Raw genomic sequence first — 71,678 nt, 5'->3', positions numbered from 1 at the left:
TGTTTTAGTCTCCAGGCCTTGGAAGAGAAGAGGCCAATATGCAAATCGGACCCAGCCGAAATTATGTTCAGTCAAATGAGAATTTCAGCAACAGTGACCACTTTGTGGGCTGCTTAATAATTTGCCATTTCTTGCCTGCTGAACCTCTCTGGAGAAGAACATTTCAAGCTCTCTGCAATCCATTTGCCTCTTCACTACCATGGATAATTCGATGTCGTTTACACTCTTTGATTTCCTCACCTTTCAGCCTTAATTCCAGAATTGAATCGTCTGGTTCTGGCCCAGATCATTCCTGAGGATCCCATTGCTCCATCCCTGAGTGGTTTTGACCGTTTCCTTTGACTCTTTTTTTGTGGAGTTTAACCAGGTAATGATCTGTAGTAAAACCCATCTTACTTGCTAAGTTTAACCTTTGATGAGTGACTTTTTTTTCCTCAAAAGTTTTGGGGAGAACACCTTGAGTATTAAATCTACCCTGACCGATGGTGGCTACGCCTGTTGAAACATTTCTGAAGGCTTCATGAAATACTTCCGGTCATACAAAATTAGTCCTAGACTTACACTCATTCCTTTAGTGACCATTCAAAATTACGACAGCACTTATGATCGTTTTTCACACTCACGACCGTTGTAGCATCCCTGTTAAGGAATTTGCAGACTAGCAAGGGTGTGCACATGAAAGCGATTGAGAGTAGTTATGAATAAACCCAGTCAACACACAGATACACTGAGTTGTGTTTACTTTCAGGAAATAGTAAGACACAATCCAATAAACAGTCCAGGTCATACACATATAAAGCAGGAGATAGCCAAAACAACAGTCCAGGGATAATCCAATAACAAAGTCTTCTTACCAGTCGTCATAGTCATTCACAATAAACAGTTCTTCTGGATTTGCAAACAGTAGCATACAGAGTTATCAGAGAGCAAAAACAGCAAAGAGAAACAAACCATGTTTCTAGCAATGTCTTAAGGACATTGGCTACAGAGCTAACCAATCAGGACACAGTATGATGCAATACAGCAGTCTTAAAGCTACATTGATGGTTTACATATTGCCAAACAACAAGTTAGGTAATAGTCATTTCCTAACAATCCCCACGGTCATGTGGTCAAAATTCAGATCCTTGGCCACTGGCATGTACCTACGACGGTTACAATGTCCTGGCATCACCTGATCCCCTTTTGCGACTTTCAAAGTCAATGAGGAACTTAACAACCAGTGTCACTAATTTAACAACTGCGGTGATTGACTTAACAACTGTGGCAAGAAAGGTCGTGAAGCTGACCAATTGGCTGAATGAGTGGATGGATCTTTATATAGTTTCTGAGATGCTGGTGGGGCTCGTACAATGTCTGAAATGCCCCTAAGACAGTGTTTCTCAACCTTGGTAGCTTGAAGATGGGTGGACTTCAACTCCCAGAATCCCCCAGCCAGCGCTGCAGACACTAAGCTAGGTGTCTATTGCTAGTCTAATGGTGGTGGGTTAATCCTATTATGTCCTAAAGGCAGGGGTGAAATCCAGCAGGTTCTGACAGGTTCTGGAGAACCGGTAGCTGAAATTTTGAGCAGTTCGGAGAACCGGCAAATACCACCTCTGGCTTGTCCCAGAGTGGGGAGGGAATGGGGATTTTGCAGTATCCTTCTCCCAGGAGTGGGGAGGGAATGGAAATTTTGCAGTATCCTTCCCCTGCCATGCCCACCAAGCCACGCCCACAGAACTGGTAGTAAAAATAAGAAAATGTGGAATAGAGGATTAAGCACAAAAGATTCGTAACCGATCAATACACTTTCTGTAATTGTAATGGATGACAATTGTTTTATGTTTTAAGTTTTGTTTAAAAATAAAAAAAAATTCAAAAAAAAAAAGAACTGGTAGTAAAAAAATTTGGATTTCACCACTGCCTAAAGGTCATGTCCTGTTCTTAGAATTTGGATGAAGAAGGACGTAAATTTTAATCCCCATCTCTGGAGGTGAAGGTGTTTTGTTTGTGACTAGGCTGGATTTCTTAACGGGCACAAAATAGCCATCTCTAAAGACTTCAGGCATCTGAGAAGAAGAAGAAGAAGAAGAAGAAGAAGAAGAAGAAGAAGAAGAAGAAGAAGAAGAAGAAGAAGAAGAAGAAGAAGAAGAAGAGGAGGAGGAGGAGGAGGAGGAGGAGGAGGAGGAGGAGGAGGAGGAGGAGGAGGAGGAGGAGGAGGAGGAGGAGGAGGAGGAAGTGTTGTTGACTAGGGAATTCTGGGAGTTGAAGTCCACAAGTCTTAAAGTGGCCACCTTTGGAGACCCCTGTTTCTTGAGCATGGATTCCTGCACTAGAGAAATCCTATGACATTATGAGCTTTATGTCATATACACATAGATTTGAATACATTGTTGGGGGTTTTTTTGACCAGGATCAGCCTCTGGCATGCTGCTGCTTAAAAACCAAATTTCAGCTCTTGAGATGCATGCTCCCACATCTTATGTTCCTCCAGCTTCTTCTTGCAAACACTGAAGGGCAACTCTTGAATCGCTAAGGTCCCAGGCCTGTAGTTTCCCTCAGCTATTAGTTTGTGGTCAACTCTGATGCTATTATACCCACCAAGCAGTCAAGCTTGATCTTCCATTAGCCTGCAAGGGAAATCAGCGCTGCCCAGCCACAAAACCACAGTCAACCCAAGCCTGGCATTCAGATGATGTTGCCATGGGGAAGAAGCCATGATTTCCTGACCACATTGTTGAGCAAATCCTTCCACGAAGAGCTGAGGGCATTCCACTTGTGGTCGTGTTTGTTTCTTCCTTGGGAGACATTCTCACTTCAACACAGATCTGGAGACTGCTGGTCTTTCCTTCTCAATCTTTCAGCCTCTGGCATCTCCACGAAAGATATAAAAACACAGAAGGATTCTCCACGGACAGATTCCCATAAACCTGAGACTTTAAAGACTTGCTGGGTAAAGGAGGGGTCCCAAGCTATTTTCCAAGGCACCTGAAAGCCAGACAAGGAACAATGGATGGAAACTGAACAAGGAGAGATTCAACCTGGAAATAAGGAGGAATTTTCTGACCGTGAGAACAATCAACCCATGGAACAGAAGTTGCCTTCGGAAGTTTTGGGAGCTTCATCCCTGGAGGCTTTCAAGAAGAGACTGGATGGCCATGTGTCAGAAATGGTGTAGGGTCTCCTGCTTGGTTGGGAGGGTTGGATCAGATGACCTAAAAGGTCCTTTCCAACTCTGTTATTCTGTAATCTGAATGGTGAAGCTATGGGTGCTCCATCACTGGAGGCCTTCAAGAAAAGATTGGATCCTATTTCTCTGGGGTGTTTCTGGGTAGAGGTGTCCATTCTTGGGAACTTCAAGACTTGTGGGATTCAGCTCCCAGAATTCCCCAGCTGGTATGGTTTACAAGTCTTAAAATTCCCAAGGTTGGACATCCCTAGTATAGGGACTTCTATGCATGTGGTTGTGCGCATAATTTTGTATTATTTGTTTATTTTGTCATGTTTATGTAGTGTCTATTGGAGATGGTCGCCCTTTGAGAGCTGCATGCAACGTAATTTCATTTTAATGCATGCTGATTAGTGTACATTTAAAATGACAATAAAGTTATTCTAAGTCTTCTGTTTGAGCTAAGGGTGGACTAGAAGACCTCCAAGGTCCACCCTATTACTCTCTGTTCTCTATTCTCTGGATTCTTGCTGTGGACACACAATTTCTAAAAATTGGGCTGAGAACTGAGGAATTTTGCAGATGGATTCACCCCGTTCCCAACTCCAGATCTCACTGGGTGAGTTCACCTGAGGTCCCACAGTTCGCTGGCAATATTTTATACTCTCCATATTTTTTCAGATAAAACATCTTAGGTAAGGTCGAAAAATAAGAGCAGTCAAAGCTCACCCCGTCCCAGAAGAGAAAGTTAATATCCTTCGGGGGGGGGGAGGTTTCATGAAAGGTTCATGTGTGATGGGACTTAGAATAACTTTATTGTCACTTTGAATGTACATTAATTGGGATAAGTTAAAATGAAAGTTCTCTGCAGGCAGCTCTCAAAGGGTCATCACCTCCAATATACACTACATAAGCATGACAGAATAAATAAATATAAAATTATGTATATACCCACATATATTATATGACACAGAAAAATGCCATAGTATCTAATTCTATACATGCTTAAGGTGAGAAAAGCGAATCTTGCAAGTTTACCAGACGGATGGCATAGAGAACAAAGCTGTTCCAGAATCTAGTAATCCGGCTAGATGATAGATGATAGATGGAAGGATGGATAGATAGATAGATAGATAGATAGATAGATAGATAGATAGGTGGGTGGGTGGGTGGATGGATGGATGGATAGATGGATGGATAGACTGACAGACAGACAGACAGACAGATATGACAGTGATAGAATGATAGAGAGATTAGAGAGAGAGAAAGGGAAAGATGGATGGAGGATGGATAGAAGATAGACAGATAGATAGAATAACTTTATTGTCACTTTGAATGTACACTAATCGGCATGCATTAAAATGAAATTTTGTTGCATACAGCTCTCAAAGGGTCACCACCTCCAATATACACGATGTCAGCATTCTAGTGCTGCCATAAAGAGAAGAAGAAGAGGCTTGACTTTTCACCTACTTATTTTCTCTGTAGATAATATCCCCTAGGAGATGGGATGGGAGGGGGGACATTCCTGTGAGTTGAAGTCAGGAGATGGGGAGACTGACTTGGAAGATGGCCAATGAGACGCTGAGAATTGGGGAACGGAAAGGGAAGAGTTTGGGGTCAGAGGGTTAGTGTCGGCTACAACGGAGTCGGGACCAGATTGTCGTACTCAATAAATGGAAGATTTCAGCAAAGATTAATTGTTTGGGAATGCAATTTATTTGAGATGACATCGGAACCTGACACACTACATGAACATGACAAAATAAATAAAGAAATACATATACATACATACATACATACAAAATCATGCATGTAAACAAATATATTATGTGACACAGAGAAACAACCCAGTCTGGTTGAGATCTATACATGTACATGGCGAGAAAAACGAATCTTGCAAGTTCACCAGATGGCCGGCCTAAGGAACAAAGCAGTTACAGAATCTGGTAGTCCTGCTAGAAATACTTTGAAACTTCCTCCCGGAGGGGAGCAACAGAAACAGACTGTGAAGGGGCTGTGCTGTACATGGTCTCTGACAATGCTTCAAGCTCATCCTGAACAACGGGAAGGGAGCCTCCTCTATCCTAAAATATCAGCAAACCAGGAGAAGAAATTGAGAGCTGTGCTCTCAAAATGATCGTGTTTCTGTCCGCCCCTTGCCTGAGTCCTTGAAGGCAGGACAAGAAGCAATGGATGGAAACTAATCAAGGAAAGACCCAAGTGGAGCATCCATACAACACATTCCAACAAAATGGATCTCCACGCAACTTTATCAAAAAGCCTCTGACTACACAACCCAATACGGCACAACCAACACAAACTCTAAAAAGAATTACACTGCCATTCACTAAGAATATCTCACAAACCACAAACAGACTACATGGAATCCGCGTAGCACACAGGCCAACTGAAGGCCTTCAAAACATCTTAAGAAGACCAGAAGACCCCAACTACCCCCCAGAAGGAAAAAGAGGAGTCATCCATTCTACAACTCACAATGTAAAGACTGCAACAACCCCTAGAGAGGACAGACAGGCAGAAGACTGGAGAAGGCATCCAGGAACACCAACCGGCAGCCAGAAGACAGGAGGAAACCCTTTAATGACACAACAGGTAGACAGAGTCAACCCTACTTTCAATTGGGGAGATGTGACCATCCCAGGCCAGGCCGAGTCCAAAAACGCCAGGGAATGTCTAGCAGCCTGGCACTCTGGCAAATCAGCCATCAATACGCCCAGAGACATGAACAGCGTCTATAGGCGACGCAAAGGAGACCCTCAACCAGCCCCAGAGAGACCAAAAACGACTCCATCGCCTCCCCACCAGCCATCAGCACCCAGATCAGCATAGATCGACTCCAAGGTTCACGTCAAGTCAACCACACCCCAAGGAAGAAACTGCCAAAGGAGCCAACAGCAAACAGCCCAACCCAAGAATCTCCAAGGCCACCTCCACCAACACTGACATATAAACTGACATCCAACCGCACTCTTTACTAGCGCTGATGCTGTTACTTAGTTGGGTCATGAAATGTCTGCAAAAAACACAAGCAAGCTCAGAGAGAACCAAGGACCCCACAATCCTCCCCTTCCTCCTCCTCCTTATCTTCCTGCTCTTCTTTCTCCTCCTCCTTTTTCTCCTCTTCCCCCTCTCCACACACCCCACTCCTTCTAGCACTGATGCTGTTACCTAGTTGGGTAATGAAATGTCTGCAAGAAAATTACCAAGCTCAGAGTGCAGCAAGGATCCCTAATGGCAACTTCCGAGTTACAAACATCCTCCTATATTAGACAAGAATAACAGAGTTGGAAGGGACCTTGGAGGTCTTCTAGTCCAACCCCCTTCTCAGGCAAGAAAGTACCTTCCAAATGGTCCCTTCCAATTTTATTATTCTTCATTCCAAATTCAATTTCTACCTCAGCAAAGACAAAATGGCTTAACATGGCTACTCGGCCTGCAATGTCAGGTAAATCTAAGCATTGAGGAGGGCCCTCAGAACTGAGGTGACCCCTCAAATCTCTTTGGGTAGCTGATGTTTCGAGGTGGCCTCACTTCCTGCAAAGATGACCAGGAATCCATAAAACACAGTTGGCCCCCGGTCCCTCAGCGTGTCCAGGAATGGGGAAGGGAGACATACTTCATCTCAGCTTCGATGCCCTCGTATTGCCCTTCAGTCTCCTCCAGTCTCAATAAACCTGGCTAATTAGCGTCCTAACCACTCAATTAATTAGGCCCTACACTTAATTATGACAAACTACATTATCTGAATCGGCCCCGAGTCCAATGGACATTAGCGTTGGGTTATGTTCGGTAACAATTTGATTTGAGAGGGAGTTTATTGACCAGAAAAGACATATGATGAGATTAAAATAATCAGTAGAACCAGCTCTGAGCTATTGGCTTGTCGGAGCTGAGGGCTCGGGTTATAGAGGCAGGGAGTCTGATCAAATTAGCTGCTTCATTCTCATTATTAAGAGCACGGCGAAACCCCGAGCGAGATTGGCAGAGAAGGGAAGGCCGGGCAGCGGAGCTGGGCAGGGAGGCAGATCAGAAAGCAAGGAGGCAGGGGTGAAATCCAGCAGGTTCTGGAGAACTGGTAGCGGAAAATTTGAGTAGTTCGGAGAACCAGCAAATACCACCTCTGACTGGCCCCAAGAGTGGGGTGGGAATGGAGATTTTGCAATATCCTTCCCCCAGGAGTGGGGAGGGAATGGGGATTTTGCAGTATCCTTACCCCAGGAGTGGGAAGGGAATGGGGATTTTGCAGTATCCTTCCCCCAGTAGTGGGGAGGGAATGGGGATTTTGCAGTATCCTTCCCCCAGTAGTGGGGAGGGAATGGGGATTTTGCAATATCCTTCCCCCAGGAGTGGGAAGGGAATGGGGATTTTGCAATATCCTTCCCCCAGTAGTGGGGAGGGAATGAGGATTTTGCAGTATCCTTACCCCAGTAGTGGGGAGGGAATGGGGATTTTGCAGTATCCTTACCCCAGGAGTGGGAAGGGAATGGGGATTTTGCAATATCCTTCCCCCAGGAGTGGGGAGGGAATGGGGATTTTGCAATATCCTTCCCCCAGTAGTGGGGAGGGAATGAGGATTTTGCAGTATCCTTACCCCAGTAGTGGGAAGGGAATGGGGATTTTGCAGTATCCTTACCCCAGGAGTGGGAAGGGAATGGGGATTTTGCAATATCCTTCCCCCAGGAGTGGGGAGGGAATGGAGATTTTGCAATATCCTTCCCCCAGTAGTGGGGAGGGAATGAGGATTTTGCAGTATCCTTACCCCAGTAGTGGGGAGGGAATGGGGATTTTGCAGTATCCTTCCCCCAGTAGTGGGGAGGGAATGGGGATTTTGCAGTATCCTTACCCCAGGAGTGGGTTGGGAATGGAGATTTTGCAATATCCTTCCCCCAGGAGTGGGGAGGGAATGAGGATTTTGCAGTATCCTTCCCCCAGTAGTGGGGAGGGAATGGGGATTTTGCAGTATCCTTACCCCAGGAGTGGGAAGGGAATGGGGATTTTGCAATATCCTTCCCCCAGTAGTGGGGAGGGAATGAGGATTTTGCAGTATCCTTCTCCTGGAGTGGGGAGGGAATGGGGATTTTGTAGTATCCTTCCCCCAGGAGTGGGGAGGGAATGGGGATTTAGCAGTATCCTTCTCCTGGAGTGGGGAGGGAATGGGGATTTTGCAGTATCCTTCCCCTGCCACGCCCACCAAGCCACACCATGCCCACCAAGCCACGCCCACAGAACCGGTAGTAAAAAATCACTGCAAGGAGGTGGCCCTGGTTGGAGATGACAGTCGAGGAGGGTTAAAGGAAGGCAGAAGCTGCATGGTGGGGCCTGAAGTCCAAGCTCAGAGGGTTCTCTTGGACCACAATCTATTGATGTCTTGTCCCACCTTCCCAGGGACCAGAACAGCCAAAGAGTATACAAAGGATTAAAAGTCTGTAGAGATTCTCGGTCATCCAAGTCATGTTGTCCCAAAGATGCTTTTTCAGGAGGCAACCGGACTTTCTTGATTTTTCTCTTTTTTCTTTGAAGACATTTCGCTTCTCATCCATGAATGGTGAGGAAGTAGGAATAGATTTCCAGAGGAAAAAAATTGCAGACCACAGGACCTATTTGCACCACTCAGGTGACCCCGAGGACACAGATTAAACCTCCAAGTACTTCAAGGACCCTCTAAAAGGATGAAAATGACCAGCTGTCCACAAGGGATATAAATCCTTCCATTCCCCAACCTCCAGTCAGAGCTGAAGAAGCTTCTTGGAGGAGAAGTGAAACGTCTTCAAAGAAAAAACCAGAAAGTCCAGTTGCCTCTTGAAAAAAGCACCTTTGGGACAGTATACAAAGGGATTGAATTGAATTGAAGGCTTGATATTGAAAAATCCTTGAATTGGATAATCAAATAGGTGGGCACCTGCCCTGCTTTCACCCATGACCAGGGACATGGCAGGTGCAAATAATCAGGAAGACCCACTGAGTTCAAAGCTCTGAAAAGTTTTATTAATGCTACCTCTACAAAAGAATTGGATCAATTAACAATGATGACGTTATCCATTCAGTCGTGCCAAAGGTGTTTTTTTTTCAAAAGGCAACTGAACTTTCTTTGTTTTTCTTTGAAGCTTCTTCAGTTCTGACTGAATGGTGGAAAATGGAAAGATTTATATTCCTTGCAGGCATTTGGTCATTAGTACTCTTTCTGAGAGATTGTGCCTAATTCTTGGTGAGTCTCTAGACCAGGTCTCTACACATATATAGATTAACAGAGTTGGAAGGGACCTTGGAGGTCATCTAGTCCAACCCCCTGCCCAAGCAGGAGATCCTACACCATTTCTGACAGAGGGCAGTCCAGTTTCTTCTTGAAAGCCTCCAGGGATGAAGCTTCCCATAACTTTCAAAGGCAACTTCTGTTCCATTGGTTGACTGTTCTCAATGTCAAAAAATGTCTCATTTCCAGGTTGAATCTCTCCTTGGTCAGTTTCCATCCATTATTCCTTTTCTGCAGGGGTGAAATGTAAAATTTGTTACTACCGGTTCTGTGGGCATGGCTTGATGTGTGGGGGGTAATGTGACTGGGTGGGCGTGGCCAACTTTTTTTTTTTTTTTTTAACTTTTCAAAGCATTTTTTCTAATGCTTTGAAAAGCCTCTGCCAATCAGGCAACTCAGCTGGGATGGTCAGAGACTTTTCAAAGCATTTTTTTTTACCACCTCTTTGGCCGAAGATTGCTGCTTTGTCTTCTCTATGGGAGTTTGACCCCAGTGGGGCAGGGTGCTACCTGCTTCTTCCCCATTTGTAAGCCGCCTTGAGTCGCCATGGGTGAATAGGCGGTAATATAAAACTAATAAATAAAATAAATAAATAAATTTCTCTCTGACTTGGGGCCCTCCTTCGGCCGACCGTCCCACCCTATTATTCTGTGTTGTAGCCCTGTCGGACCTTAGTTGAGTGGCTTAAGCATCTTCCTTTCTGGGATCCCTACCAGACCCATCTTCCTTCCCTCCCCTCCCCTCCCCTCCCACCTCCCCCCCCCCCCCGTTCAGCAGAATCTGCAGACAAAGCTGCCTCTTTATACAGGGAGAAGTGCATATTCTTGCAAGTAGAAGTGGCTCCTGTTGAGAATATAATAACTTATATCACATACCTTTGCATCTCAGGGCTGCCCCAGGTGGTAAGTAATCCAAATGCATTAATCGTAGAGTGGAACAATTTTATTAATAGTTAATGCCGTTAAATGTTTTCAGGTATCGAGATGAACCGCATTAGGAGGTCGGCGTATCCCTCCCTACTGTGGGTTTTCGGGTTACGAGGCCCCCGAGGGCTCACCGTTTATCACCTGGTTGGGATTTTGGAGGATCATAAAGGAGTGAATAAGATTTAGTCAGACAGCAAATTCAAGAGAACGGTCTGATGCTTCCATTGTTCTTCCGTGGCACAATTCCTGGCCTCCGTTTGGCACTGATCTCAATCTCGGTCCATTCCCAAGCTGCCTGTTTCTCTTCCCTCTCCACTGTATCAAAATGGGATTTTAGTTGGCTGCTAGAGCTGTTAAGAGTTGACCTAATGGACATATAAGATGTTATAAGATGCTCCCGTCCAAACAAGCTCTCAGTGCTGGAAGGGAGGAGGAAGAGAACAATAGAATGACAGAGTTGGAAGGGACCTTGGAGGTCTTCTAGTCCAACCCCCTGCTTAGGCAGGATGCCCTACACCACTTCAGACAAATGGTTATCCAATCTCTTCTTTAAAACTTCCAGTGTTGGAGCATTCACAGCTTCTGGAGGAGGAAGAAGACTTGGGGTCCTTGCTGCTCTCTGAGCTTGGTAGTTTTCTTGCAGACATTTCATGACCCAACTAGGGAACATTATCAGTGCTAGAAGGGGATGGGGTTTGTGTGGAAGAGGAGGAGGAGGACTGTGGGGTCTTTGCTGCTCTCTCAGCTTGGTGTTTTTCTTGCAGACATTTCATGACCCAACTAGGGAACATCATCAGTACTAGAAGGGAGTGAGATTTGTGGAGAGGAGGAGGAGGAGGAGGAGGAGGAGGAGGAGGAGGAGGAAACTGTGGGGTCCTTGGTGCATGATTGTTGCGTGTTCTGTTTGTAAGTGAAGAATTTACCACAGAAAGTGAACAGTAACATTATAAAGCTGAACCGGAAGTGTCTAATTAATGAAAAGAACAACTAGGGGGGATCTTATAGCAGTCTTCCAATATCTCAGGGGCTGCCCCAAAGAAGAGCGGATCAAGCTATCCTCCAAAGCACCTGAGGGCAGGACAAGAAACTATGGATGGAAACTAATCAAGGAGAGAAGCAACCTGGAATTAAGGAGAAACTTCCTAACAGTGAGGACAATTAATCAGAGGAACAACTTGCCACTAGAAGTTGTAGGTGCTCCTTCACTGGAATTTTTTAAGAAGCGATTGGACAGCCATTTGTCTGAAATGGTAGAGTGTCTCCTGCTTGAGCAGGGGGTTGGACTAGAAGATCTCCAAGGTCCCTTCCAACTCTGTTATTCTGTATGCTCAATCTCTGGATGAATTCAGTAAAAGCAAACCCCTTGGCATCCGTTTGCTGTTGATGTCCATCTCTGCCCCTTCCCAAGGAGGTGTCATCTGGGTCTTTTTACTGTGTAACACGTGCAGAGAGTGCTCCATAAACAGGTAGACCCAACAGACAGGTAACACACTGTTAGAGCCTCAAAGGTTCAGAAACTGCTGCGCTGCTTCTAAAACATGAGCCAGCCGTGTGCAGCAGCAGCCAAAAAAGCTAACACAATCCTGGGGTGTATAAACAGAGGCATAGAATCAAAATCACATGAAATATTAGTACCACTTTGTAAAGCCTTTGTAAGGCCACATCTGGAATCCTGCATCCAGTTTTGGGCCCCACGTTACAAAAAAGATGTGGAGACTTTGGGAAAAAGTGCAGAGAAGAGCAACTAAGATGATTATTAAGGACCTGGAGACAAAAACAGATGAAGAACATTTGAAGGGTATATCTAGTCTAGAGAAAAGAAGGACTAGGGGGGACATGATAGCAGTCTTCCAGTATTTGAGGGGCTGCCCCAAAGAAGAGGGGGTCAACTTATTTTCCAAAGCACCAGAAGGCAAGAAAATAAACAATGGATGGAAACTAATCAAGGAGAGAAGCAACCTGGAATTAAGGAGAAATTTCCTGACAGTGAAGACAATTAACCAGTGGAACAGCTTGCCACCAGAAGTTGTGGGTGCTCCATCCCTGGAGGTTTTTAAGAATGGTATAGGGTCTCCTGCTTGAGCAGGGGGCTGGACTAGAAGACCTCCAAGGTCCCTTCCATCTCTATTCTGATTCTGATTCTAAACCAGGAAATGGCTTGGTAGGAAAAGCCTCCTGAACCCCCAAACAAAAGTCCTGCCATTGACTCTGAAAGAAAGAAGCACTTAGGAAAATGAAGTGATTCCAATGGGCTGAGAGTCCCCCCTTTGTGTTTGAAGGAGAGAAAAGATTTGCAATTAAAGCCCATGTAAGTGGTAATGAGAAACGGATCTGCATTGCAAAAAACTGTTGGTGCCAACAATTATCCCAAACACGCCGTACCAAGAAACGTGAGAATTCATTTATTCAGAGCAGGGCAGAAAAGGATTGTGACTTAGTGGGAGATGTATATGTCAGTTGAAAAGTGTGCTTGGCTGTGTGGAGTGGAAAGGAAGGCCTAGCACACGGACACTTCCAATACCATTGCACATTTATTTCGACCAATCGAAGATAATATTTCTATTTCAGCCCCAATGATGCTTTTTTCCCAAGTGGCAACTGGACTTTCTGGTTTTTCTTGGAAGACGTTTCACTTCTCATCCTAGAAGCTTCTTCGCTTCTTCAACGGAAGAAGCTTCTTGGATGGGAAGTGAAAGGTCTTCCAAGAAAAACCAGAAAGTCCAGTTGCCTCTTGAAAAAAAGCACCGTTGGGACAACCATATTTTTTATTTATTTTGATTTTGATTTTGATTTATATGCCGCCCTTCTCCGGAGACTCCGGGCGGCTTACAATGCGTTAAGCAATAGCCTTCATCCTTTTGTATATTTATACAAAGTCAGCTCATTGCCCCCACAAACCGGGTCCTCAATTTACCCACCTTAGAAAGGATGGAAGGCTGAGTCAACCTTGAGCCTGGGGAGATTCGAACTCGCAGTAATTGCAGGCAGCTGGCAGCTAAATACTACCTTTAACAGTAGCATTAGTCTGCTGTGCCACTCAGGCTCAACCATAACCTGGATGACGGAGAATCTCTGTAGACATTTCTATCTCAGGGTTGAATGATGGGGTCCTTGGTATTCTCTGAGCTCGGGATTTTTATTTATTTTATTTATTTAACAGAATAACAGAGTTGGAAGGGACCTTGGAGGTCTTCTAGTCCAACCCCCTGTTCAGGCAGGAGATCCTATACCATTTCAGACAAAGATTTAAGGAGCCTGAGTGGCGTAGGAGGCTAATGCCTCCTACTAAGGCAGCATTTAACATCCAGCTGCCTGCAATTACTGCGAGTTCAATTCTCACCAGGCTCAAGGTTGACTCAGCCTTCCATCCTTTCTAAGGTGGGTAAATTGAGGACCCAGTTTGTGGGGGCAATAAGCTGACTTTGTATAAATATACAAAAGGATGAAGGCTATTGCTTAACGCATTGTAAGCCGCCCTGAGTCTCCGGAGAAGGGCGGCATATAAATCAAATTAAAAAAAAAAATGGCTGTCCAGTCTCTTCTTGGAAACTATAGTGATGGAGCACCCCCAACTTCTGGTGGCAAGCTGTTCCACTGATTAACTGTTCTAATTGTCCAGAAATTTCCCCTTAGTTCTAGGTTGCTTCTCTCCTTGATTAGTTTCCTTCCATTGCTTCTTGTCCTGTCTTCAGGTGCTTTGGAGAATAGCTTGACTCCCTCTTCTTTGGGGCAGCCCCTCAAATATTGGAACACTGTTATCATGTCCCCCCAAGTCCTTCTCTTCATTACACCAAGCAGGCTTATCTAGTTAGTTCTGTTTTGGGCTGCAGTTTGAAAATCCCCAAGAAGTTGTTAAACGAACAAGAATTAAAATGAACGGAGTAAATTAGTGGCACGAATTTGGAGTTGTCTCAACAAACCAACATGGAGAACATGCAAAGGGCTGGCGTTAAAACCTTCGGAAGAACTGACACTGCACGAGGAGGAGGAGGAGGAAGGAAAGGAATGCAAAACCCTATTTAAAAAAAAAAAGCGAAGGAGGGGGAGAAGCCCGGGGTGCAAAATTTGGGGCTGGCCAAGCAGTCCATCTTTTCTGCACCCCCCCCTCCCCTCCCCTTTTCGGTCAGGGAAGCCAAGGGGGATTCCGTTTGCTTGCAGCTCAGCCTGAGCCGTCAGGTGACAAATGCAATTATTCACCCGCTGCATCATAATTACTGCAAATGGTCCATTAAAGGAAAATTATCATCAATGTGATATTATCAGGCGGTGGGTGAATGAATAAAGAAAAGTGCTTATTCCTCCATTGTTCGGTTAATACCTTAGAGGCTTTGTTTTGCCTTTGATAAGGGGTGGGTGGGATGCAGAGAGGTGACCCCCCCCACCCCAGGGCCGAAGGGGAGGAGGGGAGGCTCTGCTGATGTTGCATGGAGGAAGGGAGGAGAAATTTGACAATGTTTTAAAATTAAATTATCTTAAGACAAACCTAGACAGCATACTAAAAAGCAGAGACATCACCCTGCCAACAAAAGTGCGTATAGTCAAAGCTGTGGTTTTCCCAGTTGCAATGGATGGCTGTGAAAGTTGGACCATAATTTATTTATTTATTTATTTATTAGTCGCATTTTTATGCCGCCCAACTCCCGAGGGACTCTGGATAGCATAAGGAAGGCTGAGTGCCAAAGAATGGAGGCCTTTGAACTCTGGTGTTGGAGAAGACTTCCTGCGAGTCCCTTGGACTGCAAGGCCATCCAACCGGTCAATCCTAGAGGAGATCAACCCTGACTGCTCTCTAGAAGGCCAGATCCTGAAGAGGAGACTCAAATCCTTTGGCCACCTGATGAGGAGGAAGGACTCCCTGGAGAAGAGCCTAATGCTGGGAACAATGGAGGGCAAAAGAAGAAGGGGACGGCAGAGAAGGAGGTGGCTGGATGGAGTCACTGAAGCAGTCGGCGTGAGCTTCAATGGACTCCAGGGGATGGTAGAGGACAGGAAGGCCTGGAGGAACGTGGTCCATGGGGTCGCGATGGGTCGGACACGACTTCGTCTCTAACAACAACAACAAAAGACAAACCTGGGAAGATTTCACTTACTTTAAAAAGCGTTTCTCAACTTTTAAGAGAGGTGGACTTCAACTCCCAGAATTGAAGCTGTGCTGGGGAATTCTGGGAGTTGAAGTCCACCTCTCTTAAAAGTTGCCACGGTTGAGAAGCATTACTCCAGATGTTCCCCCTAGGAGAAAGTGGACTTCCTCCTAGGATTTCCCGGCTAACCTTGGCCACTTAAAGATGGGTGGACTTCAACTCCCAGAAATCCCCCAATACAGCACAGCACAAACCCCGAGGACTTTGTGAAAGCAGTTACACATGGATAGATATAGTTAGTCCATGACTTACGACCATTCATTTAGGGACCGTTCGAAGTTACTATGGCACTGAAAAAAGGGATTTAGAACCGTTTCTCACATTTACGACTGTTGCAACATCCTCGTGGTCACATGATCAAAATTCGGAAGCTTGGCAACTGACTCGTATTTATGACGGTCCCAGCATCCCAGGGACAGGTGATTGATATTCCTGGTGCGATTCCAACAAGCAAAGTCAATGGGGGAAGTTGGTTTCACTTAATGACGTGAATCTAGAGTCCCCCCCATAAAGCAAACCCCAAGATTTACAGCGAGGCTGGCAGGGGGAGGAGGAGGAGGAGCCACCACTGCTTCTGCAAAGACCATTCCTCTCTTTCTCCCCTCACCCCCCAAATAAGGCAAACCCCTAGCAGAGGCAGTGGCACAGGCAAAGAGGCGTGAATGGCGTCCAACGTGGATCCCGGGCAGCGGCTGTCGATGGCATGGCCAGTGCGCATATGCGCTAAGAGAAGCTGCCCAGTGGGCATGTGTGTGCCAGGAAATTGTTCTGTCCCCGTCCCACACGCACACACACCAACAGACATTCAAGACTTAAAGACCAAACCAGCCGGCAAAATCCTTTTCCTTATGATAACGGAACTTGGCAACAACCTAGTGGCTGCCTGCCAAGAGTTTATTATTTACGAAGAGGAGAGATAACTTCTCCCCGCTTCTGGTACATCAAAAGAAACAGCTCAATAATTACAATCAAGTCCAGAGATACTCCAGCAAAGTCTTAAAGCAAAAGTCCGGCAATGCAGAATGGCGTGGAAGCTTTCAGCTTTGTTCGTCACAAGGTTTGACTGGCCACCACGCTCCCTTTTATACCCTGTGGGGTATGGTCCAGTGACTCAGCCTAATCTCGGGCACGCCTTTTCTTCTGTTGCACGCGCTTATCTCTGCGACGCTGGCGTGGATCCAGCCAAGACTCATCTCCCTCATCACTGTCTATCTGTGGCTGCGTGGACGTGCTTGGCCCCGGCCCTATCTCTTGCCCTTTGGCGGACACCGAAGGCATTGCCAGAGAGGAGGGTCCTGGAGAGGGAGGCCTTGCCAGCTCCTCTCCTTCACTCGGAGTCCTCTCCTGCCGATGACACAGGTTCAGGTAACGGAGCCACAACAGAAATAAACTTCCAGTTTCTGGTGCATGCATGTGCATCGGCCACCTAATTTTCTGGTTTCTGGCACAACCACATACGTGAAGGCCTGCTGATCGTCACATGTGCATGCGCGCCAATAACCAGATGACTAGCTGGCCAGTGCGCATGCGTGCACCAGAATCCCGGAAGAGGAGTGGGCGCTGCCACGCGTTTCAGGCAATATGGCTCCGTGTGCCACCTGTGGCCCGCGTGCCATAGGTTCGCCATCACGGATCTATACGAACCCACTGCGCAAGGCAGGAGTCCTTATATCACCTCAGGCAAATGATTGTTCGTATTTTCTTAAATACTTAAATACTCTTGCGATAAATAATAATAAATAAATAAACCTCTTTAAAGGAGAGAGAACTCCAGTCCCTTCGAGCACTGACAATGTTACCTAGTTTGGTAATAAAACGTTACTGAATGAACATTAATGAAACATTTGCAAGAAAACAACCAGGCTCAAAGAGCACCAAGGATTCCCCCCCTCCACATCCTCCTCCCTTTTTTCTTTTCTTTTCTTTCCTCTTCTCTTCTCTTCTCTCATTTCATTTCATTTATTTTGTATTTTATTTTATTTTATATTATATTTCATTTCATTATTTTATTTTATGTATTATTTTATATTTTATTGTATTGTTTTACATTTTATGTATTATTTTATTTTAGATTTCATTTCATTTTATTATTTTATTATTATATTTTATTTTATTATTATTTTATTTTATTTATTATTTCCTTTCCTTTTATTGATTATTTTATTTATTGATTTTTTTATTGATTATTTTATTATTTAGTTGCCTTAAGGAAGGGCAGGCCGCTGGTGAGCGCGAGGCAGCCTGGCTGGGCTTCATTTCACACTTGTGGTGGGATTAGCTGAGCTGATGCGATGCGCTGAGCTTCCCCTCTTATCTCTTCCAAACACTCTGCTAATTCAGCAAAAGTTCTGCGCCCGCCTGCATGGCTGTGTGATTTGCACCCGGTGTCAAGAAACCAGAATTTCAACCTGCTCTTTGTTCTGCCCCTTCCTCTCGATGAGCTAGCAAGCCTGGCACCAGAGTTATAGGGGAAAAAGTGATGTTGAGCAGACTACTTTATCTGAAGTGATGTAGGGTCTCCTGTCTAAGCAGGGGGTTGGACTAGAAGACCTCCAAGGTCCCTTCCAACTCTGTTATTCTAAAATATTCCATACTTCTTGATGCGTAATCTCTTTTTAATCAGTATTTTTATTTCTACTTAATGGACTTGAATTTATTTATTTATTTATTTAATTTATTTATTTATTTTTGGATTTCTATACCGCCCTTCCCGCCCTTCCCGAATTTCCCGGAGTCTTGTAAGGATAGGTTAGGTAAGATATAAATCCGTCCCTCTTAATATGGGGAATGCCTGCATACAGCAGACCAGTGGTGGGTTCCTCCCGGTTGGGGCCGGTTCGGCCGAACCGGTAGCAGTGACAATATGACGTCACTGAACCGGTTCTCCCACCCACCCCGCCCTCCCACCCCCCCATGTTATTCTTACCTTTTATTTGGCCCCACCCCCAATCTATTGCTGCCTCCTGAGTCCCAGCTGATGGGCTATAAGGAAAAACTGTTTAAACTCTTGCTGCGGGGCTTCAAAGGGCCGCCCTACAGCTGATCAGTGGTAAAAGGCAGTTTGGTGGTAGACCGGTGCCTGCAAAAACAAATGAGTAGACCGGTGCCTGCAAAAATAAATGGGTAGACCGGTACAGCTCTGCAAGCTGTTAAAAGCTTGGTAGACCAGTACCGCTGCATATCCTAAAGAATTGTCACATGACCATCAAGCCATGCCCACAAAATAAGCCACGCCCACAGAACCGGTAGTAAAAAATTTTAGAATTCACCCCTGCAGCATGCCCATTGCTCTGTTCTCGTTCAGGTTGTGCAAAGCATGGAGAAAGGATAAGACATCATAAGACGAAGAAATGAAAGCAAAGGAAATAGTTTTAATCTCGTTTACATCGACTGCCACTCCCCTCTATCCATCTGTGCACATCCTCCTCGTTTCCATGCTCTCTGAGCTTGGCGGTTTTCCTGCAGATGTTTCATGACCCAACTACGGAACATCATCAGTGCTAGAAAGGAGTAAGGTTTGAGGAGGAGGAGGAGGACTATGGGATCCCTGGGTGCTCCCTGAGCTTGGTTTTCTTGCAGACGTTTCATGACCTAACTATGGAACATCATCAGTGCTGAAAGGGAGTGAGGTTTGTGGAGAGGAGGAGGAGGACTGCCGAATCCTTGGTATTCTCTGAGCTTGGTTGTTTTCTTGCAGATGTTTCATTACCCAACTAGGTAACACCATCAGTGCTAGAAGAGAGAAGTGACTGTTTAACACCAGACCAACAATCAAGCAGTCACCAATATTGCAATTCAGACAAACTATTAAAGAGCTTAACAGCCTAATCAAGGAATCATTAAGAATTTCCCCACCAACAATGACAGAACAACAAAAATCAATATAAACAGAGAGCAAAGACCCCTCCCTTCTAGCACTGATGATGTTCCCTAGTTGGGTCATGAAATGTCTGCAAGAAAACTACCAAGCTCAGAGAGCACCAAGGACCCCACAGTTCTCCTCCTCCTCCTTCCTCCCTCCCTTCTTCTTCTTCTTTTTTAAAATTTGATTTATATGCCGCCCTTCTCCGGAGACTCAGGGCGGCTTACAATGCGTTAAGCAATAGCCTTCATACTTTTGTATATTTATACAAAGTCAGCTTATTGCCCCCACAAACTGGGTCCTCAATTTACCTACCTTAGAAAGGATGGAAGGCTGAGTCAACCTTGAGCCTGGTGAGATTCGATCTTACTTTAATTGCAGACAGCTGGTGTTAAATTACAGTGCTTCTGTCTGTTGAGCTATCTACACTTCTAACACTGATGATGTTACCTATTTGGGTCATGAAATATCTGCAAGAAAACAACCAAGCTCAGAAGGCACCAAGGACCCCACAGTCCTCCTCCTCCTCTCTGCAAACCCCATTCCCTTCTAGCACTGATGATGTTCCCTAGTTGGGTCATGAAATGTCTACAAGAAAACAGCCAAGCTCAGAGAGCACCGAGGATCCCACGGTTCAACCCTGAGCTACGAATATTCTCCTTCATTGGCCGGTGTGATTCTCTCCAAGCAGACCAGCTGAGCTCACCCAAGATCAGAGGCGGAGGGGACGGGCGTGAGGCTTTGGGGGGCGCACAACCCCGCTTAGCATTGAGAGAGGAAAGCAAAGTCCCGGGCGCAAGACTCCGATTACAGCTTTCGAACAACTGGCACCTCTGGCTGGCAAACACCCAAGTTCTGTGATCACGGTGAAATTCACAAGCTGCCTCATTTGCAGGGCTGACAGTCTCGCGAGTGCAAAATTTGGGAGCTTAATTGGAAAGCTTTTAAAACTCCCAAGGCAGCCACGAGAAGGAAACTAAAAAAATAAAATAAAATGGGAGAGAAGTCAGCTTCCCCAACCCGGCGCCCTCGGGAAGCTTGGATCAGATACGGCTCCCAAAGCTGCAGCCGGCATCCCCCCCCCCACCTGCAGCGTGCTAGGCTGGGAACGATGGGATCTATAGTCCAAAGTTTTGAAAGGAACCGTTTCCAAAGTTTGCCTTGAGGAAGCGAGATCAGAGGCATAGTATCTAAATCAGGTGAAGGATTAGTAGCGCTTTGTAAAGCCTTAGTAAGGCCACATCTGGAATCCTGCCACCAGTTTTGATCATCACCACATTACAAAAAAGATGTTGAGACTTTGGAAAAAGTGCAGAGAAGAGCAACTAAGATGATTATTAAGGACCTGGAGACTAAAACATGAAGAATGGTTGCAAGATTTGGGTATGGCCAGTCTAGAGAAAAGGACGACTAGGGGGGAACATGATAGAAGTGTTCCAGTTTGAGGGGCTGCCACAAAGATGTGGTGGCTCAGTGGCTAAGACGCTGAGCTTGTCAATCAGAAAGGTCGGCAATTCAGCGGTTCGAATCCCTAGTGCCGCCTAACGGGGTGAGCTCCCGTGACTTGTCCCAGCTTCTGCCAACCTAGCAGTTCGAAAGGATGTAAAAAATGCCAGTAGAAAAATAGGGACCACCTTTGGTGGGAAGGGAACAGCGTTCTGTGTGCCTTTGGCATTGAGTCATGCCGGCCACATGACCACGGAGACGTCTTCAGACAGTGCTGGCTCTTCGGCTTTGAAACGGAGTTGAGCACCGGCCCCTAGAGTCGGGAACGACTAGCATGTATGTGCGAGGGGAACCTTTACGTTTACACAAAGGATGGGGGAGGGGGGGTTTCAACCTATTCTCCAAAGCACCTGAAGGCAGGACAAGAAGCAATGGGTGGAAACTCATCAAGGAGAGAAGCAACCTGGAATTGAGGAGAAACTTCCTAACAGTGAGGACAATTAACCAGTGGAACAGCTTCCCTCCAGAAGTTGTGTGCGCTTCATCACTGGATGTTTTTAAGAAGAGGCTGGACAGCCACTTGCCTGAGATAGGGTCTCCTGCTTGAGCAAGGGGGTGGACTAGAAGACCTCCAAGGTCCCTTCCAGCTCTATTCTGATTGAAATATAAAACTTGTTCATGTGCACTTTTGTTGTGAATTTGGCCTTCTTGCAATGTGACCACAAATTTCTATTCTGAGAAAAGCATGTAGACCTACATGCTTTACATGTAGACCATAGACTTACAACTGTTCATTTTGTGATGGTTTGAAGTTATACCAACACTGATAAAAGTGATTTAGGCTTGGTTTCACCCTTACAACCATTGCGGCATCCCCAAAGTCACATGATCAAAATTTGGGAGCTTGGCAACTGGCATGTACTTATGACAGTTGCAGTGTCCCGAGGTCATGTGATCGTCTTTTTTTTAATACATATTTTATTAATTTTTAGACAAACAAAAAACCATCAAAAATACAAAAATACAAAAAAGAAAAATTTTACACGACATATCATTACTGAATTCTTGTCCTCTATACATTTTATTTCATCAAATTCTATTATTGCTTTTAAATTGGTTTTATAATTGGGGTGTTTTAAATTTGGCCAAAGTATTTAATGTATTTTAAACTGTTTTTAACGTTTGTATTATGAATATTTTACTTTTTTGGCTGTTCACTGCCCTGAGTCCTTCGGGAGTAGGGCGGCATATAAATTTAATTATATATATATATAAAAAAAATCTGAATCTATTTTATTTTTCTATTTTCCATCCATTTGAACCATTTCTCCCACGATACATAATACTCCAAGTCTGTCATTCCTTTCAATTCCAATGTTAGTTTGTCCATTTCAGGGCAATCAAAGATTTTTTTGATGATTAAGTCATCGGAAGGTGTCCTTGCATTCTTCCAGCATTGCGCAAAGGCTAATCTTGCCACGATTGTTATATGTAGAATCACATGTCTTGTTTTCTTGTCATATGTTTTTTCATTATCCCCAGAAGGAACAGTTCTGATGCATATTCCAGTTGAGCTCCGGTTATTTCCTGCAACCAATTTTTTATTTTTTTCCCAATATTTTTTCGATTCTGAAAACACACGTGATCATCTTTTACAGCCTTCTGACAAGCAAAATCAACGGGGAAGCCAGATTCACTTAACGACCGGGCTACTAACTTCACAACTGCAGTGATTCATTTAACAACGGTGCCAAGAAAGGTCGTAAAAACGGGGCAAAAGGAACAAATCTCTCGCTCAGCCAAAGACAGACACGTTGGGCTCCGTTGTCGTCGTAGGTCGAGGACTACCTGTGATATGATCCGGCGTCTGCCGGGGAGCAGCATAATCACACCCAAGATTTTTTGGGTGTGGGCATCAGCTGAACAATAATCCATCAGCTGCTCAGTTTCAACCAGAGTTGACGGTTTGGTGTCCCAAAGAGATTTTTATTTCTGTCTGGAAAAATTCTCAGGGAAGCATTCCTATTCATTTGCCTTAAGACAGCCAGTTTCATTTTGCTGTCAATTGAATAACATTTTTATTACTTTTCCAGCCAATTCCTTCTTGTCTCTGAATGTCTCAGCAAATAGCGGCATTTTCTTGCCCGAAAAAGATCGTTTTCTGGGTGTATCTTAACTCCCTTCTCTTTCTACTGATGGACTGAGAAAGCCTCTCTCAAACACTTCCAGGATTTCTCCCACTGAACCATCTGAGGCATCGTACGATGCTTCTATTCAGACTTCAGTTTGCTTTTATACATGTACTTATTTATTTGTTAGATGTTTATCCCACCTGATGACTTTTGTAAGTAATTTGAGGCAGCAAACATACCTAATTCTCCTTCCTCCCCCCTATGGTCCCCATTGCAACAACCCTGTGAGGTAGGCTGGGCAGAGAAAGAGGAACGGGGCCAAAGTCACCCAGCTGGCTTTCATGCCTAAGGCAGGACTAGAACTCACCGCCTCTTGGTGATTGGCCCAAAGTCACTCAGATCAGATGGCCTTCAAGCCTAAGGCGGGACTAGAACTCCCAGTCTCCTGGTGATTGGCCCAAAGTCACTCAGATCAGATGGCCTTCATGCCTAAGGCAGGACTAGAAGTCACCATCTCCTGGTGATTGGCCCAAAGTCACCAGCTGGCTTTCATGCCTAAGGTGGGACTAGAACTCACTGCCTCCTGGTGATTGGCCCAAAGTCACCCAGCCAGTTTTCATACCTAAGGCGGGACTAGAACTCACCATCTCTTGGTGATTGGCCCAAAGTCACCCAGCTGGCTTTCATGCCTAAGGTGAGACTAGAACTCACAGTCTCCTGGTGGTTGGCCCAAAGTCAATCACCTGCTTTCATGCCTAAAGTGGGACTAGAACTCACCATATGTTGGTGATTGGCCCAAAGTCACCCAGCAGGTTTCCATGCCTAAGGTGGGACTAGAACTCCCAGTCGCCTGCTTTCTAGCCTGGTACCTAACAACTAAAACTAACAACTAAAACTAATAACGAAAACTAACAACTAAAGGCTAAAGCATATGAAGAACGGTTGCAGGAATTGGGGTATGTCTAGTTTGATGACGAGAAGGACTAGGGGAGACATGATTGTAACCTTCCAATATCTCAGGGGCTGCCCCAAAGAAGAAGCAGTCAAGCGATTCTCCAAAGCACCTGAGGGTAGGAAAAGAAGCAATGGGTGGAAATTAACCAAGGAGAGAAGCAACCTAGAACTAAGGAGAAATTTCCTGACAGTGAGAACAATTAATCAGTGGAACAGCTTGCCTCCAGAAGCTGTGAATGCTCCAACACTGGAAGTTTTTAAGAAGAGGTTGGATAACCATTTGTCTGAAGTGGTGTAGGGTTTCCTCCCTAAGCAGGGGGTTGGACTAGAAGACCTCCAAGGTCCCTTCCAACTCTGTTATTCTATTCTATTCTAACTGCACCCACACTGCCTCTCGCTTGCTTCCCCAAGCAGCACCAAGTTACCACTTCGGGATCGTTCCCCCACATGTGCAAAATTACAATGTGCTTGTCTGGCAAAGCGCATTGCTCCAGCGCATTGCTTAGATGGCTAGGCAGCTTCTTCACACGGAGATGCTTCATAGCCACTTGGGTGAAAGCGAACCTGCAGCAAACAGAGCCCAGCTCTTCCCAGCGTCTTCCGCTTCCTGCAGACATCCAGCGACTAGAGACGCTGCTTTCCAGAAAGGGGGGGGTATGTGTCTGTAGATCCTCCCCCCACCCCCCTTGACCCCTTCCACCTGCCCTTGGCTGTAATCCTGTAAGTGCAGTTTCATGTTGCATTTCCACAGTTTCTCCCCATCCGAGAGGGACGGGCGACAAACCGCATTTATCTCAAATAGCTATTGATCTTTTTGGCTCTGTAAAAAACGATGACGCTCTTCAGCCTCGGCTGGAGGTTCGGTTTGGGGCCACCGGCGCAGCTTCCCTGATGCAGCCCTTCCGCTTCCCACGGATTACAGATCCACTCATCCCCAGCCTGCACGCAAGATAATCTGGAGATGCCAGGAGCCCCGGTTGGGGATTCTAACCAATTCAATGGTTCTCCTTCGGCCCCACAAAAGAGACATCCCTGGAAGGGACCCTGGAGGTCTTCCAGTCCAACCCCCTGCTCAAGCAGGAGACCCTATACCACTGCAGACGAACGGCTGTCCAATCTCTTCTTTAAAAGCCCCAGTGTTGGAGCAACCACAACTTCTGGTGGCAAGCTGTTCCACTGGTTAATTGTCCTCACTGTCAGGAAGCTTCTCCTCAATTCCAGGTTTGTAGTGGCTCCGTTACCTGAGCCTGTGTCATCGGCAGGAGAGGACTCCGAGAGTGAAGGAGAGGAGTTGGCAAGGCCTCCCTCTCCAGGACCCTCCTCTCTGGCAATGCCTTCGGTGTCCGCCGAAGGGCAAGAGATAGGGTCGGGGTCAAGCACGTCCACGCAGCCACAGGTGGACAGTGATGAGGGAGATGAGTCTTGGCTGGATCCTCGGCAGCGTCGCAGAGATAAGCGCGTGCAACAGAAGAAAAGGCGTGCCCAAGATTAGGCTGAGTCACTGGACCACACCCCACAGGGTATAAAAGGGGGTGAGGTGGCCATTCAGACTCTGTGACGGACAAAACTAAGTACTATCGAGTCACATTGCATCTTTGGAAACAACATTATCAGCCTTGGATTTATTTTACGAACTGGACAATGCTTGAACTGTGTGTATTTTGTTTATGAGTAAAGTTCTTGGCAAGCAGCTACTGGGTTGCTGCCAAGCATCTTATCGGAAGAATTGGTTGTCTGCCAGTTTATTTAACCCCCGGCTGTCTGTTTGTGTGCGTGTGTGAGACGGGGACAGAACAAGGTTGCTCCTCTCCTTGAGTGATTTCCATCTGTTCTTTCTCGACTTGCCTTTTGGTTCTTTGGAGAATAGCTTCTCTCTTCTGCTTCTTCCTCATTCTTGAGGTCTGGGGGAGATTTCTAAATACCTTACTCAAAATTCCCAGATAGCGTAAACCAGAGCAACATACGTAGCTGCTTCTCTCCTTGATTAATTTCCATCCATTGCTTCCCGTTTTGTCTGCTAGTGCTTTGGAAAATACCCCTCTTCTGGAAGACTATCATGTCACCCCTAGTCCTTCTCTCCTGAACTTTTACAGAATGCAGAATGACAAGAGCTGGAAGGGACCTTAGAGGTCATCTAGTCCAACCCCCTGCCCAAGCAGTAGACCTTTTACCATTTCAGACAAATGGTTGTCCAGTCTCTTCTTAAAAACCTCCAGTGATGGAGCACCCACAACTTCTGGTGGCAAGCTGTTCCACTGGTTAATTGATTTCACTGTCAGGAAATTTCTCCTTAGTTCTAGGTTGCTTCTCTCCTTGATGAGTTTCCACCCGTTGCTTCTTGTCCTGCCTTCCGGTGCTTTGGTGAATAGTTTGACTGCTTCTTCTTTGTGGCAGCCCCTCAAATATTGGAAGACTGTCACCTGTAGAGTATGGGAACTCTGCCTCCATCCCACTCCATTCTCTCCTTTATCAGTGAACCTGGATGTACCATCTCAGCCATTTCTGGTCCCTCAAACAGGCCTGGTCCTTAGATCCCCACTGGGCCTGATCCCTGACTCCTGGCTGCTGTGGAAGAGAAGGGGGCATGCGGAAGGAACGCAGGGCTCCCATCTCAAGTCTTGCTCAGGGGCTCTAGGACCACTGAAGCATCTCAGTCAGCAAGTTTGCAAGCCCTCATCAATCAAGATCGCTTCCCTTCTGCTCCTGCCCCGGGCTGGACCAGGCCAGCAAAAGCCCACGGAGCAGCTGGTGTGACCGGCACGGCTGGGAGAGACTGAAGCCCACACGCTGCTCCAGGCCATGCTGACCGTGTGGAAGCAGAGTTGCCATCCCGAAAGGCTGCAGAATATTAACCCCTTTGCTGTTTCCACTGAGCTTGGGCAGCGATGAGCCCATTTCCAGTCAGGGAGGCAGAGGCAGAGGCAAGAAAGGGGCAGAGGAGGCTCCAGTCTTCATTCAGCCTCGTTTTACCCATGGTAGAGAATGTTTGTAGCTTGGGTTGAACTGTGAGTTCCTTGAGCTTGGGATTTTCTTGCAGACATTTCAAGACCCAACTAGGTTACATCATCAGTGTTAGAAGGGAGTGGGCTTTGTGGAGAGATGGTGGTAGTAGTAGAGGAGGAGGAGGAGGAGGAGGGAGGGGGAGGGGGAGGAGGAAGGAGGGGGAGAAGGAGGAGGAAGGAGAAGAAGAAGAAGAAGAGGAGGAGGAGAAGGAAGAGAAGAAGGGGAAGGAGAAGGAGGAGAGGAGGAGGAAGGAGAAGAAGAAGAGGAGGAGGAAGAGAAGAAGGAGAAGGAGAAGGAGAGGAGGAGGAGGAAGAGGAGAAGGAGGAGGAAGGAGAAGGAGGAGAAGGAGAAGGAGAAGGAGAAGGAGAGGAGGATGAAGGAGAAGAAGAAAAGGAGGAGGAGGAAGAAGAGGAAGGAGGAGGAGGAGGAAGAGAAGAAGGCGAAGGAGAGGAGGAAGAGGAAGAGGAGAAGGAGGAGGAAGGAGAAAGTGAAGGAGAGGAGGAGGAGGAAGAGAAGAAGGAGAGGAGGAGGAGGAGGAGAAAGAGGAAGAAGAGGAAGGAGGAGGAGGAGGGTTTCGCTCTCTGTTTATATACAAGAGTCATGTCTGGTCAAATGTGTATCAACAGAAAGCAAACCCCACTCCCTTCTAGCACTGATGGTGTTACCTAGGTTGGTAACGAAATGTCTGCAACAAAACCACCGAACTCAGTGAGCACCAAGGACCCCCGAGCCTCATTGTGCTGAGTCCCACCCATCATCCATTCCCAATCTTCCTCTCCTTCCTCGTGGAGCCCTGTGCATTTTGGGCTTTTCTTCAACTTCCTCTCTTGTTCTACGCCAGGCTGTTCACCGGCTCCCGGAACAAGCCAAACCCAGTTTAAAAGGCCGGTGCTTTTGATCTCTGTTCCACTTTCCCAGCCCTTCCCCCTTCTTCCGAGCCTTCCTTCCGGTTCCTTCCGGTTCCTTGCTCATTCCTTTCTCTCGCTAAAATTTTGATGGTTTTTAAAAAGGGGGGGGGGTTTAAAAACTTTTTTTTCTTTTTAATTTGATTAGTGTGCAGTGTTTTTCTCCTACTTGGCAACTTTGAAGATGCAGCGACTTCAATTCCCAGAATTCCCCAGGGAAGGCGCTCTCTTTTTTTAAAAGTCCACTTTTAAAAGTCCACTTTTTTAGAAGTGTCAGACTGGATAATCCACGCTGGCTCGGTTCAAGTCAAGTTATCCATTATTCAGGTTGCGTCTCTGTCCTTAACTCTCTTGATGCACTTAAACCAGACGCTTAAAAGGGCAAAAAAAAAAGCAAAATAAAACAGGTTCAGACCCTTCATTCCTCTCCAGTACAGGTAGTCCTCGACTTACAACACTTCGCTTAGTGACCGAGGTTACGACGGCACAAAAAAAGTGATTTATGACCATTTTTCACACTTACGACCGCTGCAGCATCCCCGTGGACACGTGATCAAAATTCCAGCTGACTCATATTTTTGACGGCTGCAGCGTCCCAGGGTTACGTGATCCATTTTTGCGATCTTCTGAGAAGTGAAGTCAATGGGGAAGCCAGGTTCACTTAACAACTGTGCTACTCACTTAACAACGGGAGTGATTCGCTTAACAACCGTGGCAAGGAAAGTTGTAAAACAGGGCAAAACTCACTTAACAAATGTGTTTTAGCAACATAAATGCTGGGCTCAGTTGTGGGCGTAAGTCGAGGACTACCTGGATAAGGAAAGTGGTAACACTGATTTATCCTACAATTTTGCGATCAAGTCTGTCTAAATGAAAGAAAGGCTTAGAATATGGTGTGTTTATTTCTTTGTTCTTAAAAAAAGAGAGTTTTGCACAGAGGATGGAGTACCGTTTAAATAGCTAATAGTTTTAAAGGCTGTTTCCATAGAGGTATAAGGTCCTGGATTAGTGACCGCAACTGAGCCGAACATTTCTGTTGCCAGGTGACACAATTGTTACGTGAGTTTTGCCCCATTTTATGACTTTTTTTTACCCCAGTTGTTAAGTGGATTTAATGTCTAAGGCAGAACTAGAACTCACCATCTCCTGGTGATTGGCCCGAATTCACCCATTTGCCTTTAATGCCTAGGGCGGGACTAGAACTCACCATCTCCTGGAGATTGGCCCAAATTCACCCAGCTGGCTTTCATGCCTAAGGCATGACTAGAACTCACCATCTCCTGGTGATACTCAGCTGGCTTTCGTACCTAAGACAGGACTAGAACTCCTAGTGACCTGGTGACTGGCCTAAAGTCGCCCAGCTGACTTTCAAGACTAAGGCAGAACTAGAACTTACAGTCTCCTGGTGATTGGCTCAAAGTCACCCAGCTGGCTTTCATGCCTAAGGCGGGACTAGAACTCACCATCTCCTGGTTTCCAACCTGCTGCCTTCACCACTAGACCTAACACCTTCCATTTTGACTTTTTTGACCTTGCTTTGCCCTGAATGTGCATTAAGCCCAGAGACCCCGAGCCTATCAAACCTAAGAGCAACTCAAAGGCGAGCCGCTTCCTCTTCGACCTTATTAATTCTGCAATTGCAATCCTTTTCCATTTACTGGGAAGTAACGTCTCGTTTAGTGGGAGTCTAGACTCGCAGCCAAAATCTTAATGCAACTTAGAGAAAACGGACTCAAAAGTGCTCCTTGGGAAATGACGCCCAGGCTGCCCTGCGCCTTCCCTGCCCGAGTGCTTCAAATGCGAGAATTGGCCACAGGGAGCTTCGCAGATTTGCACGAGTGAAATACAAGGCCCTGCCTTGATTGAGTCCTGCGGGTTAAAAAAAAAAAACAACAAACCTGAAATATTGAGCATGAAAAATTATTAATCGCAGAATATGAAAACATGCTTTCAGTGGCTTGTAACTTGAAACGGTCACTAAACTGTTGTAAGCCGAGGACTTCCTGCGATGCATTGCAAACTTTTTTTAAAAAAATAATGCATTGCAAGCCCCTGCCTCTCCTTCAGACGATGCCCAGCTTTGGCAAGATCTTGCAATCTGGAATTAAGAATTAGAATAGAATAGAGCTGGAAGGGACCTTGGAGGTCTTCTAGTCCAGCCCCCTGCTCAAACAGGAGAACCTAGGCCATTTCAGATAAGTGGATGTCCAGTCTCTTCTTAAAAACCTCCAGTGATGGAGCACCCACGATTTCTGGTGGCAAGCTGTTCCACTGGTTAATTGTTCTCACTGTTAGGAAGTTTCTCCTTAATTCCAGGTTGCTTCTCTCCTTGGTTAGTTTCCATCCATTGTTTCTTGTCCTGCCTTCAGGTGCTTTGGAGAATAATTTGACCCCCCTCTTCTTTTTGGCAGCCCCTCAAATACTGGAATACAGCTATCATGTCCTTTTCTCTAGAGTAGCCAAACCCAAATCCTGCAGCCGTCCTTCGTATGTTTCAGTCTCCAGGCCCTTTGATCATTTTAGTTGCTCTTCTCTGCACTTTTTCCAAAGTCTCAACATCTTTTTTGTAACGTGGGGCCCAAAACTGGATGCAGGATTCCAGGTGTGGCCTTACGAAGACTTTATAAAGCGGTACTAATACTCCAGGTGATTTTGATTCTATGACTCTGTTAATGCAGCCTAGGATTGAGTTGGCTTTTTTGGCTGCTGCCGTGCATGGCTGGCTCATATTTAAGGGATCGTCCACTGGGATTCCAAGGTCCTTCTCACAGTTACTGTTTTTGAGCCAGATCTCACCTAAACTTATACCTTTGATTTTTCCTAGAAGACCTGCTTCCAACTCTGTTATTCTGTATTCCTATCTGCTGCAAGAGAATTCACAAGTATTATCTTTTAGACACCAAGATAATCCAACAAATCAAATTGGATTCAGATTTTCCGTGCTGTAGAAATCTGAGGAAACCCATTGGATCCAGTGCCTCAATCAAGGAGAGATCCACCTTAGAACTAAGGAGAAATTTCCTGAGAACAATTAACCAGTGGAACTGCGTACCTCCAAAAGTTGTGGATGCTTCATCACTGGAGGTTTTCAAGAAGAGACTGGACAGCCATTTTCTGCAATGGTGTAGGATTTCCTGCTTGAGCAGGGGGTTGGACTAGAAGACCTCCGAGGTCCCTTCCAACTCTGTTATTCTGAACTTTAAGGCTTGCCCATCAGCACGCTGAATTCACCAAGAATCCCTGACTTTCCCAAGCTTCTTGGAAGGAAAGGAAAATTCACGGCGTCAATAACAGCTCAGCATTTAATTTTCCGCCTTCAAATTTTAATCAGAGACCGACTCCAGCTCTCATTAGCTTGATTTGAAACGGAGAAGTCAAATTAATTGAGCTAATTGGAATTGGCACTTGCATTCAACGAAAGTTACCATCGGTAGAAGGAATGAAGTGCTTTCTAGGAAATAATTGCATGGGCCACAGGGGAGAGAGGTCAAAAAAGGCAAGATGGCAGCTGCAACGCATTAAAAGGGGGCGGGGCTTTGTTGTGTGACTTTTTTTAAAAACAACAACAACACCATGGAGAACTTGGTCGACAAATCAAGAATCTGCAAAGCGGGGCTGATTTCTGCCCTCACCCAATGAAAGGGCGGGATCTGCTTCCAGGGTTAGGGTCTCAGAAGCAGCAACCAGGCCACACAGGAACGGTGGGACCGGAGCACCCAACAAAAGGGGAACCCCTCAATCTCCTGGTTATCCCCAGCTCTTTGATATGAAGATTTCAGGACACAACGGAAGTTCCCAAGACTTTGTGGATCACAGACTGTGTTGCTTTGGTTTAAGCTATCTGGGAATTTTGAGTAAGGTATTTAGAAATCTCCCCCAGACCCCAAGAATGAGGAAGAAGCAGAAGAGAGAAGTTATTCTCCAAAGAACCAAAAGGCAAGTCGAGAAAGAACGGATGGAAATCACTCAAGGAGAGGAGCAACCTGGAATTGAGGAGAAGCTTCCTGACAGTGAGGACCATTAGCCAGTGGAACAGCTTGCCACCAGAAGTTGTGGGTGCTTCCATCACTGGAGGTGAAGGAGACTGGACAGCCTTGCCTGTCTGAAATGTTATAGGGTCTCCTTCTTGAAAAGGGAATTGGACTAGAAGACTCCAAGATCCCTTCCAGCTCTAGTATTCTATGTTGCATGTTTTAGAAGAAAGAGGGAGGAGGGGGAGGAGGAAAGAGGAAGAGGGGGAGGAGGAGGAGGAGAAGAAGACGGAGAAGAAGGAGGAGGAGGAGGAGGAGACGGAGAAGATGGAGAAGAAGGAGGAGGAGGAGGAGGAAGAGAAGAAGGAGAAGGAGAAGGAGAAGGAGAAGGAGAAGGAGAAGGAGAAGGAGAAGGAGAAGGAGAAGGAGGAGGAGGAAAAGACGGAGAAGGAGGAGGAGGAGGAGGAGGAGGAGGAGGAGAAGGAGAAGGAGAAGGAGAAGGAGAAGGAGAAGAAGAAGAAGAAGAAGAAGAAGAAGAAGAAGAAGAGGAGGAGGAGGAGGAGGAGGAGGAGGAGGAGGAGGAGGAGGAAGAGGAAGAAGAAGAAGAAGAAGAAGAAGAAGAAGAAGAGGAGGAGGAGGAGGAGGAGGAGGAGGAGGAAGAGGAGGAAGAGGAAGAAGAAGAAGAAGAAGAAGAAGAAGAAGAAGAAGAAGAAGAAGAAGAAGAAGAAGAAGAAGAAGAAGAAGAAGAAGAAGAAGAAGAAGAAGAAAAGATAGTTACACCACCGGCTGCTTCAGCAAGAGTCCAGCAAACAGCCCAGCCCACATGGAGCCAAATTCCTCCTAATTAAATTTAACGAGATCTTTCATAAGCCATATGAAATTTCCCAGCCCAGCCAGAGCTGGGGACTCCTCCCCTCCTCCTCAGTCGTGCCTCCTGCTCCGGGTCACAAGGTAAGGAGATGCTCCAGCCGCCGAGGTGAGCCCCGGAGGGGACCCCGTGAGCAAAGCCCTCACCCAGCTGGTCTTCCCCAAGTGATGCCTGGCTGTTTCCCCCCCTCCCTCTCTCTCTCTCTCTCTCTCTCCTACTTTTCTGCATTCCTTTGCTCCCCCATCTGTGCTGTGGTTCCCCCCTCCCTCCCTCTCCCTCCCTTCCACTTCCTGCCAGATCGGCTGTCACTTTAATTATCTCTCGGCCTCCAGACGTTGGCAGGTAACCCAGCCAGATTCAAGCATCAAAGCATTACCCGGTCGGACTCCGTGTCTCTGCCTGGCTTTTCCTGCACAGCGTCGGTTGCTTTCAATTAAGGCGTGAAAGAGAAGGGGGGATGCTCCTAAAAGGGAGAGAATCAGGAGTTGGGGGTGAAAGGGCACGGGAGGGGCAATTCATTCCCCCCCACTCACCTTGGCCACGATGAGCCAACCCAGGTCAGGTGCAGAGGAGTCAAAGAGGAGGAGGTGGCGAATTTGTCTCCTGGAGCATTTCAGTCAATCCATCAGAATAGAGCCGGATGGGGCCTTGGAGGTCTTCTAGTCCAGCCCCCTGCTCAAGCGGGAAACCCTACTGCTGTCCAGTCTTAAAAACCTCCAGGGATGAAGCACCCACAACTTCTGAAGGCATCTTCTGTTCCACGGGTTAATTCCTATTCTCCAAAGCACCTGAAGGCAGGACAAGAAACAATGGACGGAGACCAATCAAGGAGAGAAGCAACCTGGAATTTCCTGACAAGGAGAACAATTAACCAGAGGAACAGCTTGCCACCAGAAGCTCTGGGTGTTTCATCACTGGAGGTTTCCCAGAAGAAAGTGGACAGCCACTTGTCTGAAATGGCATAAGGTCTCCTGTTTGAGCAGGGGGTTGGACTAGAAGACCTCCAAGGTCCCGTCCGACTCTATTCTGATGGATTGATTGAAATGCTCCAGGAGACAAATTCGCCATCTCCTCCTCTTTGGCCCCTCTGCACCTGACCTCCAAGGTCCTTTCCAAATATTATTCTGTCATGCTTTTAACTAACCAATCAAGGAGAGAAGCAACCTGGAATTAAGGAGAACCTTCCTGACAGGGAGAACAGTTAACCAGTGGAACAGCTTGCCACCAGAAGTTGTGGGTGATCCAACACTGGAGGTTTTCAGGAAAAGATTACTTGTCTGATAGGGTCTCCTGCTTGAGCAGGGGGTTGGACTAGAAGACCTCTAAGGCCCCTTTAACTCTGTGATGTCAAGGCTCAGAAGGTGATCCCTGGCCTGCTACACACACGTACGTACGCACACACACACACACACACAGAGTCCTTGACTTACATCCATTCGTTTAGTGACCATTCAAAGTCACAACAGCACTGAAAAAAGTGACTTATGGACCAGTCCTCACATTTACACACATTGCGGGATCCCAGAGTCACACAATCCAAATTTGGGCTCTTGGCTACCGGCATCTCTTTACGATGGTTGCAATGGTCCCTTGGGGGTGGGGGGGGGTCTTTGTCACATGATCACCGTTCTCCCCCCTTCCTAATCTGGCTTCCGGTAGGTGAGATCAATGGAGGAAGCCAGGTTGACTTAAGGACTGCAGGTGATTGGCTTAAGAACCATGGCAAGAAAAAAAATCCAGCATGTTAATGCTTCGGGCCCCCTCCAGCCCCTTCTCAAGCCAAGCATTTTCTAAAAGCCCCCCCCCCCACGCCTTATGAAATAATCAGAGCTGGTTAGCAGACAGGGGCACGGGGGGGGTGGGCATCCACGGAGGAGGCACTCGGGAGGAAACTGTCTAAAAGGGGCTTTCAAAGGAATGGCTCCATCAATTTGTTAGCAAATGGGTCGTTGTCCTTTATGCATGCAAACCCCCTCCCTCTCTCTCTCACACACACACAGGGAGACACACACAGACACACACTGGCGTGGGGTCTCGTCCGGTTCTTCCAAGATTTCAACTGACCGGGGAGAAATTTTGCCCCGTTCTACAGCCAGAGAAAATGGATTTCTAGCCAGGAGGGCTTGGGAAAAAAAAAAGGGGGGGGGAAGGAGCCTGATTAAAGCACCCATCGCTCTCCTGGGGGAAAGAGAGGAAGAGGAGGAGGAGGGTGCGGGCCTCTTTTGAATTTTGAATTTTTATGTGTTGCTTTTATATTTTAATATTTTATTGTACACCTCCAGGAGTGCCTCTGTGGAGAAGATGGGCAGTTTAGAAATGATGGCAAAATGCAGATAGACGATAAATGGATGGATAGATGGATGGACAGAGATGATGATAGATAGATAGATAGATAGATAGATAGATAGATAGATAGATAGATAGATAGATAGAATTAGATGATAGGAGAGAGAGAGAGAGAGGGAGGAGGAGGGGGAGGGGGAGGGAGAGGGAGAGAGAGAGAGAGAGACTGTGTTTTCTCCAAAATAAGACCGGGTCTTATATTAATTTTTGCTCCTAAAGATGCATTATGGCTTATTTTCTAGTTAGGTTTTATTTTGGGGCAAATGCAGTACTAAATGCCTCCATCTGCTGACAAACTTAACGGGGCTTATTTTTGGGGTAGGGCTTATATTACGAGCATCTTGAAAAATCATGCTAGGACTTATTTTCCAGTTGGATCTTATTTTCGGGGAAACAGGGTAGATGGATGGATGGATGGATGGATGGATGGATGGATGGATGGATGGATGGAAGGACAGACAGATGATAGTTACAGAGATGATATAGATATAGTAGATAGATAACATAGATCAGTGTTTCTCAACCTTGGTAGCTTGAAGATGGGTGGACTTCAACTCCCAGAATCCCCCAGCCAGCGCTGCTGGCTGGGGGATTCTGGGAGTTGAAGTCCACCCATCTTCAAGCTTCCAAGGGTTGAGAAACCCTGACATAGATGGATGAGAGAGAGGGAGATGATAGATATAGAGAAAGAAGATGGAGGGATGAAAGGTAGCGATAAATAAATAAATATAATTGAAAAGCTCTGTCTGTGTGTTTGTGTACTTGTGTGTGTGTGAGCTGCAGCTCATAAAAAAACGAATGCCTCTGAATAAAACGGCTAGTCCCAAAAGGGGCCACTAGATTCCTGGTTATTATTATTATTTGCCAGAGAGATAAACTCTCTTCTCCCCCCCTGACTCCCCCCCAGGGCTGCTTTGATTCCAGTAACTCTCCTGGTGCTGAAAGAGCCAAGATTGGCAGCTCCTTCTGAGCCACGCCCTTCTTGGCCAATAGAGTTGGTATGAAGGCTCCTCCAGCGATTGGAAGGACCGGCTCCCCGGAGTGGTGGTGGTAGTGGTAGGGGGTCCCACTTCCTTTTCAACCGAGCCTTAGGCCTCCACCCCCATTCCCATCTTCCCTTCCTCCTCCTCCTCCTCTCTCCTCCTCTTCCTCCTCCTGCTTCTCCTCCTCTTCCTCCTCCTCCTCCTCTCCTCTCCTCTCTCTCCTCCTCCTCTTCCTCCTCCTCCTCCTCCTGTCCTCTCCTCTCTCCTCCACTTCCTCCTCCCTGCTCCTCCCCTCTTCCTCCTCCTCCTCTTCCTCCTCCTCGCTCCTCCCCTCTTCCTCCTACTCTTCCTCCTCCTTCTCTCCTCTCTCCTCCTCTTCCTCCTTTCCTCCTCTCCTCTCTCCTCCTTCTCTCCTCTCCTCCTCTTCCTCCTCCTCCTCTCCTCCTCTCCTCCTCCTCTCCTCTCCTCTCTCCTCTTCCTCCTCTCCTGCTCCTCCTCTTCCTCCTCCTCTTCCTCCTCCTTCTCTCCTCTCCTCTCTCCTCTCCTCTCCTCCTCTTCCTCCTCCTCTCCTCTCTTCCTTCTCTCCTCTCTCCTCTTCTTCCCCTGCTCCTCCTCTTGCTCCTCTTGCTCCTCCTTCTCTCCTCTCTTCTCTCCTCCTCTTCCTCCTCTCCTCTCTCCTCCTTCTCTCCTCTCCCCTCCTCTTCCTCCTCCCCTGCTCCTCCTCTCATCTCTCCTCTTCCTCCTCTTCCTCCTCTCCTCTCCTCTCTCCTCCTCCTCCCCCCCCCTGAAATTATCCCTATCCTTCTTGGCACCTTTGTTTATACACTGGTGTTGTCGATTTATCCTGCTGAAAGGCTGCAGTTGTCAAAGACCACAACAGCTGTGAAAAGTGAGGCATTAAGAGAGGGAAGTGCCCAAGTCAGCAACTCTCACAGGCCCGCGGGGAGGCCTCTTCTTCCTAAGGAAAGCGAGCGCATCTTCTTCCAGGGGGGTTGAGACGGGGAGAAAAAGGAAACCGGAAACATCTGTATCGTTCGCAGCCTCTCAGGCTCTCTGCCCCGCCAGCTGAGCGTTGCCAAGATCAGGAGGGCCTCTTCCTGGAGCAGATATTTTCACACCCTCTGGCTGCCAGGGGTCACCTTCGCTGGACACCAGCACCTGCCCCTGTCCAGATGTGGGTCCCGGATGCTCCCTGAGCTTAGCTGTTCTTTTGAAGATGTTTCCTTACCTGACTAGGTAATATCAGTGCCAGAATGGAGTGGGGTTTGTGGAGAGAAGGAGGAGGAGGTGGAGGAGGAGGAGGAGGAGGAGGAGGAGGAGAATGACTTTGGGATCCTTGGTGCTCTGTGAGTTTGGGTTGTCTCCTTGCAGAAGTTTCATTACCCAACTAGGTAACATCATCAGTGATCCTTCCTTCTTCCCTTCCCTTCCCTTCCCTTCCCTTCCATTCTATTCTATTCTATTCTATTCTATTCTATTCTACTCTATTCTATATTCCTCTTCTCTTCTCTTCTCTTCTCTTCTCTTCTCTTCTCTTCTCTTCTCTTCTCTTCTCTTCTCTTCTCTTCTCTTCTCTTCCCTTCCCTTCTTCCTTTCCTTTCCTTCCTCTTTTCCTTTCCTTTCCTTCATTTTCCTCCCTCTCTCCTTCCCTCCCTCCCTTCGGTTTGCAGGGAGGAGGAGGAGGAAGAGGAGGAGGACTACTGTGGGATCCTTGGTGCTCTCTGAGCTTGTAGCCATTTCATCACCCAACTAAGTCACGTCATCTGGAGGGGAGAAGGGTTTGCTCTGTTTCCATACAAGCAACTCCTTCTGTCAGTGTTGGTGGGAGTGGTCTTGTAGTTCCTTGAGTGGGGTCTTGCCCCAAGGAAGGGTCTCCCTGAATTGCTAAGGCCCCTGAAATCAAGAGTCAGTCAGTTCCCACGACAGGCTTTAGGACAGCCTCAACGTGTTTGTGCATAAATGTGTACAACTATGATGCCCTTCCAAAGCTTCCAAGGAGCGATGGGTCAAAAAAGCCAGCATGGCGACTGCCACCCCCTCATCAACACAGGGCTGCCCCCAGACCCTTTTTTCAACCTCCACCTCCCCACGGGGAGGGGAGGGTCTCCATGCCAGATTTCCAGAACTGTCATTCACCAGAAGAGCAACGTCACCAAATCTGCAGCTTTGCTCCTTGGTTGTAGGAAGAGAACCGATTTTCTCCTGGTTGGCTTCTCCGCTTGTGCTAAACCATGGTTTGTTTCCTGTTTAATAAGCCAGAACTGGTTTATTGCCTTTTACTGGTGGGGAGTGTGGTGAGCCTGTCCTTGGGTTCCCATTGTTGAGCCACACCCAATATTGTGACTGCTTTTGTCCTTATTGTTAAGCAAGTCAGTTTGGTTGTTAAGTGAATCAGGTGGCCATTAAGTGAATCAGGCTTCTCCCATTGACTTTATTTTTCAGAAGCTGGCTGAGAAAGTCACAAAGGCCATCATAGGAACCCCCGGATGCTACAACTGTCGTAAATACATCCAAGCATCCATATTTTGATCAGGTGACTGTGAGGATGCTATGACGGTCATAAGTGCAAGGAACGGGCATCCCTTTTTTTTCAGGGCCATTGTGACTTTGAACCATCACTAAAGGAATGGTTGTAAGTCAAGGACTACCTGTAAATCACAATTTGTATGTGTGTTATTTCTACCTTGGCTGCAGCTGCTGTTCATGCCAGTTGCTTCGTGGTAGTTACAATACAATCAGAATAGAGTTGGAAGGGACCTTGTAGGTCATCTAGTCCAACCCCCCACCCAAGCAAGAGACCCTACACTATTTCTGACAAATAGCAGTCCAGTCTCTTCTTGAAAGCTTCCAGGAATGAAGCTCCCACAACTTCCGAAGGCAACTTCTCTTCCATGGGTTGATTGTTCTCAGTGTCAGAAAATTCCTCCTTATTTTCAGGTTGAATCTCTCCTTGGTCAGTTTCCATCCATGATTCCTTGTCTGGCCTTTGGGTGCTTTGGAGAATAGCTTGACCCCCCTCCTCTCTTCAAATATTGGAAGACGGCTATCATGTCTCCCCTGGTCCTTCTCTTCACTAGACCAGCCATGCCCGGTTCCTGCAACCGTTCATCGTATGTTTTAGCCTCCAGTCCCCTCATCATCCTGGTTGCTCTTCTCTGCACTTTTTCTAGAGTCTCAACATCTTTTTTATAGCGTGGTGACCAAAACTGAATGCAGTGTTCTAGGTGTGATCATACTAAGGCTTTACAGAGTGGTATTAGTACCTCCCTTGATCTTGATTGTATCTCTCTGTTAATGCAATTTAGGATTGCATTGGCTTTTTTGGCTGCTGCCGCATATGGCTGACTCATATTTAACAGCTTGTCCACTAAACTCCAAGATCCCTCTCACAGTTACTGCTATTAAGAAACCTGGTTTCACCCATGTCACTGCGTTTTTGTATTTACCAGATGAGCTCTTATTTTTGAACTTTCAGACTTACTGTAGCTTGCCAAGTTCTTATCTCTAAGCTAACTGCGCATGTCCACATTCCTTCATTTTCTTTTTTTTTTTGTTCGCCGGCCAAGAGAAGTCCGGCAGGAACACTGCCAAGATGTAATTAATTAATTAATTAGCTAGTAAGATGTTTTTACTTCTTTATAGTAAAATGTGTTTATTAGAATATATCTTCGGGTTTATTTTCTTAAAGTATACTTCAAGGAAATAGTCACGATCCATTCTCTAATCAAGGTGCAATTACCCAAAAGCAGACTGGGATTAATGGCCACCCTGACAACCCAGTCCATATGTGTAGTTTTGGTTTTTCTTGCCTAAATGGGATCCCTGCTCAAGCAGGAGACCTTTTCCCATCCCAAGTGACTGTCCAGTTTCTTCTTTAAAACCTCCAGGGATGAAGCACCCACAACTTCTGAAGACAATCAGTCTGAAAATTAGTCAGTATATTAAAAACAAAAGCATTTTCCAGCATGAAACCCCAGGGGTGGTTTGGGGGGTGCCCCCCACAAGTGCAAATTTCCATGACCTCTGGCCAAACATTTGCGCACATACAGCAACTAGCTTTATTTATTTATTGCACAAACATCTTTGCCAAGATCCAGGTTGGCGTGTAATAGCTAGGGCTAAAATGATCTCCCGCTAACTTGCTTGCTACGTAGAAGGAATTGGACCGCAAATGCCAGACAGTTGTGTGGAGTTTTTGGGGGTTATTATTTTTTTTAAGGCTTGGGGAAAATGAATGACAAAATCTAAGGCAAGCATCGTAGTGGCATTTGAACCTGAAATTTTGAGAAAGGGTAGATTTAAGAACTGGATGTCAAAGGAAAGAGTATCTTGTTATATATTTATTTACGTTTATATAATTTATATTTATATAAGTGGGAGGTCCACCACTGGAAGTTTGCAAGAAGAGACTGGACTGCCAACTGACAGAAATGGGGTGGGGTCTCCTGCTTGGGCGGGGGGTCGGACTAGATGACCTACAAGATCCTTTCGAAATCTGTTATTCTGTTATTTCTATTGGAGATGGACAGATGTCGTTCCAGAACTGGTAAATTTCTGTGAATGTTCTAGAAATAGGAGTGTCCAACTTTGACAACTTTTAAGACTTGTGGACTTCAACTCTCAGCACAGCTGACTGGGGAATTCTGGGAGTTTATTTTTTTTTATTATTTTTTTTTTAAAATTTTTATACCGCCCCCTCTCCCGAAAGACTCGGGGTTGAAGTTGAAGTCCACAAGTCTTAAAGTTGCCAAGTTTGGACCCCTCTGCTCTAACTGGTCTAAAATTTCACCTTGAAACCTCTGCTCACCATCTTCTGCCAGGTTCAACGACTATTCATGATCAACGTTGGAGAATTCTGACATCATTATATGCAATCCTGTCTTAATTACACAGCCGATAAACATTGTAGAGAACCTGTTGGTCCATTAGAGACCATTAATGGGCAGGAGGGAAGCCATTAAAGTTACTTTGCCGTGTTGCTACTAAGTCTTTATCCTGGCAAGGACACAGAAAAATCCCTACAGCTTTCATGGCAAAGTGGTTCCTGTGGTCCATCTCTCTATTGTGATCCACTCAAGAAGATCTTCCGCCATTTCATTAATGACTTTGAGAGGAAACCAAAGTGCTCAGGTCCTGATGCCAACTTCTCTGATGATCCAGATCTCCTCACCCAACCGATGGGAGGACCTTTTAACGGCTTTGGAGAAGGACCACGCCAGCTGCCAGCCCTCCGTTAATTAAGTAGTTCGACCAAGAATTTGAAAGAACACAATGAATCTCGTCGATAAAAATGGTGACAGTTCACAAAGTAGGTGCAAATAGAAATACATACTATTTCTATAGCAAGGAAGATCCTAGAAAGAGTGCAGAGAAGAGCAACCAGGATGATTAGGGGACTGAAGGCTAAAACATATGATGAGCGGTTGCAGGAACTGGGCCTGGCTGGTCTAGTCAAGAGAAGGACCAGGGGAAAATATATAAAATAAAATACAAAGTTGTATGACTATTGCTAATTTAGGATGAAGAAATGAATGTTATAATATAAATATTTGAAAATAATTTTTATGGACTTCTGGCGGTGACGTCAGTGCGCTAGGAACAAGGGTGAGAGGTGGGAGTATATATTGAGAAATATATCATACCGATGTATTGTCTTAAGAAATAAATCATCATGTTTAAATGTTATATATGTTGTGTATGTTTTATTTGTACCCGTATGTGCGTTTTTTTTCTGTATGTTTTTTTTTGTTTTTAAATCAATAAAATTGAAAAAAAAAGAAAGAAAATAATTTTTATGAAAAGAGGGGGAAAGCCATAGTTAAATAATAAATGAGGATTATACTACAAAGATATTCATTTGACTGGTAATATGAGAAATTAGATAATTAGTAAGTAATGAATATGGTGAGGAAGCTTAAAAGACTTGTAACCGACCGACACACTGTTTGCAATTGTATGGATGATGGATTTATGTTTTATGTTTTGTTTTAAAAAATAAAATTTCTTTCAAGGAAAAAAAATATTTAAAAAAGAGAAGGACCAGGGGAGACAGGATAGCTGTCTTCCAATATTTGAGGAGCTGCCCCAGAGAGGAGGAAGTGGATCAAGCTGATTTCTAAAGCACCTGAAGGCCAGACAAGGAATAATGGATGGAAACTGATCAAGGAGAGATTCAACCTGGAAATAAGGAGGAATTTTTCTGACAGTGAGAACCATTAACCCATGGAACAGAAGTTGCCTTCAAAAGTTGTGGGAGCTTCATCACTGGAGGCTTTCAAGAAGAGACTGGGCTGCCATCGGTCAGAAACATCAAAAGTATGAGCCAAAATCAATTCGAGAAGTCAACTATACTCCTCAACATATGACCCTAATGCCTATCACAGTCGTTAAGTTGTGAGAGTCACCCATCAGGGCCACTCATGTGACCGACCTGATTGTTAAGTGAATGTCACAACCGTTAAGCAAACCAATGATTCAAGAAATAAACATGGATCCCTGCAACGTATTAAACAGAAGAACAGAATTGGAAGGGACCTCAGAGGTCTTCTAGTCCAACCTCCTGCTCAAGCTAGAGACTTTATACTAGGAGGGTCCAACCTGGCTGGGGAATTCTGGGAATTCAAGTGCACAAGTCTTAAAGTTCCCGAGGTCGGACACTCTTTGCCTTAGACCATTTCAGACCAGTGGCTGTCCAATCTCTTCTCCAAAGTCTCCCGTGTTGGAGAACCCACAACCTCTGGTGGCCAGCTGTTCCCCTGGTTAATTGTTCTCACTGACAGGAAATCTCACCTCTGTTCTAAGTTGGATCTGTATTGGATAGGTTTCCATCCGTTGCTTCTTAAACCCACGTTTCCTCCTATGCTTACCAGTGGTGGAGTTCAAATTTTTTTACTACCGGTTCTGTGGGTGTGGCTTGGTGGGCGTGGCAGGGGAAGGATACTGTAAAATCTCCATTCCCACCCCACTCCAGGGGAAGGTTACTGCAAAATCCCCATTCCCACCCCACTCCAGGGGAAGGATACTGTAAAATCTCCATTCCCACCCCACTCCAGGAGAAGTTTACTGCAAAATCCCCATTCCCACCCCACTCCAGGGGAAGGATACTGTAAAATCTCCATTCCCACTCCAGGGGAAGGTTACTGCAAAATCCCCATTTCCACCCAACTCCAGGGGAAGGATACTGTAAAATCTCCATTCCCACTCCAGGGGAAGGTTACTGCAAAATCCCCATTCCCACCCCACTCCAGGGGAAGGATACTGTAAAATCTCCATTCCCACCCCACTCCAGGGGAAGGATACTGCAAAATCCCCATTCCCATCCCACTCCAGGGGAAGGATACTGCAAAATCCCCATTCCCACTCCAGGGGAAGGTTACTGCAAAATCCCCATTCCCACTTCAGGGGAAGGATACTGTAAAATCTCCATTCCCTCCCCACTCCAGGGGAAGGTTACTGCAAAATCCCCATTTCCTCCTGATCAGCTGGGACTTGGGAGGCAGAAAATAGACGGGGGCAGGGCCAGTCAGAATGTTTACTACCGGTTCTCCAAACTACTCAAAATGTCCGCTACCGGTTCTTCAGAACCGGTCAGAACCTACTGAAACCCATCTCTGATGCTTACCCAGATTCTCTGGATGCCAAAGTCCTGGAGAAAAAAAAAAGAATAACTGAGTTTGTCTCCTACAACTTCCAAAAAGGGATCAGTTCCCCAGTCCAAACTGAATTAAATTTCAGCCAAGTAGAAACTTGGACACCCAGCTACAGTGGCTTCAATTGCACTGAAGGAGCCAGAAATCTAAGCCCTGGGGGTGGGGGGATCACAGCCAAATAGGGCAAGAATCAAACACGATGTCAAGAGAGAATTCCCCCCCTCCCACACACACACACATCTTTTCTGGGATAAAACACAAATCCTTGATCCGTAATAAAAGACATCCAGAAGAAGGAAAAAAGAACATCTTACAGAATGTACAGCAAACACATAGACTCCAGGTCATACAAGACAGGAAAACAACAATTAAGATCATTGTCCACAGGGGCTCAGAGAAATCTGGCTGATCATCAATTATAGGTGGTCCCCTTGAGGACATCTATACTGTACCTCTGTTCAGGAATTCCAGGAGGGCATCTCTGATGGGGAGCTATCGAATCTCCTAATCAACCCTTCTCATGAAAGTGGTGGTGGGGGGGTTTCATTTCGTCTCTGGCAAATTGGTGTCACAGTTGCCCTATTTTTATTATTGTTCCTTAATTCATTCAGTGTAAGCTGAATGATTGCGAGAACTATGGTAGGTTATGTCTAGTTTAACAAAAAGGAGTTTTTAGGGGTGCCATGATAGGGTTCCAATATCTTCCAATATCTCAGGGGCTGCCACAGAGAAGCGGGGCTGGGGGTCAAGCTATTCTCCAAAGCACCTGAAGGCAGGAGAAGAAGCAATGGATAGAAACTAATCAGGAAGAGAAGCAACCTTGAATTGAGGAGAAACTTCCTAACAGTGGAGAAGAAGAAACTTCCTAATAGCCTGAGTGGCGTAGGAGGCTAATGCCTCCTAAGGCAGCATTTAACATCCAGCTGCCTGCAATTACTGCGAGTTCAATTCTCACCAGGCTCAAGGTCGACTCAGCCTTCCATCCTTTCTAAGGTGGGTAAATTGAGGACCCAGTTTGTGGGGGCAATAAGCTGACTTTGTATAAATATACAAAAGTATGACGGCTATTGCTTAATGCATTGTAAGCTGCCCTGAGTCTCCGGAGAAGGGCGGCATATAAATCAAATAAACAAAACAAACCAGAAACAGTGAGGACAATTAACCGGTGGAACAGCTTGCCACCAGAAGTCGTGAGTGCTCCATCATTGGAGGTTTACAAGAAGAGACTGGACAGCCATTTGTCTGAAGAGCAGGAATGTGCAACCTTGGGAACTTCAAGACTTGTGGACTTCAACTCCCAGAATTCCCCAACCGGGTGTCCCTAGGCTAATGAAGAGAAGGATTAGGGGGTGACACGATGGCATTCTTCCAAGGTCTCGAGGGGCTGTCACAGAAAAGAGGGGGTTGATTTGTTCTCTATAGCTCCTGAGGGCAGGATAAGAAGTAACTGATGGAAACTTATGAAGGAGAGGAGCAACCTAGAACTAAGGAGAAACTTCCTAACAGTGAGGACAATTAACCGGTGGAACAGCTTGCCACCAGAAGTCGTGGGTGCTCCATCACCCTTTCAGGCTTTCAAGAAGAGACTAGACAGTCATTTGTCCAGAGTGGTAGAGGGTCTCCTGCTCTACGGGGGGGGGCTGGAATAGAAGACCTCTGAGATCCCTTCCAACGTTTATTCTGTAATCTGTAACATTTAATGACTGTAAACTGCGACAAAGTTGATTTTGGCTAACTCTGCAGCAACACCCACAAAAACATGTCTGAAGCCCAGGAAACAAGGAAAAGAGAAAGAAAGGACATTCCAAGTGATTCTAATCTGCTTCAATTCCTCGGAGCAGGAAAGGAGGGAGGGAAGGAAGGAAGGAAGGAAGGAAAAAGGCCAACCAGCTTTCCTCATTTCCTGGGCTTAAAAGATGTTTTGTAACTGTGGCAGCATCCTATCTCCAAGGTCATCGCTGCGGTTCTCTCCGATGACCGACTGCCATCCTAGTCGGGGTAGCTGCACCGTAAGCGATTTGCAAGCCCTCCTCCTCGCTCCTTGCTTGCAGATTTCGGGTAGACTTCAGCCAGGTGTCTCTGAATGAGCAGCTTCTCTCCTTAAAGCAGAGTGAAAAACCAGGAGGCTATTTTCTGCCCCATCCTGCAATCAATCATGGCTGGCTGGGGAATTCTGGGAGTTGAAGTCCACCCATCTGAAAGTAATTGTGTCTAAGAAACATTGGCCAGCTGGGGGATTCTGGGAGTTGAAGTTCACCCATCTCAAAGTAACTGCGGATGGCTGGGAAATTCTGGGAGTTGAAGTCCACCAGGGGTGGGTTCTACTTACCTCCGCTACCAGTTCGCAATAGGAGCATGCGTGCGCATGCGCAGATCGTCCATGATGACATCCAAGCGGGTGGGCAGAGCCTCCCACCGCAGTTACTACCAATTCACAAGAACCAGACCGAACCGGGAGCAACCTATCACTGAAGTCCATCCTTCTCAAGGTTCCTGAGGTTGGGAATCCATGCTATGAAGTTAGTATCTGGCCAGTGGCTGCAGCTCAGAGAGTCAACTATGCCCACCTACCCACTCCCAGCATCCAAGAAGAGCTGGAAAAGGAGAAGTTGTGAATGCTCCAACACTGGAAGAAGAGATTGGATAACCATTTGTCTAAAATAGTATAGGGTTTCCTGCCTGAGCAGAGGGTTGGACTAGAAGACCTCCGAGGTCCCTTCCAACTCTACTCTTTACTCTACTCCCTACTCTACACTCTACACTCTACACTCCACTCTTACTCTTACTCTTACTCTTACTCTTACTCTTACTCTTACTTACTCCTACTCTACCAAACCGTACCACAGGACTCTGGAGTGTTGTTTGCATCCGTCAAGAAACTTGGAAATGAAAAAAAAGAAGGATACTGTTTTCCCCTCAAACCATCAACCCAATGGCAGTTTTGAAAAAAATCCGTTTTTTTGCTTTGGTTTTAAAAAAAAAAATGACAAAGGGAACAGAGGATTTAACTAGAGCAATACAATACAGCTGAGTCCTCAACTTACAAGAGTTCGTTTAGTGACTGTTCTGAGTTACAACCGCACTGAAAAAAGTGACTTATGGCTATTTTTCATACTTACGACCATTGCGGCATCCCCATGATCAAAATTCAGAGGCTTGGCAACTGGCATGTACTTATGACGGTTTCAATCCCCCAAGGTCACGTGATCCCTTTTTGCGACCCTCTGACAAGCGACGTCGACGGGGAAGCCAGATTTGCTTAACAACCATATTACTAACTTAACAATTGCAGCAATTCACTTAACAACCATGGTAAAGAAAAGTCGTACAATGGGGCCAGCTCACTTAATCGTCTCGCTTAGCAGTGGAAATTTGGGGGCTCCATTGTGGTCGTAAGTTGAGAACTACCTGTAATTGATTTCTGCAATCCAACAGTAAAACTGTTACATGTTGGAAGCCACAGAGACAGGGGTGAAATCCAGCAGGTTCTGGAGAACTGGTAGCGGAAATTTTGAGCAGTTCGGAGAACCTGCAAATACCACCTCTGGCTGGCCCCAGAATGGGGTGGGAATGGAGATTTTGCAGTATCCTTCCCTCAGGAGTGGGGAGGAAATGAGGATTTTGCAGTATCCTTCCCCTGCCACGCCCACCAAGCCACACCAAGCCACATCCACAGAACCGGTAGTAAAAAAATGTGGATTTCACCACTGCACAGAGACGTTACAAAAAAATTATAATATTGCCCATTTGAAAGTGTATATTTATTCACCGAAGAAGTTGGGAGTCAGACTGGAAAATTAAAACTCCTTGTTCTTTATTTTCACGGAGAGAATTTAGCACTTCCTCTATGCACAGATGCCCGTATGTGCTTGGATTGTGCCTGGCCTGTTTCGAGTCTTTCCCTTCGATTAGGAGAATCTGCAGCTCCTTCTTTGGAATAGCGAGAGGATGAATCCTTGCTGCAAACACATCTCCATCCACAGCACATACTTCTATTTTGGATGTATTTATTTTATTATCTTTCTTTTGCATTCCATGGAAATGCTGGTGCCACAAGAGGAAATCTGGAAGCCACACACACTAAATTAACTCTTATTAAAATCAAAGTACAACATTCAGGGAGTTTTGCATAACACTGAACTGTTTGCAAGTTATGAATCAAAACACACAACTTTGTGTAGCTTCGGTCTGTTAGTCCGTGGGCGTCAATTATTTCCAGGATTAAAGAAATTTAATTAAAGAAAGTCAGGTGGGCTGTTTAATTCAGGTGACGTCTCCCCAAATTCGGTGAGATTTATTTCCGTGTCGCTCAGTATTAAAAACCTGCCCTAATGTTCCTAAAAAAACAAAATAGATAAAATGAAGGAGGAAAAGAGGTATGTTGAAAAGATTTTAATTTTGGTTTTACTAAGAAGACACCAATGCAGGTGTGAAGTTTATAGTATGATCTGCCTGCATGTTAGGGCTGAGATCCTAAACCCAGGTGAAAAAGCATCATTAATTTTAGTATGGTTACTAACTGGGTAAACGTATACAAGGAAGGTTAAAAAGTTATTTCAAATAGCTCCAATGATCACATCTAATTTCATTTTTATTCAATCCATCACATTAAAAAAAATATATACAAAAATCCTAGGAAATTGGTATATGTAGTCCTGGACTTACAACTGTTTGTTTAGTGACAGTTTGAAGTTAAAACGGCATTGAAAAATGTGACTTATGACCGTTTTTCACACTTGTGACCGTTGCAGCGTCCCCACGGTCATGGGACCAAAATTCAGACAAAGTTCAGAAGGAGAGCAATTCCTGAAGAGTTATCCTGGGGTAAGATGGGTGGGCCAATAAATGGGATAAATCAATAAAATCAATAAAAAATAAATAAATTGACTTTCAGGAAAAGCATTTGCTTGCTTTCTTTAAGTACAGCCACACCACCGTGAAGCGAGATGGGTGGCAAACAAATCTAAAAAATAAAAAATATATATAATTAAAATAATTATAATTAAAATAATTAAAATTAAAGTTCCTGGCATACTAAGAAACTGAAACTGTTTGTCCCCTGTGTCCAGATGATGTCCTTTTATACCATAGATCAGAGGTCTTCAAACTTGGCAGCTTTAAGACTTGCGGATTTCAACTCCCAGAATCCTCCAGCCAGCAGAGCTGGCTGGAGAATTCTGGGAGTTGAAGTCCGCAAGTCTTAAAGCTGTCAAGTTTGGGGACCCCCTCCATAGATGAAAGAACACAAATATGCATTTTCCACCTTGTAAGAAGAGAGGGATGCAGCACCTTCCTAAACCAGTTCCAGAAAAAAATAGAGACCCACCGAAAAATACAAGTAGTCCTCCACTTACAACAGTTCATTTAGTGACCATTCAAAGTTACACCGGCCCTGGAAAAAAGTGACTTACGACCGTTTTTCACACTTATGACCATTGCAGTTTCCCCGTAGTCACATTGAGCCAAAATTCAAGACCCTTGGCAACGGACTCATATTTACGACTCGCATTGTCCCAGAGTCACACGATCCCGTTTTGAGACCTTCCGGCAAGCAACGGGGAAGCCGGATTCGCTTAATGACTATATTACTAACTTAAAAACTATCACGGTTCACTTAACAACCATGGCAAGAAAGGTCATAAAAGGGGGCAAAAATTGACTTAATGTCTCGCCTAGCAACATAAAATTTGGGCTCAATCACGATCGAAAGTCAAGGATTACCTTTATATAAATTGAAAGTGGAGATTTAGAAATTTTATTTCCAAGGAAAGTGAGGAGAAGTGGTTTAATTGCAAATGCTTCCATGCATCTGAAGTTAAGCTAACGCTATTCGAAAATATGCAATGTAGAGATTTAAAATGCCGTATTTCCAACAATCAAAATACAACAAAGAGGAAACCACAGCATCTAGAAGAATCGGCAAGTGTTGCTAAAAGCTCTCATCATGTGCTTAAACCAGGTTGGCTAAAGACTTTCCAAGCTGCCTTTGTACAAATTTGGGAAGCTGACAAGCCACAAATGCCAGTTTCTTGCGTGGTTTCTATTCAAAAGCATTTTGCCCAGCCCAGCGGTTATCCTAGCAAAACGTTTAAAACCTGGGAATTGCAAATCAGCACTTGGCTTTCCAAGTATGTTCACCTTTCCCAAAGGGAAAAAAAAATCTACCCAGTTTTCCTTCTGGTCGTTGCATTCGGAACTGGCCGCACCCACGACATTAGGACGGGACCAGCCATTTTGTGAGAGTGCCCCAGAGCCCGTTCCCAAACAGTCGCCTTATTCCCCAATGGGCTTCTGCTCTGTTGCTTCAATTTTCAGGATCAGCAATTTATCGGATCTGTTAACAGCCAGCACTGACTTTAATATCACAAAGGAATATATATATTTCCAATAGTATTTTTCTTTTTTTAATTATTGAAATAGTCAGGAATATCGCCAGGGGGAACAAGAAAAGGAGAAAATACAACTTGCTTCATAAAGCTTCTGTCTTGAAGATTGGATCTGAACTTCCTAGAAATCTATACAGTTCAGGATCTTATACACTCCCGCAGAATAACAAATCAGAAGCGTTTTTATTGATAAAACCATCTATTTGCTTGTCCGTTTATATTATATTACGGATATAATTTCTCCAGTGACTCAACACAGGGAGACAAATGAAAGTTTAACAAATTACTGATCTTTTTATGAACAGGACCCGACTCCACCACAGATAAAACCAAAATTAAAATTGCATTATAACAATCACTCTGAATTAAGCCCAAAGCATTTCATTTGTAAAATCCAGGATATGCATTAATTAAAAAAAAACAAAACTAGTATACTCATAATTATTACTGCAATCATAACAATAGTAATATAAGCTACCATAGAAACGGTATTCTAAGGGTATGAAATTTTGGAGAAATAAATGAGTCGCTAGTTTGCTGATTGCTTCCCAACAGTGACAAAAAACACAACAATTATTGAAAAGTTTCCCTTCAGAATCTCTAGGGAGGATCTGGGAGGACAATGCCGTTTCCTTCACTTGATGGACCTCAACCGTTTCATGTATGCTTCAGGAAATCCTACTTCTATGTATTTAAATTCTAATTCAAATTCAGAAAAGAGCAGGAAGGGACCTTGGAGGTCTTCTAGTCCAACCCCCTGCCCAGGCAGGAAAGGACCTTCCAAATCTGTTATTCTGTTATTTTGAGCAGAGGTTGGACTAGAAAACCCCCAAGGTCCCTTCCAATTTTATTATTCTTCATTCCAAATTCAATTTCTACCTCAGCAAAGACAAAATGGCTTAACATGGCTACTCGGCCTGCAATGTCAGGTAAATCTAAGCATTGAGGAGGGTCCTCAGAACTGAGGTGACCCCTCAAATCTCTTTGGGTAGCTGATGTTTCGAGGTGGCCTCACTTCCTGCAAAGATGACCAGGAATCCATAAAACACGGTTGCCCCCCGGTCCCTCTGTTCAACCAGGAGACCCTATACCAGTGATGGCTAACCTTTTTGCCATCGCGTGCCAGGAAGGGGGGATAGGGGGGTCGAGCGCATGCGTGCTCATACCCATAATTCTAGGCTAATTCTAATTCTCACCCCACTCCTGGCACACAATGGCCCGGTAGGCCCGTTTTTCTTTCTCACCTGGCTCCAGGACCTCTCTAGGCGTCTGGGGAGGGCAAAAACAGCCTTCCCCACCCCTCTGGAGGCCCTCCGAAGGCCAAAAATGGCCCGTTTGACAACTTCCAGTCCCCCTGGAAGCTGAGCTCGCGTGCCCACTGATATGGTTACGGGTACCAGCTGTGGCACGCGTGCCACAGGTTCGCCATCACGGCCCTATACCATTCCAGACAAGTGGCTGTCCAGTCTCTTCTTTAAAACCTCCAGTTTGCCCAGTTCGGGCAAACCGGTAGTGACGGCAGCGGGACACTCTGCCCACCTGCCTAGACGTCATCAAAAACACTCTGTGCATGAGCAGAAGTGCCATGCGCTCGCAAAGCAAGCACGCACACCTGTGCACTACCGATAGAGAACCGGTAGTGGGATTTGAAACCCACTACTGTTCTGGTGGCAAGTCGTTCCACTGGTTAATTGTCCTCCCTGATAGGAAATTTCTCCTTAATTCCAGGTTGCTTCTCTCCTTGATTAGTTTCCATCCATTGTTTCTTGTTCTGCCCTTTGGTGCCTTGAAAAAGACCTTTTTCCTGAAAATAAGACCTCCCCTGATAATAAGCCCAATCGGGCTTTTGAGCGCATGCGCTAAAATAAGCCTCCCCCCGAAAATAAGCCCTCCCCGAAAATATTTAAACACAGAGCTAGAAATCAGGTAAGACGGCAAGAGGAGCCCCATCTTGCTCCATGCGTCCCAAAATAATAAGACCTCCCTGAAAATAAAGCCAAGCACTTATTTCGGGGTTCAAAAAAATATAAGACAGGGTCTTATTTTCGGGGAAACATGGTAGTTTGACCTTCTCATTTTTTTAGGAGCCCCTTAAATATTGGAACACCACTATCATGTCACCCCTAGGTGACATTTAGGTAAAAGTGGAGACACAAACATGAAGAAACACTCACAGCCAGGATGAATAAACTGATGGAATTTAAAAATTTCCCCATTAGCACCACATCCCAAGGAAGCTGTGGAGATCACTCTAGAAAGATCTCAGGAAGCTCCATGAGAAGAAAGACCACCAGAGATCTATCTAGACCTCCCTTCGTTTCAACGCAGGTTCTTCTTCTAGCTGCCTTTTACACTGCAGATAGGACCACGGGGGACTTTTAAGGCCTCTGCAAGCAAGGACCCCTTGAAGAAGCTAACAAGCAACCCCTCCGAAGGGAAGAACTCCATTCCTCCAGTGTCGGCATACCTCTGAAGAACCTGAGATGTTTCTGATTAAGCCTCTGGCCCTCCTCCTAAGCCCAGAGCAGAAACATCCGACCAAAATAATATTACTTTCCCCAAATAAAAGAGCCCTGGACTCTTTGGATTATGGTGCCAAGAAGAGTAACTGCAATCTAGAGAATAGAGAGATAGAGATGATAGAAAGAGACAGAGAGACTGACAGAGAGACAGACAGATAGGTATGGATAGATAGATGATAGATAGATAGATAGATAGATAGATAGATAGATAGATAGATAGATAGATAGATAGATAGAAATAGATTGATGATAGAGATGGATGGATGGATGGATAGATGATAGTGGAGAGATGAGAGGTAGGTAGGTAGGTAGAGATATAGATAGAAAGAAATAGATTGATGGTAGAGATGGATGGATGGATGGATAGATGATAGAGATGAGTGATGAGAGATGAGAGGTAAGTAGGTAGGTAGGTAGATATAGAAAGAAAAAAAAAAGAAAGAGATTGATGATAGAGATGGATGGATGGATAAATAGATGATAGTGATGAGAGATGAGAGGTAGGTAGGTAGGTATAGAAAGAAAGAAAGAAGGAAGGAAGGAAAGAAAAAGAAGGAAGGAAGGAAGGAAGGAAGGAAGGAAGGAAGAAAGAAAGAAAGAAAGAAAGAAAGAAAGAAAGAAAGAAAGAAAGAAAGAAAGAAAGAAAGACAGAAAGAAAGAGATTGATGATAGAGATGGACGGATGGATAGATAGATGATAGAGATGAGTGATGAGAGATGAGAGGGAGGGAAGTAGATAGAGATATTTTCTTGGCACCAGTAGCAGAGAGTGAGTCAAGCCAAGGACGGTTCCTGCCAAAAATAAACCAGCCCTTTTCACCGTCAGCTGAAAAAGGGGGAGAGGAAACCCCCCCCAAACGATATGAGCAGAGGGGCCGAGATGTCATCCTTGCACCCGCCCACATCTGTTGGGGTGAAACGGGAATTCTCCGTCCTTGAGGAGCATCATTTGGCAAACAGCGTTGGGCTGAAGAGCTTCTCTTGCCAAGGGGATAAAAGTGGCCAAAATCACGTGACTTGACTTGACCCTTTCCTTTCCCCAAGCGGAAAACGGCAAGATTTTGCACCAGGGAGTCGATATCGAAAAGGAGATTGCATTTGTAGACAAGCCATTCCTAGTTCAACTATTTTTTTTTTTAAAAAAATATCACTAAGAGGCAGCTGGCAACATTTCCTAAAGAGGACATACAGATAGTCCTTGACTTATTTATAACCATTCATTTAGTGACCATTCGAAATCGGGAGTGACTTAACAACTGCCTTGCTTAGCGACAGAAATTTTGGCCTCGATTGTGGTCGTAAATTGAGGACAACCTGTATGAAGGAGTGGGTGGGGTGGTGCTCCATCTTTTGCTAAAACATCTTCTTGATTTTTAAAGGTGGCCGTTTATTATCTGGAAGCTGCAAATAATAACTTAGCTGCAAATAATAATAGCTAAGCAAATATTGCTTAGCACATTGTAAGCCGCCCTGAATCTCCGGAGAAGGGCGGCATATAAATCAAATTATTAAAAAAAAAAAAATAACGTATTAATCCTACACCCGCTCAGGGCTCTATCTAGCAAGGCTGAATAGTGGCCCGATGCATCGCGATTAAAATCCAATTTTGCTCCTAATGTAAGTCTGCAATTGCATCGAATGACGTTCAGCAGAAAAAAAACACAGAATCTCCATAAAACAAAGAGTTGGCATTCATCAGAATATCTCCCTCGTTTCTCACTGAAATCGAAAAACAACTGGCCATCCCAAAAGCTTGATCAACTATACAAAATCAAAACGGGGCACAAGTGTACTTCAAATTACCGGTATACAAGACCAAAAAAACATTTTTAATTCAAATTCACCTGATTTTGGTCCAGCACAGTTTGGCAATGAAGGTACATATTGTGCTGGCATCTATCCTTTCATTGTGCTTATAATGTTTTATTGCAATCTCTAAAATTACGGAAACTTTCAAAAACTATACTAATAGCTTGTCAACACCTTCAGCCAAATTACACAATAAACTCTTTTAGTAATTAACAATTCCTTTTTAAACAAAAATCCTTTCCCCCCTCCAAAATCATATACATCAGCTTCCATCTCGACCCTGTTTAACATTGCTCCTTTTATCTAGTTTGTTAACTAATACTTTAATATTTTTAACTTTTTAATTGTCCAGATGGTTATTAATGATATTATAAGCCAATCAGAGTTGCTTAATAGAGAGATGGGGGGCATAAATTTAAATTGAATAAATAAATAAATAAATAAATATAAGCAATTTGAAAGCAGAACCAAAAGGACCTTAGAATAACTATTACGGTGATTTATTGAGCATAAATTTTAAATACAATGATCACCAGTGTGAATTTCTGTGAAGGCACAAAACACAGAGATATAGGAAAATATGTGTATTATATGATAAAGAGTAGATAAGATAATCTTTATTGTAATTTGTTACTGTGGGCATGCTGGCACACATTAAAAGTGAAATTCTGTTACCTGAAAGATGGAAATAAAAATAAGCATTTCAATTATAAAAATATAGTTGCTCCAATTAGCTTCTCATATTTTCTTTTAGGTGTTCAGATTATCAAAAAAAATAAATAAATCATCACTAATATTGGAATCTCCATATTATTTCAAGTTCATTTGGTTTTAGCACTGGATGCTATTTGATAGGAAACGCTACGTAATAGGTTTTTACTGTATTTAATTTACTGTGCTTTACCGTATTTAATTGATAACATACAACAGTATTTGATTTATGAAAATAACTGCTTGCTGGATAAATGCATTTTGGGCAGAGCAAAACAGTTTGCCAATTTTGCTAGGAAATCTAGAACAGCATTTTTTTTTAAAAAAAAATATAGCTAAAATACCAGGGAACAATTTGAACTTTAAAAAAAAAACCACGAACGGAAGTGGATTTATTGACCATTTTTACACTTTGGAAAAGATTTCAGCTTAAATTTCAAACCTTTCTAGAATTTGAGAAAGAGTTTAGCAGCTGCTTTTCAGAGTAAGAAATGTGATTAAAAGATGTATGAATCACATTTCTTACTTGGAAAAGGGGCTACCAGACTCCTGATCTTGGGGTGCCATAGACCAACATTTTTTTTTTTTTTGCCTACAACGTGTATTCAAAACTTCAAAATAAAATTTTCTTTCAAAATATTCAAAAAAAGTATTCAGAAAATGAGGAATTTGTATTTAATATTGCATGTTTTGATGGCAGCAAGAATTGTATTTGTACAGTATTGGAAAAATGAGGAAATGCCGAGAGAAGAAGAATGTAATTAAAACAATGTTAGATTGCGCAGAGATGGATAGATTGACATTAAAGATAAAAGAGAAGGAAGATACAGAATACTTTCATGGGATTCGTTTTATAAATGGTTGGATAACAGAAGTAGAAATTAGGAACTGGGAAAGCATTATTATGTAAGCAATTGATCCAGACAATACGTTACTCTTCACAAAGCGCTTATGTATGTGAAATGAAAATGTACAAATAAACTGTAAAATAAAATTTAAAAATTCAAAATCAAACCTCAGGCTTCTTCATCCCTCCCTGAACACAGGCATATGAGGGCGAAGGAAGAAAAAATAAATAAAACTCAGATCTGGATGGGAAACAAGGACTTCATCTCTGGCAGTTGATGGAAGATGTTCCCGAGAGACCCTCAACGCTTTTAACACCAGCAGATCCCTGACCAGGAAGGTGGAGGAAGAATGTTCCTGGAGAACATCAACTTATGTTCAAAGGCCATCGAAACTCCCCAAGAGGTTGTTGTGGATTGCATGCAGACACAAACACACAAGCACACCCTGTTCGGAGATCAAAGGGGCCTCGATTCTAGACAAACATCTTACACTCAACGCACGAAGGGTTTCACACCCTCCTTCTGGAGCACCTGTTTTTGGAGAGTGGCAAAACTCAAGGCAGAAAGAGAAGCAGTTGCTCCGGCCGGGAGGAGACATGGGACCTCCTCCATGTGCTGTGGAACATGCTGGCATGTTGGGCTGCAGAAGTGAGAAGACGAAAGCTGGTTCTCTTTGTTGTGGGCACAAAGGCCAACCCACGTTCACCCAACAACCAAGCTGAGCTCCAAGGCTGTTAGGCCAACCTCCCAACATCTGGATCTCGCTCCAGCAGACACTCCATTACAAGGTTCACCCCAGACTTGTGCAAAACCCAACTGGATGCGTCGGCGGTCATCGAAGCCACCCTGTCAAAAGCTAGGCAAAGAATTTTCACGCGGCTAACGTGTAACAATTGTTTTATTTAAAAATAATGCTTATCGCAATAGAAGAGAATACTTGCAAGTTCAGGGTAGAAGTGTGGGGTCCTTGGTGGGATCTGCAGATAAGAGGAGGAGGAGGAGGAGGAGGAGGAGGAGGAGGAGGAGGAGGAGGAGGAGGAGGAGGAGGAGAGGAAGAAGAAGAGGAAGAAGAAGAAGAAGAAGAGGAAGGAGGAGGAGGAGGAGGAGGAGGAGAAGGAGAAGGAGAAGGAGAAGGAGAAGAGGAAGGAGGAGGAGGAGGAGGAGAAGGAGGAGGAGAAGGAGAAGGAGAAGGAGAAGAAGAAGAGGAGGAGGAGAAGAGGAAGAAGAAGAGGAAGAAGAAGAAGAGGAAGGAGAAGGAGGAGGAGGAGGAGAAGGAGAAGGAGAAGAAGAAGAGGAGGAGGAGGAGAAGGATGGCTGTGGGGTCCTTGATGTTCTCTGAGCTTGGTTGGGTTTGTGGGGGAGGGGGAGGGGGAGGGGGAGGGGGAGGAGGAGGAGGAGGAGGAGGAGGAGGAGGAGGAGGAGGAGGGGTTCTTGGTGCTCTTTGAGCTTGGTGCTTTTCTTCCAGGCATTCCACGACCCAACTAAATGTGTCCTGATACACTGATGATGTTACCTAGTTGGGTCATGAAATGTTGGCCAGAAAACCACCAAGCTCAGAGAGCACCAAGGACCCCCACAAATACTTAATCATGTAGCCGTCTTCCCTTTTCCCCTTAGAAAGGCGGCATTCCCCTGGCACTTCGTTTCCTTAAAGTCCCCTCCCCTCTACAAAGCAGATGGGCTCACTTTGCCAACTACCTGGGGCTTCCAGAGAAGGTTGGACTGTAATTCAGGTTCTCTATCCAACTCTTTAGGACAGTGTTTCTCAACCTTGGAAGCTTGAAGATGGGTGGACTTCAACTCCCAGAATCCCCCAGCCAGCAGCGCTGGCTAGGGGATTCTGGGAGTTGAAGTCCACCCATCTTCAAGCTTCCAAGGTTGAGAAACACTGATCTAGGATGTTATCTCCTCTCTCCCTTTACTTTGCCAATCTTGGCTGTCTTCTCTGCCTTCCTACCTTGCTTAGGTCAACCCAAATGGGGAAGGTCCACAGGAAAAGGAATCTATACTTGGAACCAGAAGGAAGGGAAGGCATTTGGGGATATTCTAAGAATCAGAATAGAGCTGGAAGGGGCCTTGGAGGTCTTCTAGTCCAGCCCCCTGCTCGAGCAGGAGACCTTATACCATTTCAGACAAGTGACTGTCCAGTCTCTTCTTTAAAAACGTCCCGTAATGAAGCACCCACATCTTCTGAATTCAGAAGTTTAAAATGAACACGAGATCGGGGAGAAGCAGAAAACGTAAAAACAAATCAAAACGATTTAAACGGGCTTTTTAATTTAAAAAACCTGTACGATCAAAACTCCTAATTTCTAGAGTGGAAAACGTAGGGAAGGGGTTCTCACCTTCGGCCATTTTAAGGTATGTGGACTTCAACTCCCAGAATCCAACAGTGCTGGCTGGGGAATTCTGGGAGTTGAATTGTGGGATCAACCCACGGAATCCCCCAAGAATGTGCAGGAAAGCCAGTTCAAATCACTCACAAGAGGAATTTAATGCCTCGTCCGTGGAACGTACAGGTAGTCCTAGATATACAACAGCTCATTTAGTGACCGTTTGAAGTTACGACGCCACTGGAAAAAGGGACATGACCCTTTTCACTCTTACAACCGTTGCAGCATCCCGGTGGCCACGTGATCAAAATTTAGACGCTTAGCAACCGACTCCTACTTATGACAGGTGCAGCATCTCGGGGTCCTTTGACTCCTTTTTGCGACCTTCTGGCAAGCCGAGTCCACGGAGAAGCCAGATTCACTCAACCACGTTGTGATTAATTTAACAACTGCGGGCGTCCACTTAACAACGGTGGCAAGATAGGTCGTAAAAGGGCCAAAAATTCACTTAACAACGGTCTCACTCAGCAACAGAAATGTTGGGCTCCATTGTGGTCGTAAGGCGAGGACTATGTTACAGTCAATGGCCGCTTAGATCGTACGTAAAATAAATCAAAACGGAAGAAACCGAATGCTGGTAATGTCACACAGGGTCAGCCCAAAACAAGACACACCCAGAAGGCCTAAAAGTCTGTAGAGATTCTCAGTCAAGTGGCCTCAACGACCCTCCAAAAAGGACGCAAATGCCCAGCTGTCTGCAAGGAATGTAAATCCTTCCGTTCCCCACCCTCCGGTCAGAGCTGAAGAAGCTTCTTGGATGAGAAGCGAAACGTCTTCATGGAAAAAGACAAGGCAGTCCAGTTGCCTCTTGGAAAAAGCTCCTTTGGGACACAAAAGCATCAAGAGCAGAAGTGTTTGGGGGTCCCTCGTGAAATGGTGGGTCTTATTGTCCACGTCTTCTCCATGGCCCAACAGATAGAACATAGAATAGTAGACTTGGAAGGGGATTCCAACTCTATGGTTATACTAGGGACCAGTGACGGTGGGTGGTTCGGAGAACTGGTTAGCAAGGCTCTGGCCACCTCCTGGATGTAACCTTTTTTTTAACCCTCTGCGCATGTGCAAAAGGCTTTGCACATGCGCAGAGGGTCCAAAACAGAGGTGGGTTTCAGCAGGTTCTGACCAGTTCTGGAGAACCGGTAGCGGAAATTTTGAGTAGTTCAAAGAACCGGCAAATACCACCTCTGACTGCCCCGCCCCCATCTATTCTCTGCCTCCCGAGTCCCAGCTGATCGGGAAGAAATGGGGATTTTGTAGTAAGCTTCCCCTGGAGTGGGGTGGGAATGGAGATTTTACAGTATCCTTCCCCTGCCATGCCCACCAAGCCATGCCCACAGAACGGGTAGTAAAAATTTTTGAATCCCACCACTGATCCAAAATCGCAAGTGATACATGCACGCCTGCGCACATTTCCAAACCGGTAGGGAAGGTAAGTAGATTTCACCCACTAGGGACCTTGGAGGTCATCCAGTCCAACCCCACTGCTCGGACAGGAGATCCTATACCATTTCAGCCTTCCGGTCTCTCCTTGAAAGTCTCTAGTGATGGAGTCCAACCTTGACCGTCTTCTTATCTAGCCATGACCCTACGGATGGCAGACAATTCTCTCTCTCTCTCCCGGCTGGTGCAGCCGCACCAAAATAGCCACCACAACTTGGCGAGATCGAAGTCAAAAGAGGTTAACCAACCATAACCCGAACGGCCTCATGATTGACAAAAGAGCTGCAGCCGTTCGCTTGGGCCCGTGGGTGACACTTAAGCTATGAGGCCATCTGCCACCTTCCCAGAAACCCAACACCAGCAGTCCGGTTGCAATGCCAGACATCCGAAGAATGGTGCCTGCTCACCACCGTGTTATGTTCAGAATGAGATCCTCCTTCAAGCCCAGCCCACCGTCTCCTTCACGGAGCCCTGCTTCTAACAGGCTTGAAAGCCAGAACTGCTAGCCCGGTCCTCCTCGTGTTTGACACATACGTGTAGTAGGCTCAACAAATAATCTGGGACATATCGACACGGTTGAAGAATGTCAGAGGTAACGATCAAACCCGCAGACGCAAATCTAAGCCGCTCTCCTAGAGACGTGCATTAGGAAATGAATCTCTCGGAAATCAATGGAATTAGCTTCTTAATAAAGCTGGATGCCCAGTCCTGGAGAAAGGTTAAAGTGAAAGCTCACTCAAAGCGGGATTTTGAGTTTCAAATGTACTTTATACCAGGGGTCCCCAACCCCGGGCCCTGGACGGGAACAGGGCTGCGGCATTCCAGAAACCAGTCCACGCAAGCAAAGTCTCATCCGTGGGATGCAGGTAGCATGCAAAACCACGCCCCTCCGGTCCATGGAAAATCCTTTCTCCATGGAAGTGATCTCTGGTGCCCAAAAGATTGAGGGTCTCTGCCTTATACCTTAGGAGAGGCTGAAGGACCTGTTGGCACAATCATATCCAGCTCTCAGAATTTTGGAATCGTGTTGGGGATATTGAACCCCAAAGCTGAAGATGTCATGGATCTTTCTATCTCTAGGAATGTCCCCATCATCTTAGGCCAGGGGCCTCCATACATGGCCACTTTAAGACTTGTGGACTTCAACTCCCAGAATTCCCCAGGCAGCTGGGGAATTCTGGGAGTTGAAGTCCACAAGTTCTAAAGTGGCCAAGTTAGAGAGCCCTGCCTGAGACAATAGAGGCCACCCTGCACATGAGACAATGAACTAAAACAGCTCCCAACCAATGAAAAATTTGGCCATGCGTCCTAATGTTCTCCTAAAATGTTTGGAGTGCCTTCATTCTCCAAGAACTATTTATGAACCTAATTATTTACTTATTAAGCAAATTTATCCGGCCGCCCAACTCTCACACAGGTGAGTCCAGACAGCTCTTACCACATTAAAAGCCATAAAGTTAAAAAGCCATGTTCAATTTTTGCCTATTCATTTTACAGGCCAATTCGTTTTTGCAAAATAAAAGCTGTAAAATGTGCAGTTTTACAGAAGAAAATGTCTCTCGGCCATTAGAGCTTGGAAGCAGACCTTTAAAACGACCAGAGGGGTTTTTATTTTTATTTTTAATGGCTAAAATTCATGCTTAAACTTACAGAAGGAAGAATATAAAGACTGTCAGAGGAGCCATTTTGGATCTGCCTTCAGATGCCCGTTTGACTTGACGTTCCTCAACTCCAAAGTCTTCGTGTCTCCAGAAGTTCCACCAAAAACAGCTTCTAGTTCTCTTCCCCACGATTCCTGGTCTTCCACGCTGAAGAAGCACGTAGCCAAAAGAACACGGAGTCCTGAAGAACATTCAAACCCCTCCCCCACCAGAAAAGAAATTGGAGACAAAAAAGAAAACAGATCAAATCATCCCCACCCCAATTTGTGACAATGGAGATCTCCAGAAAGAAAATTAAGCACGGGAAGAGGGGATTGTGAGAAGAAAATTCACTCATGGGTTCCAGGGTTGCTTCGATACAATTCTGTGGGATCTTTGGTGCTCTCTTAGTTTGGTTGTTGTTTTTTGCAGATGTTTTCATTACACAAATGAGACGACCATCGTGAATACTGGTGATCATAACGTTACTTAAGTTTTGGTTGTGCAACATCTACAAGAAAACAAGCAAGAGCTCAGAGAGCACCAAGAACCCCTTCATTTCAACCCTGAGCTACAAATATTCCCCTTTACTGATACAATTCTACATTTTTAGACCAAGGGACCTGACAGTTTGGGGTCCTAACATGAAAAGTTATGTTTTTAAACAAAAGCAATGGATTGAACTCAACTGATTCTTAGACAAAGGATTTTCTGGAGACAGCACTTCGGTGGCAAACCACAACCCCAGTGTCTTTACTGAAAAGCAAAGCCGGACACACTGGCAACAGCCCACTGTGTGATGCTAAAGAGAAGACCTCCAAGCTCACAAAACTGCAGTTCCTATCAAAGACCCTGGAAGACACACCCAAAAAACTGCAGAGAAGGGACGCCAACGTCTAAGGAGATTCTCCATCTTCTAGGTCGTGATCATCCCAGAGGTGCTTTTCCCAAAAGGCAACCAGAGTTTCTGCTTTTTCTTCTCATCCGAGAAGCTTCTTCAGCTCTGGCTGGATGGTGGGGAACGGAAGGATCGATACTCCTTGCAGACAGCTGGTCATTTGCATCCTTTTTAGAGAGTCATTGAGGCTCTCAATGCCTCAATCAGAGCTGAAGAAGCTTCTCATCCAAGAAGCTTCTTCGCTTCTTCAGCTCTGAAGAAGCTTCTTGGATGAAAAGCGAAATATCTTCAGAAAAACCCCAGAAAGTCCATCTGCCTCTTGGAAAAAGCACCTTTGGGAAACTTAAAATGCGCAAACTTAACATCGCCCTAAAAGCAAGCTGTTTCCATCTTTGAAAAAAAAAAACTGTTTCCAGAATGTCAGCATCTGAGTTGAAGTGGGAAGAGGGGGGGGGATGGAGCCAAGCTTGAGATGCTGCATTCGGTTCACGCCCTTTGCACGCTCAAAGAGTGTGCAGCCCTGAAACTCTTTGTGCCTTTCTCTATTTCATGGTTTCAACTTGTTCTTGAGGATGAAAAAAAACAACAACCCAAAACGAAGCATTTAAAAACAACCCTTCAACCACTCTGCGGCTAAAGGAGATATGTTCCTCCTGTTCCCATTTCTCAGTCCAACTGTTCCTTTATGCAGCTGTTATTTTATTTTATTTTATTTTGTTTTATTTTATTTTATTGAAAGAAAACAAGGCAGGGGCATAAACCCAGAAACCTCAAGAAATAAATAGGTTGCGTAACGGTTCCCATCCTGAGTTCCCAGCCTCCAAAGGAGAGAACCATGAATTCTTAACATAGACTGAAAAGTTAGCAGCCTACATAGATCAGGCACCTGTTATAAGAAATTCTCCATTTGTTGAGACGGTTCACTGCTGGACGTCAAAATTGCCATGTCTGTCTAGGCGCAAAGCCTCACCTAACCCCTTACGCACCTCTTTTTGCATTTGCAGAATTTTTAGCGCTACCGTATCCCCCCACCCCCAGCCACCTTGGGAATCTTGCAAAGACAGAGATTTAATTTAAAAAAAATTAAAATTATACAACTGCTACTGTTGTCAATTTATAACTGGTCAGATTGAGAGAGGAGTTAGGGACTTTGGCTGACCTGCTGTAGGTGGCCACATCCGAAGGCGCGGCCATGCTCAGGCATCCAAATCACGCCTTCCTTCTTGCTTCCAAGTCTTTGGATTGTGTAGGTGGACAGATTGAAACCTCTTTTTTCTGCACCAGAGCTCTGCCAAGTTCGATGGACTCGATTCTCACTGGATCTCTCTAGGATTACGCTGGAGAAAGCACTTTGCTGCAGAAGGGACTTTAAGCAAAAAGCCCTCCATGCTATAAGAGTTCCTCTGTCCAGTAAAACAAAACAAAAAAATCATTATTAGTAATAATACTTTCAAACCCTTTTGTCTGGGGGGGAGGAGTGTTTCCTCTTTTTGCTGATTTCATTAAATGGATCCCACCTATTCTCAGACGGACATAAGAGGCTTCGTCTCTTACAAATGCACAAAATACAGATGTCTATGGAGATTCTCAGTCATCCAGGTCATGGTTATCCCAAAGGAGGTGTTTTTTTTTTAAAGAGGCAACTGGATTTTCTGATTTTTTCTTTGAAGACATTTCACTTCTCATCCAAGAAGCTTCTTCAGCTTTGATTGAGGCATTGAGAGCCTCAATGACTCTCTAAAAAGGATGCAAATGACCAGCTGTCTGCAAGGAGTATCAATCCTTCCGTTCCCCACCATCCAGCCAGAGCTGAAGAAGCTTCTCGGATGAGAAGTGAAACCTCTTCAAAGAAAAACCAGAAAGTCCAGTTGCCTCTTGAAAACAAAGGTATATTTGGGATACAAAATTCAGGCAGGCAGGTACAACTGTACAAAATATAGGTATGCAGATGCAAAAAAGTACAACATATCAATGGTTACTAAAGTGACAAAGAGCATATAACATGCAATAACATAGCAAGCCATGTTGGTGTCTGTAGAAATAAAATATATCCAAGAAACATAATTTGCAGTTTCTTTATTGCTGCTTTTTATTTAAAATAAAAACAGCTCTGAACGCAAATTTAAATCACAGCTGCTCTTGCCCTACAAGTCAGCTCACGAACCTGGCTTATTTTTCGGAGGCTGGAAATCTAGAACTCCTGAAAACCCCAAATATTAAGTAATCGTCCCAAAATTACAGGAGGCTCCCAAAACTGGACTGGGTCCCTTATGCGAATTCAGTGCTTATGCAATTGAACTCTATATTGTCCTGTAATATTAATACGTTACGTTGCCCTATTATGCAAACCCCAGAACGTGATTAAATCACCACAAACCTTGGCTTGTGGATTTAAGTTCAAAGCGGCTCGTGAGCAGATCCACACCATTTAACAGTGCACAATTACTTGGCAGATATTTCTGTGAATAAATATGATTAAAGGAAACAGATTGCCCAGATTTTAACGAGAGTCGGTTGCATTGAATTTTGGTTTTGGGCTCTCATCACGCCTCTTATCTCTGTCTGAGAACAGGTGGGATCTATTTTCAGCAAAAAGAAACACCCTCCCCCCACCCCACACAAAAGGTTTTGAAAGTATTATTACTAATAATGAATTTTTGTTTTACTGGATAGAGCGTGGAGGGCTTTTTGTCTCGAGTCCCTTCTGCAGCAAAGTGCTTTTCTCCAGTGTAATCCTAGAGAGATCCAGTGGGAATCGAGTCTGTTGAAGTTGGTGGATCTATACAGAGCAAGAAAGGGATCTCAATCTGTCCATCCAGAAGGGACCTACACAATCCAAAGAATTGGACGCAGGAAGGAAGGTGTGACTTGGACACTCACATGCATCGTTGTGTGTTTGGATAAGGCCACCTACAGCAGGTCAGCCAAAGTCCCTAACCCCTCCGTCCATCTGGCCAGCTTCAAATTGACAACAGCACCAATTGTGTTACAATAACAGTTACAAGACTGGCCGAGAGGAGCGGGTTCAATCATTAACACCGCTATTAAAAGCTCAGATCTGCCTTTGTTTTGCCAAGTCTGCAAGGCAAGGCAACAAGGTTGAGGCCATTACTCTGAGTGATCCCCAAACCAGATGGGAGACCAACAATATTCAAGTGTTAGATCGCAGCATCAGCGGATGAACGTTTCTGAACAAACCTAGGATCTGTCCACTAGCGATCACCGCGACTCCAAAATTGGGCAGAAATTCAGGTTTTGTCTGATGAAAAGGAAGAGGGGAGAAACTTCGTAACAGACAAAGCCAAACCTTGATCTCCTTATTAGTGCGGAAACCAGCACGCTGGATCTGTAAAACCAACAATTAATTCTCCAATTAAATATATGTGCATTTATAAAATAAACCACCTCACAAGCAGAGAACCAAAATTACATACGGTCTAATGACACCGAACGTTTATTTTTAGTGATGGGATTTTAATATTTAGAAAATGTTAATTGCAGGGGGCTACTTAGCCCTCCCTAAACTGGCAAAAGACAAATAGAAACGAAGGCAGCAGCCGGATTGAACCACAGGAATGATCAAAATGCAGCTGGACATCCCATCTGCTCTACATAGGGAAGAAATTCACAAATATTGGGACACACAGACCCATGAGGTTGTTACACAAGTACAGGACAGGACAGGATTTCCCTTGTCCTTAAGAGACTGCAGCTTATAAAGGAAAAATTTAACCAACCATCAGGGAAAGGGAAGAGGCCATATAAGAAAGAGGCGCAGTGCTGGGCTGGATGAAGAAAAATTTGCTGGGAATAAAACCCTCGTCTCTTAGCAATTTTAAGACAAGGAGAAGCAACCGCTTCAACACACAGTTCCTACATTGCTGAGACCCAGCAACCAGTCAGAGAATGAAAGTAGGTTTCAAACACAGTAAACTTTCAAATTCTTGCTACAAGAAAACAATACAGTGATATTTGCGTCTTAATGAACATCCTATTCAGACCATTATTAATATATACCGAGAGCAGCCAGGACTTTAACTGAGACGAGGCAGTCGTCAAATCGGGCTTAAGCTTTGCTTTGGAAAATACAGTATCTGAAATAAAAGTATTTATATTTTGGATTTTAATAGGCAAAAGGAAACCAACCGAAGCATTTGATCTTCAACCACACCTGGCTAACCGCGGAATGCCAAGGCGCTCCACGCGGTAGGAAAACACTCCGCATTCTGTAGCCGCCCCATTTTGTAAGTCTACCTTTAAAATCTCTTTAGAATATCTTATTTCATCACCGGTTTTACTTTGGCTCATATTTACCTGACGCCGAGCTTTCTGGATAACTTGACATCATTGTTCCCTCAACATAAAAAATGAATTATCCGCAGGAAGGCCAAATGTTTCAAATCGCAGAGACGGTCGAGATGCTGGGATTGCAACTCCATATTTGGAGCACAGGTAATAAAAACTGCAGGAAAATGTCCATACAAGAAGCCAGAAGCAAAGCTAGAAAAAGTGAGGTGTCTCTCTCTCTCTCCCCTTTCCAGGTCTGATGCATGATGTGTTTTAGGGAATAATAAACCCAGCAAGTTGCCGTTTTTTTGCTTTTTCTGGAATATTTGTTTCCCAGACTTTTTTTTACTAGTCATCTGCCATCCAAATATGAATTAGAATTAGAAGTGAGGAGGTCAACTAGAAAGTGAAAATTAAAAAATTTTAAAAAAAAAACAGGAAGGAAAAATTTAAATTTAAACTCCCAGAGAAGTTAATCAAAAGCACCATCTCTCCTTCTTTCTACTGTGCAGGCTGACTGGAATAATCGTTGACTGCGATCCTACTTTAGATCGTTTCCCTGTCAGTTTTCTAGCCTATTTGCTTTTCAGCGTTGTTGTTGTTGTTTTCTTCTCTTATTGTGATGAAGGAGGAGAGACTGCAAAGCGAAGCCACCACAAGAGAGACCCCCCCCCACTTCTCCAAAGAAGCCACAATGTCTCTGATGATCCCAGCCAGCCTTCGCAAGGAAAGCAACCCCAGAGGATCCGGCCGCGCGCAGAGTTGCGCACTGCGAAAAAAAAAATCCGCTTGGTAGGGAGAGCCGCTCAAGGCCATCAGATCTAGAACACGATCCTGAAAACTCTGCAAAAAGGCTTTTTCCTCCACACACACACACACACTATCAACTTGCAATAAAGGCATCCCACTTCCCTGGTCCCCCGCGACGTGAATCTTCTCCTCCTGGCTTCCAAAGGAGGAAACGGAGGGGGACCCCAACTAACTTGCCCCGCCGACCCCTCCAGAGATGTCTAGAGATCCGGATTCCAGATCCTAAATTGCAATTTCGCCGCCAGCCTCGACCGAGCGCAAATCTGCACGAGAAAAAAAAAACGGCTAAAAAGAACGTCTGCAAGAAACAAGAGAGATTTGCTGGAGGGAGAAAGGAGCCGTTTTAAAACCTGCACAAACTCAGCCGTTTCTCTCCCCCTCCCCCACCCCGTTTGCAGCATTTGTAAAAAAAAGAAAAAGAAAGAAAGAAAGAAAAGAAGAAGAAAAAGAATGGGCAACAGGTGATCGACTCTCCATTGAAAGAAATGTAGCTTGGACTCCGCCTTGATAAGAAGATATTTTCTTCCAAGGAGCCACTAAAACGACTCCCAAACTCTTTGGATCAAGCCTCTCCCCTCCCCCCCTTTTTTTTGGTCCCCGAATTCCTCATCTGGCTGATCCCCCAAAGAAGCTCATTCTAAGCCCCACACTTGGAAATCAAAGCCCAAGATCGTTAGATTATTATTTTTTCTAAATTTCTAAATTTATCCTAAAATAAACTAAGTTCCTGCTAGATTCTCTGCTTTCCCCCCCCCCCCTAGGAAAATCCTTTTTAAAAAAATGACTTCCGATGAAGTTTCCTTCCTTCTCACCTATCTCGCCCTTCAAATCCATTTTCTGGGCTATTTTTCTAAAGGAAGCAGAGCGCGATATAATCGGTTGAAAAATGTAGAGTTTAAAATATCCACGCAACTTTGAGCATCTAAAATATGACATTTATCAAGTTTGGAAAGACGGTCCGCCCCTCCCCCACCACACCTATCCATTAGCCCACATGGTATTTTTAAGCTCTATAAAACTGATTTAAAAAGATAAAATGCTTAAAGGTCAAAAGCGGAACTGGAGGGGGGAAAGTCATTTATTACCATCTAAAATAAATACTTGTGGGCAGCATTGTGTTGTGATAAAAGCAGCCAAAATAGTTAAATAGGAAACAAGATTATTCTCCCACCAACTTCCTACCAAAAGTAGCTACAATGCATGCTTGACCCAGAATTGAATACAGATATTTACCAACTATTTTAAAATGTTCTTTCGGTGTTTAAAAACTGCAGGATAGCATTGCAAAATCTGTCTGGATTCATCTGAAACAAATGTTTTTTTTTAAAAAAAATAGAAAACTGAATCAAGGTATAAATCTTATGAAAAGGAAAAAGGATACATACGGTAGATAAAGCTGAGAGGGAAAATTTAACATCGAAGATGACCTGAAACAGAATCTATAGAAAAGAAAAAGAAAAATCAAAAGAAATTAAAGTAGCAAATGCAGGAGTATCTATTTTGCTAGATAATCTTTGAACTAAAGGTCTTTTAATTTCATTTATCCAGTCTTATAGGAAATTTTAAATGTTTTCTAAATCTCTGGATTCTTTCCAGAGGCTAGAATTATGTACATTCCCACATTTTCTCTCTGAAAAAAGCAAAACAAAATTATCTTTCCCCCATATTTTATCCTCCTCCGACAACCACCGAGACACGCAAAAGATCTTCAGCAGATTTAGAGGAAAAACTAGAAAGGGAAGACCAAAAGATTTATGTCTAAAGAGATTTATTTTTTTTTGTTTCGTAGCAAATGAAAGCTAGGATGCCTGAACACAAACAGAAACAGTTCATGACAAATAAACAAAAAATATATTTATCTATATATAAATATTAAGTTGGTTTGAGGTTGTAACTGCCTGCATGGCTCAAGAGCAGGATGTGGAAAAAGAAATAAAGATTAAGAACTGAATCAAAGCTTCAGAGGAAAATCGATTTTATCTAGATGAAACTGTTAAAAACCACAAAAATTGAAAGGTCATTTAAAATGCCTCGCACCTAAAAATGCACCAGTTTCCAAAATTTCACAAATTGTTTTGGGCTTTTGAGAAACGCCCATTATTCATTTAGCATCCTTATTCCTTTACGGTTTCATTTTTTTATTTTATTTTTTAAATAAACGTTTAAAAACAACACCACCCCAAATCCAGTTCAGTAAAGCTTTCCCTTGAAAAGCATTAACTGCAAGGTTTTTTTCTGGGTTGATTCTGCAATAAATAAAGTGTGCATTTTATAAATCAAGGTTCCGACTTGCATTTCGCTTCCTTGACATTTAATAAATAATTCTGGTGCATAGTATTTGTAACATTAATATAGCAGCTCATATATTCATCTATTGCCTTTCAAATCATCTTAAAGGAGTGTTTAATTTTTCCCCTCCCAAATAATTGTTTTAAACAGCATAGATAATTTTAAATCTCTATAAAACAAACAGCATTATTTTAATCCAATTTACTGTATATAGTGCATTCGGCTCTGTCAACATCATCGTTAAATTAATTCTTATATTATTTGCATGCTATTACATACAAACTTTTATTTAAGACTCGTGTTTGAAGTTCGTTTTTTTTTTTCTCTTTTCGTTTAAACACCAAGCAAATGAAGGCTGGAGAAAATCGGGGTTGGGGACGCGGCGGGGGGGGGGAAGGGAGAAGAGGAGGGGGGGCAAAGGCGACCGCTATACAAGTGGACACTTTTAATAAGTTAATTGGCTCAGTTCCCCGTCTTAAAAAAAGGACAGACAGACACACAAATCAGGAATTTGGAGGGTGGGGGGGGGGAATGGGGGCAGATAAAAAGGCAAAGAAAACTCAACCCAGCTTCCGAGGCCGAACGAGCCGAGTCCCCCGCCGGCAAAGTGGGCGCCCCGGGCCGCCCCGTCGAAAGAGAAGGAAGGAAGGAAGGAGCGAGAGCCGGACGGAGGCGGTCTCGCCAGGTGCAGGGCGCCCCGTCGGGGGAAGAGGCGCGAGGCGGGCTAAATCCCATACATGGCCGGCATGCAGGGGTCCCCGGGGAAGAAGAAGAAGAAGAAAGGAGGGGGGGTCTCCGTCGAAGCGTCCTTCGCCCGGCTGGGCCGACGACAAGCGGCTCCTTTCCGTCCGTCCCTGCTGCGCGGTCTGTCTCTCTCCGTCCAGAGGGGCCCGGGCGGAGGCGGCCATCTGTGGTGCCGTCGGAGGGTCCACACGTCCAGGCGGACGGACAGACAGACTGGGGGGGGGGTGTCAGGCGGATCCCCTCCTCCTTCCAAGCGCTGCGCCCGCGTCTTCTTCCTCCGTCGGGCCGGGCAAGGCGAGCCCCGCTGGTCCGCCCCGTCGGGGCCCCGTCTCACAGGTAGAAGTCCGCGGGCTTGGCGGGGGCGGGGGGCGGCGGGGGCGGCTCCCGGACCCCGTTGGGGGGCGCGGGGGGGAAGGCGCGCCCGGCCAGCTTCTCGTACTTCTCCTTGTAGAGGTCTCGCTCCTTGGCCAGGCGCGTCACCTCGAGCTTCAGCTGCTCCACCTGGCCCTGCAGCTGGCACTTCTCGTTCTCCAGGATGTGCCGCTGCTGGACGCGCTTGTAGCGGCAGGATTGGGCGTAGCCGCGGTTCTTCAGCGTGCGCCGCTTCTGCTTCAGCCGGATCACCTCCTCCTTGCTGAAGCCCCGCAGCTGCCGGTTCAGCTCGCGAACCGACATGGAGACCAGCTGCTCGTCGGAGAAGCGCTCCTCCAGCCGCGCGTGCAGGTGGCCCGGGTGGTGGTGCCCGTGGTGGTGGCCGTGGTGATGGTGGTGGTGGTGGCCGCCGCCCCCGGCCCCGCCCGGCCCGTGGTGGTGGTGGTGATGGTGGTGGTGGCCCAGGGCCGGGTGCGGGTGGGGGCCGGTGGCGCCGGGGGGCAGCTCCTCGCCCGGGAAGGGCTGCCCTCGGAAGCCGTCGAAGCTGCCCCCGGGGGCGCCCCCGCCGCCCGGCCCGCCGTGGTGCCCGTGGTGGTGGTGGTGGTGGTGGGCGGCGGCGGGGTGGTGGGGGGCTCCGATCAGCGCCTCGACGGCATCCTCGGGGGTCAGGTTGAGCGCCTCGGGGTTGAGGTGGTGCTGATAGCTCGACATCCAGTAGAGATCCTCCAGCTGCGCCGCCGCCGCCTTGCCCGGCCCGAGGGCGCCGTTGCCGTTGCCGCCGCCGCCGCCTCCTCCTCCTCCTCCGGCGGCCGTCGGGGCTCCGAGGCCGGGCGCGGGCTGTCCGCCGGGGCTGGGCGCGCAGAAGCTGGGCGAGGAGGGCACGGAGGAGCAGGGGGTGCTGAGCGGCGTGGAGGAGAGCGA

General features: G+C 45.4%; 1 protein-coding gene and 2 long non-coding RNA genes across 3 annotated transcripts in view; 1 reads left to right on the top strand and 2 right to left on the bottom strand.

Moving 5' to 3' along the window:
• Window positions 1-36,743: 36,743 nt before the first annotated feature.
• On the top strand, window positions 36,744-41,644 carry LOC148114994 (uncharacterized). Its single transcript, XR_015732930.1, has 2 exons — window positions 36,744-37,195; window positions 40,780-41,644. It is a non-coding gene; the product is annotated as an uncharacterized LOC148114994 (long non-coding RNA).
• A 19,678-nt stretch (window positions 41,645-61,322) lies between these two features.
• On the bottom strand, window positions 61,323-63,771 carry LOC148114993 (uncharacterized). Its single transcript, XR_015732929.1, has 2 exons — window positions 63,415-63,771; window positions 61,323-61,868 (listed from the first exon to the last, which is right to left on the bottom strand). It is a non-coding gene; the product is annotated as an uncharacterized LOC148114993 (long non-coding RNA).
• A 5,332-nt stretch (window positions 63,772-69,103) lies between these two features.
• Window positions 69,104-71,678, bottom strand: part of MAFA (MAF bZIP transcription factor A) — a 2,975-nt gene continuing 400 nt past the window's right edge. Inside the window, exon 1 of the mRNA XM_034419945.3 lies at window positions 69,104-71,678. This exon is cut by the window's right edge and continues 400 nt beyond it. Coding sequence (XP_034275836.2) covers window positions 70,716-71,678 — 963 coding nt within the window. The 3' untranslated portion in view covers window positions 69,104-70,715.

The sequence above is a fragment of the Pantherophis guttatus genome, chromosome 3 (assembly GCF_059756535.1).
Source record: "Pantherophis guttatus breed Tessera chromosome 3, ASM5975653v1, whole genome shotgun sequence".
Lineage (NCBI taxonomy): Eukaryota > Metazoa > Chordata > Lepidosauria > Squamata > Colubridae > Pantherophis > Pantherophis guttatus.
The sequence above is the reverse complement of the archived record's forward strand: the minus strand, read 5'-3'. Positions and strand labels throughout refer to the sequence as shown.